The sequence below is a fragment of the Haemaphysalis longicornis genome, unplaced genomic scaffold (assembly GCF_048455015.1).
Source record: "Haemaphysalis longicornis isolate Haplotype H1 unplaced genomic scaffold, Haemaphysalis longicornis Haplotype H1 scaffold_13, whole genome shotgun sequence".
NCBI classification, from domain to species: Eukaryota; Metazoa; Arthropoda; class Arachnida; order Ixodida; family Ixodidae; genus Haemaphysalis; species Haemaphysalis longicornis.
In genome coordinates this window covers 30628468-30700556 of record NW_027526233.1, presented here as the reverse complement: position 1 = coordinate 30700556, position 72089 = coordinate 30628468, and the positions used below count along the sequence as shown (strand labels likewise).

The 72089-nt window shown below is 46.1% G+C and overlaps 1 long non-coding RNA gene across 1 annotated transcript; it reads left to right on the top strand.

Annotated features, from left to right (window-relative positions):
• The first annotated feature begins 23220 nt into the window (after positions 1-23220).
• Positions 23221-29228, top strand: LOC144164029 (uncharacterized). Its single transcript, XR_013321007.1, has 5 exons — positions 23221-23455; positions 26474-26551; positions 28078-28149; positions 28352-28408; positions 29122-29228. It is a non-coding gene; the product is annotated as an uncharacterized LOC144164029 (long non-coding RNA).
• Positions 29229-72089: the final 42861 nt, after the last annotated feature.

The following is a 72089-nucleotide window of genomic DNA, read 5'->3' as shown; positions in this document are numbered from 1 at the left end:
GAAACGGCCGGAAGGGAAAAAAGTAAGCATGATAGCGAGATAGAAGAAGTTACTCGGATTGACTACAATGCGTGTACTTCTGCAGCAGCGGGAAAACTCGTATGACCTTGAGCATTGGCAGCATTACTTGGCGCAGAAGCACTACCGGCGAATAAAAGCGGCCACGCTGCAATCCACAAAACGACACTGCGGCACAAACAATACCAGTGTACATAAAGGAAAAAAAGCTTAGGAAAGCACTGACTGCTCCTGTAAGGAAGCCGGAAACGCCATTTTAGTGGTCTTTTTTGCCTGTATTTTGCGGAAACCGCCTTTTCTCGCACCGCTGATATCTGGTACGTCAGCGCCTGTCGACCATTGGATATCAGCCAACCGCCCCGTGTCGTAGCTCCACAGTGTGCTGGCTTCATTCGCCGATGCTACCACCCGGTTGCCAGTGATCTGCGGGAGGGGTGAAAAACCCACCAGACTTCATTTACACTTGCCTCAATTCGATGGTGGGTAGCGAGGCATCTCCCAATGTTTTTTACGCCGAAGCTGTATATGTCTAATCCTCGCAGTTTCTCGACCTCGTGGAAAAAAAATTTGGCGTATGGAGAGAAACCCCGTCGTCTACGTGTTTAGCGCGTGAAGAAACTCATACAAAAAATAATCAGTGCCCCATCCTCTGTGACGATGGACACCCAGCGAAGCTTGGTGCAGGGCAAGGTGTGCATAAAACAGAACTTGCCTGTATGTAAGTTAGCATACTTATTAGCCAATTATTTTAACGAAAAGCTAAGAATTATAGTTTTATTTTAGGCTAGAAACAGGGGCTGCCCAATTTCATCGCGTGTCCAGGGCTTCCACTTTCTGTGCAACACACCAATTGTGACCACTCGACCACGCTAAACCACAGACAAATCACAGCTGCGCGGTTTAAACGTATGGACAGACTGCACATCTATTCAACCATGCATTGATATACTCGGGAAGGTGGATCGGTTTAACGTCAAGAGAAAGTCTTTCATAGGGATTTCTGTAATGTATGTGATGACGATTCTTCTCGCGGCTGAGATGCGCTGAAGCCTTCAAAAAGACGGCCATCTGTTTCGCTTAACACATCCGCTTTAGAGATCCCGCCCTGCGAGCGGTTGAGGCTACAGCTACCGTCGGGTGTAACGTTGGTGCCCTGGTTGACCATTAGAGTCTGCGCGAGATTCTTTGCGGCTGGTTGATGGATATTTACTTCGACAAGAATTTCGCCGGTTAGCTGTTTTTTTTTTTCGCAATATATATTCCCAAAGATGCTATCGGAAAACTTTGAAAAAAAAATGCTCAGGGTTATTCCACCGGGCAGGCAGTATCAAGAGATTGAATACAAAAAAATTAGAATAATTTTGTGGCCTATAAAAAACCATGGTTTGCAGCGGGGGAAAGATAACTCGACACGTTTCCCTAGGAGGTTTGATTTTCCATCCCGCTCAGAAAAAAATCAGGGAACATTGGTACTTCCTTTACTAGCTTTAGAGAGATGGTCGGCGAGGTGCTGGAGCTCCCTTCCTGGTCCACAGGCAAGGGACCCATCGGCCTGAGAATGACCAGGGCTCTAAAAGCCACCTTACGATGCTTCAGCGCTACAACTCTCAACATATCGGCATAATTGGTCACAGCTTATGTACATGGGTGGTCGTGGTTTGCCTTGTCGCCAGTAGCGCCACCTTGAATGCAGAAAGTGCTTTTTGCGGGGAGCAAATGTTGATAGAAAAGAACCTCGATGCTCTTTCCACATAAGCTTTGACTTTTCCACGGTTGGTACGAGTAATAAACCAAGAGAAGAGCGGAGGGGGAAAAGGCAAACACTGTCGCGGTCAATATTTGATCTCTAATTAAAACAGCAACAGATCGAATTGAAAGCAATGTATCTGGCCTAAGAAACATTGAATGATTGTGACAGTAAAGTCGGCCAAATGTTTACCTAGCCTGCGCAAGCTGTCATTTTTCTGTCTTATGACGATCTGAAGAAGTAACAGCCTAGCAGACGGTGGGACCAGCTGAGTATGCTTCCTGAGCACGCAATTTATCCTCGCCTGCTTGCAACTTGGCTTCCGTCATGCAGCGATCACGCACGAAAAGTCACCGCTCGCAAGCGCCGAATGAAGATTTGGCCGTCTTAGATTAGTTTCTTAGGGTACCTCGGGATTTGGCGGGAAATTGAAATATCTATCGTAAAGACTGCAAAGTTGCTGGATACGTTATCTTTATTTTCAGAGGTAGAATAAAACAACCGTACTGGTGGTCATGCGTAAAACAGTCACAGAGCCTCTGGCGACAAAAAACACCATTTCAATTTAGAAGATTCTCCAATTGACAGTTTGTTAGAAATACATTGTTTTGTTTGTACCGGTGATTACTGTTTTGTATGGACAACTCAGTGACTGTATTACTCATTTTAAAATATTACATTTGCGTCGTTATGATACTGACCTTTCGCGCAAAAAGGGCACACGTGAGTATCTTTATTTTTGGTAGCTTCAGTAGTTTCATTTTTTTAGTTGTCATACATTCCCTAGCCGTGACAACACCTCCTGTTCTGTTCAGACGGGAGCACGCACTTCGGTTTCGCAATTACAGATGCGTACGCCGAACTTCCCTGATGTTGGCTTCGGATTCTGTCACCGAGCAAACACCGAAGGGCAAACAAGCTCGGCAAGATTGCCCCTGAAGCCGTCTAATAGCAATCCCCATAGGACGGCAATAAACTTAGATAACGCAGTGATTGCGACATGGCGGGCTGAGTGCAGTAAAAATAAGGCAGACCCTGAGTGCATTCTCTGCCCCCGGAAACGTTTTGTCACGACTTTAAACTTTTTCTTTCCAAGTGCTTTAAATTTCGGAACTTCTCTCCAACTTGGCGGAAATGAACGAACAAAAAAAGCGGGCTCATAAAAGAGCAAGCATTATAATTGAGGACGCAATAGTACATTTTTTGTTGTTTGCGATACCGCCTGCACGTTTGGTGCCTAATTCTGATTCGTTGCGAAAGCAGTTTAGCCACCTCAAAAATGGGGTTTTTTGCCTTCAACTTGCAGTCAGTGGCGGTACGCCCCAATGAAGCACTTTTCGACAGGCAGTTCAAATACAATCTCTCGTTTAGACATGCGGGAAAACCTCTCGATGATCAGCAATGAATATTTCCTCGTATTTCTTGCATTACCATTGGCTCAAAATGCCTTAGCAGTGATCCTTTCCCTTTGGATAACCTTATTCTTCATTCACTGCCACCAACTGGCAGTTCCTTGTTGTTATCAGTCGTACAGGGATGAGGTGTGACGATACCTTTAGTTTCCCCACAATGTTCTCCATGTTCTTTTTTTATTTCTGGTAAGGCGGCGATGAGAGCTGAACAACAGGACTAGTTTCGCCGGTGCCTCCAGCCACGCAGTAATATTTCAAGTGGGAAACTTTCCACAAGGAGTTATACGGACGACCGAAGTGCATGGATAGAAGAAAGTCATCAGGTTGAACATGGTGTGACATCGGCGTTCGAAAAAAAAGAATCGGCTAACAAAGGCAACGCATAGAAAGTGGCTTTTCGGTAATGCTTTTATACATTGCCGGTTTTGCCCAAAATCACCCACGCGGATATGGACGAGAAGCGAGACATTCTGTCGTTTTGGTAAATCACCCAACATAAATTACAAATGTAACTAGAACTTTATTTGGCTTCAGATGGAGCTTTTGAGAAAAACTAGCGGGGGAGGAATGTCGACGTTTGAGTGTGCAGGTCAGATGCACTGTTGCCAACCATATGTCGGGCATCATTAGTCAGCCACTCGTGGGCAGCCTTTCCTCGTATATTTTTTGATTGATTGTAGGGTTTAATGCGCCGACGAAACTCAGGCGATGAGGCGCCATAGTAAAGGGCTCCCGAATAATTTTTACCACCTGGAGATCAATAACATGCACCGAAATCTTGCACAGAAGGGCACTTTGGCTTTTATCCTCCATCGGCAAATGAGCCGCCGCAACCGGGAATCGAACCCGCGTACTCGTGCTCAGCAGCACCTTTCCTAGTAAATGCTTCTGGGGCATTTGTGAAAGCATCAGCGAGATGTTAAATAACTCAGTTCTGTGCTGAGTAATTTTGCAACAGCTATGGCACCAAGACAGTTTCACAATTATACGCTATTCACGGTACTGTGAGAAGGACTCTGCCTCTATATTTTGCTACGTCTACTGCGGTTTATAATTTATCGGGCCGTTTTCGGCGCTGCGACCTCGAGAATTTGTGCAAATCACTTGTTCTCCTAAAAGCCATCAGCATTGCATGATCACCATTGCATTTAAGAGACTGCTAGGTAGAGGGAGTGCATTGAACATTATTCATATGCAGTACAATTGTCGCAATACGGATATCATTGTTGTAATTCTATACCTTTGGATAAAACGTATTCATAATAAAGGAGAAGGCGTAAATGTAGGCGATGGTAAAAAAAACACTGCTTTTGTCTCTGTGAAGAGTAATGCCCACTAAAACAAGGAGCAGTCCAAGGAATGTAGGAAACAAAACAGGCGTAGTTGTAATTGGTGCGTCAGCCCAACTCCTGATTAATTAGCCGAATAAAACTTGGAAGGACTCAAGTATTATTCTAGAGAAAAAACATGAGGCTGTTCCTTTCCCTTCCGTGCCGTGGGAATCCTACTACGTGTGCACCACACCAACCAAACCACTCGACCACGGAGGACCACAGCCACGTTGTAAATGGGGCGTAAGACGTCCACGTTTAAATCTCACACCAGCACAACGGGCATATGAGGGGGGAAGGCATGAAGGTTAGCTGCGCGTGCACGTCCCGCCTTTCCCTTCACACCCCGTCCCATCCCCCCCGGTGCACCTACAAACCCGCCACCGGCGATTGGTGCGTGCGCACACGTCAACGTCACTGGCAAAACTGTCGCTCGTTAATCAATTCAGTCTGACCAAGAAATATAGGGCAACGAAGGCGTTCCGTGCAGGGAAGTTAATCTTCATCTGGCCGGAGTTCGCACCTACTCGACGACGTAGAACTTGAGGTGGCAACGACGGTGACTACACGTCCTGCGGTAGGGCCATTCCGCAGTTCTCGCGGAATTCGCGCTTGTGTGTATCGAGAAGCTACTTCAATTGCCGCTCTTCTTTCTCCAAGTGAAGGACACGCGGCCGTCGTACAGCGTGGTACAAGTGCAAGCGCTAGCTTCGTTATCAGCGTTATCGGTGGTGGGGAGAATAAGAAAACTTGTGAAAGATGATTCAGCTGTGGCGAGGAGGGGCGTTGAAGCAGTGCCGAGTAAATAGGCTTCACCGGAATGAAAACCGGGGATTAACAACATGCAGCTTCGCCTACAGGACGCAATAAAAGCAAACGATGCGCTGTACATACAAATCGTGCCTAAAGAGTATATTAGGCATCAACCATTGCCTGCAACAGTTATATGTATCAACATAAACGGGGACAGAGGTTCGACACCTCTAAAGTAAAAACGGCTGCACTAAATAGGGGACAACATTTTAGGACCTCTAATTCAAGGAACGTCACGTTCAGGCGCTTTGAAACAGAATATCTTAACTTACACTGGTATTACACGTGCTCATAATGATGCCTTCTGGAAAAGGCCCTGTTGAATCTCCCGATGGGTACGCATCAGTAATTATCAGCATCATCATGAAGTTTGTCCGTGTTATAAACGTTTTCGTCCCCGCTAAGGGCAGCCATGGCCCAGGTCTCGCTTCTCTCGTTCTTCCGTTAATATTTCTGGTGCCGTTAAGCCCGGGAGAATGAACACGTGCGGCGAAGGAGCCACCGACGTCCCCTCCGGCTTGAGGTTCCTAGAACCCCACTCCTTTGACTGCTAGTACGCTGCTTAGCCCCGCCCTCAGCATGGGTGGCCCTAACCGCGTAGTGACGACCGACCGAATGCGTGCGATCAATAAGCTGCGCCAGAATCAACGTATCCTTTGCGACGCAAGTACCCGACTGCTCAAGGCAGCAAACGATCTTCTTGAAGCCGTCTCAGCGACTCCTCACGACCTTCGTACGTCGCTCCCTACGCCACCCTCCTGGCAACAGAACGCCGGAAGATTGACACCATCATACGCAAGGCCTACAAACAAGCCCTCGCACTTCCTACCAGCACTTCTACCGCTCGCCTGATGGCTCTGGGAGTACACAACACCCAAGACGAACTTGCGGAAGCGCACCTGAATGCCCAAAAAGCGCGACTAAGTACTACGCCCACAGGACGCCAAGTACTCTCGAACGTGGGGCTCATGTCGCCAACGGAAGCAGATACTGCGATAGACATACCCTGGGATATAAGATCCAAGCTATACGTTCCCCCACTTCCAAGAAACATGAGTCCCCAGCATCACGAAGGCAGAAGAACGGCCAGGGCGTTGGCCCTCGAAAGACAATACGGCGACTAGAGTACGACAGTCTTCACCGACGCAGCGGACTACGCGCGTGCAAGCACTAAAACAGCGGTCGTCGCCACCCCCACTTCTCTCATTACAAGTGTCACCCTTCGTAAGTCCAGCATCCTCGAAGCAGAAGAAGTGGCACTTGCATTAGCCATAACGCAGACCCAAGTTACGACCATCATTACCGACTCACAAGCGGCGTGTCGAACGTACACGGCTGGAAGAATTTCTAAGGTAGCCGCACGAATTATAACCCAGAACCCCCCCAAGAGAACAGTCAAGATTATCTGGACACCTGCTCACTCGTCTCTTTGCGGTAATCAAGCGGCGCACGCTTACGCCCGAGAACTTGCTCGCCGGGCACCGCAAGAGGATGATGAGAGGACCCGTCACTCACTCATCACATACAGCGACATAACCCAACACTACATGCTCACACGACGCACCTTCCCGCCGCCGGCCGACCAGCTAACAAAAGAACAACAAGTCACCCTTCGACGGCTTCAAACCAACACATTTCCACACCCCACGCGGCTACACACCATCCACCCCACGTTATACTACCACCTGTGCAAATACTGCGGCAGCCAAGCTACGCTATACCATATGGTTTGGGCCTGCCAGTCAAACCCAGACCTTGATCCAATCCCTGATGCAACTCACGAGCAGTGGGAGAGTGAGCTTGCCAGCTCAGACCTGAGTAAGCAGCTTTGGCTCGCTGAAAGGGCGAAGACGGCAGGCCGCACCAACGGAGTCCTGGAATGAGGACCCCGACCACGATCCCGCTCGACTTCACTGTAATAAAGTTTGTTCCCCCTGCTCCTCCTCCTCAAGAGGCCATTGACCTTCTGGAAAGTAAGGACACCGCACTTTATGAAGTTGACGTGAAAATTGTAGAGCTTCTGGACAATGATACGGTTGAGCGATATAACTTTGACGCATTGGCTTACCGAGAAACCATAGATCGTGCCATCAACCGTCTGCGCTCTGCTTTGAACTCTCGCCAGGCGCCCGGCGTGACAGCCGCTACCAACGGCACATCAGGCACGCCACTTTTCCCTCGCCTATTGACATCTGTGTTCAATGGCGTTCGGCGCGAGCACAGTGACTTGTCCGGGATGGAGCTGCCAGATACGTGGTCGTACACGTCTGTCACGCCAGGAAAACGAAGGGAGAGTGCACACCGCGTTGTGCACATGACGACGTACAGAACATCGACTGGGGATAGCATGACGCCAGCAGGTCCGTCGGAGTACAATTGCTCTATGAAGGCTTTGCAAAAACTCGTTCCGTACAACGCTGAGAAGGGCTGTCTACCTCAAACCGGCTGCCTAGCTCAAACCGAACAAGATCATGCGATCGAGAACAATTTGTCTGACAGCGTCCCACAAGTCCTCGTGCAGGAACAAGACATCGTTGCAATGCACGATTCAAGCTGTGTTCCAACATGCCAAAGATGATCCTCAGCAGAAAGACATGCAGGTGGGAACCAGCACGGAGTTAGCTTCGAGTGTCCCGGAGAAAACTAAACCTGACGAACGTGAGGCCACGCGGGCCACAGACAAGGAAGACTTAGTGGATCCCGTTCAAGTAGGCGACGAAACACTGGAATTTAAGGACGTGAACAAAAGGATAGAGCTGCCACGGATTGATTTTCAGTTCGAGTACGTCTTTGCACCCGACTTCATAAAGAGTGAATCGTTCCCGGACCATCGCAAAGGCCGACTAGCACCAATCTCAGTGCTCCGGGAGGTTTCACCCGAACACAGATATGAGTTCCAAATTTCTGGAGATTGAAAATCTGCGCCACTTGTGTTTACTTCTCTGAACTGCGAGGAGACCCAGTGGACTGGTCCAGTGGACCAACTAGCCCAACAACATGCTGTACTAAGACTGGTCGAGAACAACGAGAACAGTGCAGAGTGCCGACAACGAGCACGAAAATGAGCTCGTCAAGAGAAAAAACTTACCAAAGATTCATCCGAAGAAGTTACAAGATTTTTCTAAGAACAGTTCTCGGCTGTCTTCGCATGAGCCACCGCACCAACAAGACACTGACAGTTGCGCGACAACGCCTTTCGGGAAATGGCTGCAATACGATGGAATATCTAAGCATTCAAAAGACGGGGTACAGAGTTTTGTGTACATTCACTTCGCTTTGGCGACGCCAGGCTGTGCTCAAGCCTGCCAGATTGCGCATGCACCGCTGGAGACAAAAGAGGACAGCTTCTCCCGACAGCTCTTTCGGGATTGACCTTACGGACCGGAAGCCAACTTTTTAGGATTGTGGCCTTATTCATCCTCGCAGTGATTTTCTCGTGGGCGGGAGAGAGATGCGAGCAGCCCTTGAAAAGGACGACTGAGGGGAGGCCACGGGTCGCCAGGAAAAGCAACGCTGTCACGAGGCTCAGGAAGAACTGACCCGTGTGATTCCAACCGAAGAGTGAATATTCTGCGTTCAAGGCTGGACCACAAATCAGCGTAGCCGATTTCGAAACGAACCAGGAGTGGCGCATCAGCTCGCGACGGAACGAGGCGTTCAAAGTGCCACTCAACGGGGCTCCTTCCGCGAACATCGTCCATAAGAAACGTGTTAGAGGACGCAGCAAAGGATCTGTTCGCACTGCAACGCTTGTGCCAGAACATTGAAGGACGCAGCTTGTTCCCTTAATAGCAGACGTGGACGTTGCGCGCGCGGGAGGATGTTAAATCTCCCGATGGGTACGCATCGGTAAAGATCAGGATCATCGTGTAGTTTGCCCGTGTTAGAAAAGTCATCGTCCCCGCTAAGTGCAGCCATGGCCCAGGTCTCGCTTCTCTTGTTCTTCCGTTAATAGGCCCAGTTTCCCACACCTCACGTCAAACTAGTATATGCCCAATGAGAATGTATATCAGGAGCGATTTGGGGGCTGGTAAGCCTGTCCTAACGGTTGGGTTACAGAAAAGGTCTGGCAATCCGCTGATCTACTGGACGGCCAGTGCGCACTGGGAGAGCAGTAGCAGACACGGTTAGGGAAAAACAGTTAGTATCAAACGGTTAATAGCAAACACGGTTATTAGCAAAACAGCAAACACGGTTAGGCGCCAGGATACCACTTAAAAGTAGAAGGAAATGAAAACTTGGCGGTCCTGTCTCTGGATACGTCTGGGCTGTCTTTTCTCCGTTGTCCTGGGTAGCTTTTTGGCTGCTAAACTAACCCCGTCATGCGGAAACTTGACTTTGTACTTTAATTTTGTAGAATAAAAGATCAGAAAATTGGCATGTTGCCATGACATTTCGCAAAGTCGTATTGGGAATAAATTAGTGCGGCTTAGCTCGGATAACACCGTGTATGCAAAGTGATAATTTGCCTTTGGCTGGTTAAATATATAAAATATAACATCAAGAAAAATGTAAGCGTGTAAGGGACGGTAAAAGCCGAAAAACTTTTTGTGTTAACATTACTTTCCAGCGTTCCTTTTATGCCTTGGTTTTTGTTCGAACATTAGCGAAGTCGTTGTTTCACGGGGTGAACCTTTGTTCAGCTGGAATTGTAACAATTTGCGTCCAAAGCCGGCTATTGTGCATGCTTGTGGGCCCGCGTCGGGCATTTTCTCATCCGCATGGCTCGCCGGGCCATATCCGCGGTGTGGTCAGACACCGCTTGGCGACTACGGCTCAAAACCTCCAGCTACCGCCAAACGTAAAGACAATACAAGCCGGCCCTGCTCTCACTCATGGCCAATTTCACATGCACGGGTGAGTCACGTGATTAAGGGCAAACGAGCTGCGCAGAGCGCGTGCGCCAAGCAGGCAGAGGCCGCGGCAGGAGCCGACGCGACTGTCTGCGGAGCTTGGCCGGCCGAGACACGGGATGCGTGCAAATGAAGGCCACATTTACTACCATGGTGGAAGGGCTTGACGAGATTACTAAAACTTTGGTTTAAAGTTTGGTGGCGTTCATTTTGGGAGTTTGAATGAAGCGTGCTCTCGCAGAAGAAAACGCAATGTGTCTGCATATTATTTATGAGCACATCTTTTATTCTTCATAATCAAAAGAAGCAGCCAAATGCTGTGAATACAAAGAAAAACTCACCTAGTCCTCTCTCAAGTTTCACTCAAACATTCGAGAGGCGAAAGCGTTTTTTTTTTTTCAATTTTTGTTAATGTCAACTCTTTGATTGTCAGAAAAGTAAGGTGTTTTATACTCTGGACATTCCCCATGTTAACTTCCAACGCATTACAGAAAGTTATATGACAATAATGCCCTTTGTTTGCCGATAAGGTGCTAGCAATAATGTGTTGCAGGAAAACGTTGACCAGGTAGGAGTACCGAAAATATCAAGAAGAATATAAGAATATTTAGTGGCTCCAAAAGCCGAATGACTTTTCGTATTATATTTCGTTCATATTCGTATTGACGAATTTTGTTCATGAGTTGGTTTTTGCTACGATATATGCGATGTCTTGTTTGATAAATGTATACGTTAAGCGGCCATTTCCCTCTTCTATTTCCTTCCACTTTATGGCCTTTTAATCTGATGAGTTAGGCAGCCGTGCCGTGGAATCTGCTGTAGTTTTTTGATGGCCTCAAGGGAATCTGTGTAAATGGTGAAGCGCTTCCCTGGGGGAAAGGCGCCTTGAGACTCTTGTTGCGATAACAAGTGCAGGGTCATGTATATAGCGCGCAACTCCAGTTCACAAGACTCCTGATCATTGTACTGGAGCACCAGGCCACGGCGCACGTCACATTGAGGGTGGTAGAAAGCAATGCCTGCGCGGTGGGTGGCAGAATCCCAGGAAGCGTCTGTGAAAATGGCCCCACGCGCGCAGCCCGAGTCTTGCGTTCCCTCTTGGACTTCGCACGCGAGGCTGACATTCTGAGCCGGACTTAATTTTACCCCGTCCTTTTCCGCCCTACCATTGTTATAAGCCTTTGAGCCAGCCCTTTTCCTGGTAAAGTTACATCTATCATTGGCTTTTCGAGGCGGGACAAATTTTCAGGGCGTCACCGAGCACCAAAAGCGCGCCCTCAAGCGGACTTCCTCAACCTTCTTTATTTTGCTAAAAGCCCGTTCCTGGGTTTCTGTAGTGGTTAAAAGATATAAAACTAGCCAGAAATAGTCGTTCCAACACCGTCATGGTAAGGCTTTGTAACGGCAAAGTTGGCCTCCAACCGTCTCCATGTATTCCGCACCTCGAGAGACTGCACTCCGCTTTCGGGAAAAAGAAAAAGAAAGAGAGCACATGCCACAATAGCCAAGATTTTGAGGCAGGCGGAACAGGAAATACTCTAATGCACTGGTGATGCTTCTGCAGCGTTTAGTATGTCCAGCCCTACAACATCAAATAATTCTAATTTCAAGGACAGAAAATTCAGGGAGCTCAAAACAACAAAAGATGAAATAAAACAGCAAAAGTTCTGGCACAACCGAGTAAAATTAAGAGGAACCGTTAGACACTGTACTGTGCATCACCGGAAGACATGAATTGTTTTTTTTAAACGTGGAGTAGCATAACTTGGAGTGAACTTTGAAAACAAGTAGCACAAAACGGACTAATACGTGAGAAGAGGACGATGAGGACATACCAAGCGTATCGAGAAGTAATCTTCACTGAAATTTTTAATAATCTTTTTTTTTTTTATTTTCGATGCCTTAAGCAATTCCAAGTTTTTCTCGAGGGCTTGGGTGTATCGAGGAATAGGCTAGCAATCAAGCCGTGCAAGCTATTGGAAAATCAAAACATTGGTTGCACATTTTGCCTAAACAGCATTTCGGCATAAACAAAAGGCAAACCGTTAGAAGTGCACGGTTTCGAGCATACGAATTTTAATAAAACGACCTCTGGTTCAACTAAACCACTCAGCAGAACAAAATGTGTTTTCTCAGTCCATGTTTTCGTTACAAAGCTTACAATTCCGTGCACGCTTGTAATTTTGTCATAAAATATAACATCTCCGTTTTTCGGTGATTTGGAGCCATGAATGTCCATGAGAGAGACATGGCATTTCCTCACGGGAAATCCATCGCTCACCAGCGTAAGAACGGACGCTCTTTTGCTGTACAGCAAGCTCGTTCTTTCCGTGTCTTTTTTTTTCGTACAGAAAGAGCGCAAAACCAAGTAAAGTGTCTTGACTGTGTCTACCATAAACAAATGTGCTTGATGCCTCTTTCATAGGATTCCGTAAGACACGAATGTGAAATGGGCCTTCCCAGGAGCATTTTATTGTGCATACATATGAACTTGCACATCGCAATTTATATTACGTCCGTATGGCACCGTTAGACGCATCAACCTTAGGCACTGGATTGCAGGCGCGGGAACGTTGTGTAAATCGTACTGAAACCACAGCCCCTTGAATACCGTGTGAACGAACCGACCCGAAGCCGAAAGCAGTAGGTGGGGGAGAGTGACGAAATGCAGCCTCGTCCCGCGTATACGAAGACGCTGGCATCGAGGCCCAACTGTCGGTGCTCATTAGTGTCATTTTAAACTATGTCGCTTCACGTCTCCTGGACGGTAGCATCTCCTAAACGGCATCTCAAGGGAGAAAGTAGTGGTAAAGATGTAAGGCGCGTTCATAAACCTACTTGCGCTTGATTTCGTTGCGCAGTGGGCAGAGCGCTGTGTACCTCCCATAGCGGCGAATGAGTTCGCGGTTCGAATCCGGGCGCAGCCACGTCAGTGCAACTCTTTTTGGCGACGTCATTTCCGTGACGAATATGGCGCCGGTCACATCTTGGTGCATCCGGGCAAAAAACACTTTCGTGTTAAAAACAAGAGAAAATAAAACAGACCAGGGGCGCTATTCCAGAAGGCACGAGTTCCGCCTACTCCCAAGTTTCCAGCTGTTTGGGTAATAAGAGTAGTGATAGTGGAGCATTCGATGAAGCCATGGTTATGACAGAAGCCCGTCTGGTCGGGATGCATTTTGAAGAAGAAATACCAGGACGCCGTCCCCAGTTTCTTTCGAGTTTAAAAGAAATTAATGTTTCTGATTCCCCACCGAATCCTTGGTCACAACAAAATCTTGACGGAATAAATCGCCTTAAATACGTTTCACAACGCTGCGCAGGCAACTTGCGTAGATTGGCGGCAGGTTTCCGGAGTTGCGATTCAGTGTCTGTTCCGTCGTCTGTACGTGAAGTGATTCTAGTAGAAAGCGCCAGGTAGCATTCCTTGCTTTTGCAAGGACACGTGCAACAGACCAGTTGATTGTGTGCGCTATGGTATCGCAGTGCTCGGCAATGGCGCTTGTCGACACGTGGTTCTTGTTTACATCATTTCGATGTTGCTGCAAGCGCCTCGCAAAGTTTCCTGACTCGCCAATATACACGTAATGGTAATCTGCGCAAGGAATGACGCACACAAGTCCTGGATATCTCTCGGTCTGCAGGTTGTCCTTCACGTTCACAAGTCCATACCTTAGTTTTCGATACGGCAAATGCGCAGTTTGCACGTTGTATGAGCGGAGCATGCCTGACAGAGCCTCGCTGATGCCAGGCACGTACGCAATTGCTGCTCGCTTTTGAACTCCGACGTCGGCACTGTGCGCAGGGCGTTGGCGCTGCCGCTCCACAGAGTTGATGAAGCCCGCACGGTAACCGCACAATGACAGCTCGTAGCGAACTCGCGTATTGTCCGGCACCCGGTCCGTTGCCTTGCTGCAGATCGTCTCATCCCTGCGAAAAAGGGGGTGCACCAAATCCGCTTCTGTGCTTGCGGATGCACCGAAATAAAGTGTAGGTACCGGCGAGTGTAAGTCTTCTTTCTGAACACCGTAAAGGACAGCCCCACACCATCACGCTTCACCAGGACGTCTACAAATGCCAGACGCCCGTTGTCCTCTTCCTCAGTCGTGACTTGGGTGGCCTGTTCTACTCCATTGAGGTGACCAGTGAAAGACTGTAGAGACTCTGTAGAGAGCCTGTGGAGAGACTGTAGAACACACCACCCTCGCAGAACCCCGATTCTGATGTGGCTGTGGAGTATGCCAGTCTGGTTGCACTAAGACCCACAAATGAAAGAGAAGAAACTAACACATGCACGTCATAGCAGAAAAGAAGCGGTTTAAAGTAATCGGTTCTAAAAGGCAAGTAAACGAAAGCGAAGAAAAAGGCGCGAGTACAATGTAATAGAAAGGAGTTGCTAGTACGTATCGCAGGGCTTTCGCCTTAAAAGGACGTAAGCTGACTGTACCGCGCCGAGGAACTTTTGTGTCTAAGAGCGGAGGGTTTCGAAGACGTAATACCTGCAGTACCTTTTTTGAATGTGGCGAGCTTCTATCACCCGCTTTTTTTTTTTTTTTTTGCAAGTCGGCCATAGTCACGTGACTGCACTGTCTGCCACCGACTGCAGAAACTACTTCTTAGGACGAAAAGTTTCTTACAAAAATCTCATATGAACGACTACAATTAAAAGTAAAATAAACTCTGTAGTGAAATACAGATTAATAAAGTAAATGTACAATAAACTAAAACAGTTAGATTTACTTGCACCTTGTTGCCACCAGTGAAAAAGTCGAGCGAGGGAAATCACTGAAAGATGTGCCACACCCTTTTGGCGCATCCTTGGCCCGCGCTGCCCAGGACCGATTACGTCACCTCAATCATCAGCAAATAGCATGAATCGCCTTTTACCTTGCCCCGAAGTATTATCATGAGCTTATTATTATTACCACAGATGAGCCTTTCCCGAGTGTCGCTCAAACTGGGTTCTTCTAGAATACAACCCCAGAACTTGCGACTTCTGAAGCAGGTATTTCAGATCACGGTGAAGAGTTGCAGGCCTTATCGGTATCTCTCCTTCGTTCCTAATCTGCAACCTGATTTCAATTTTCGACTGTCATACGCAATCTTACAGTGTTCATTGATGATGCCCACCACACCTACAGCTGTTTTCTTCCTTAGGATAGTTTCCTTCACCCATGACTGTGCTTTGCACGGTTCAGTAGGAATGCGAATGGCCGTTAAACTGGTTTCCCTCATCCATCTTAGTTTGCAAAACAGCTCTTTCTTCGCCAAAATATTTCTCTTTTGTCTTGCTGAGTGAAGCCCTGTAGCGTCAAATGTGTTTTTGCTCGTGGCGTTTGACTGCCGCCTGGCAGTCCCCACCCGTCGTCTGAGCCGCCACTACCATTGCCGTCCGCGAGACCGGCCGCATCCGCTGTGACAGCAATCCTGATGCTTGATTTCCGTCTATCAATACCGTTTATACCATACAACTGCACGAGTTTCTCTTGGAAATTACTGTTAAGGAGCTTTCGGGCTCATCGCTTCTCGTTATTGTCCTGCCAGGGATTGATTATGCGGTGAGAATTTAAATTTAGAGAACGGCGTGAAATCGCTGCAAGGAAACAGCAGCCAAAAATCCGTAGTGCGAGGGAGCACCCAGTATGAGCTGTGTGAATTAAGCTATCGCAGGAATTGTGCCGTTTCCGAGTTTGTGTTACCGCTCAACGTTGCAATTTTCCAAGGAAATGATGAACATCCCGCGCGTTATCTACAGCGATGATAAGCTTTGTTCCCACAACCAAGTTTGTTCTAAAATATTTTATTCTTTGTGCCTTGAGCGCTTGAAGGTTGTGCCATTAGTTGCGTACGCATGGTACTTGAGTGAAGCCGTATTCAATGCTACCGACAAAACGACGAAAAGACAGGAAGCGTTGGTGTTGCACTGTTTACATCTATATTTTACGACCACCACTATATTCTGCCAACTGAGGATCGAGGAAAATGTAGCAGAAAATAGGGGATATCGAGGCTCACAAGCGTGAAGCAGCAATGACAACATTATCATAATCATCCTAAGGACGGCCAAAAGGACGGCCAGAGTAAGATTTTTTTTCAAGAAAGGTTCTCGTTACCAACGTAGCATTGACACAGGTTCAGCCAATAAGAGGCTGTGCAGCGAAGACCAGGTAGCCGATGAGTCACAGGCAGATATTTCTAACATTTTAGTTCCCACAAGACGCTGTATAGACTGTTTAAAAACCGTCGATCTCATTTGTACTAAAAGCAGCTCATGTGCTAACTGTGAAACACGAAGAAACGATAAAGTAAACAGGGCGATGTGTTGCATGGAAACGCCGTGGTGCCATGGAGTAAGAAAGAGCTTAAGATAATCCTTGGGCAGCACTCATTGATTCCGGCTGCTAGGGGGATATCAAGAAGAGGTTAAATTTCCTTCCCTCAAGCAAGGGTTCGGAACCCTGCAAACGACACCTCAGCTTTTCCTTTTAGAACGCGCTCTACATTTGAAAATATCTCTTCCAGAATAGTATTCCTCACTATTGTTGGATGGAATTGCGCATTTCTCAATAACAAGCGATCCTCAAAGGCAATTTCTGTGTTTCTGCTACCGCGGCTACATAGAATTATGTCTAATTATGTCTAATTATGTCTAATTAAGTCTATGTCTAGTTAAGTCTAATTACCGAGAATTATGTCTCGGTAATACACGACACCGCATGGTTAGAAGCAGTAATAGGCTCCATAGGAAATTGTTGTATTGCGGAAATCAGCACGTCATTCATTATGAAGAATCAAGAATCAAGAATTTACTCTCATTACATCGTATATACTTTTCTCACCGACATCCTAATGTGCCCCTACTACAAATTACATTGGTTTGTAGTTTTCTGTTTACATGTAGGCTTTTGGAAAGACAACCAGTGCCATTCCGAGCAAAGAAGGCTAGACGTTAGATGTAAACACTAAACACTTCTTATTTAAATATTCCGCGCAAACAAAAAACAGGGCCGTACACAAATCAACAAGGAATGCGAGTTCTCTTCCTCATTTTGCGGTCCACTCTTTTTCCTGTGCCGACATTGAATTATATACCAACACACTCAAATTTTCACTCTCTTCCCTTTTTATACCACGTTTGGAAGGAACTAATAATATACTCCCAACACACGTTCTGAAAATGTTCTGCGAGGTCTTACGAATCTCAGAATACTACTTTTTTGTGTTCAAGGTATCGCTAAGGGGGGTACGCTAGTAAGAGCAAGCCAAATCAATTCATCGACCGCACCGGAATGTCCCTGTGTCTTTCGGAACAGGAGCAAGATTTTGGGGAAGCCAGTAACGTGGCAAAGTGTGGGAGACGAACAGGAAGGGATCGATAAATAGAAAATAATATTAAAGAACCTTTCGACTAAGAGCCCTTCAATCGATGCGTGATGGCCAGACAGCGAGGGCAACTTTAGTTGGTGATGACACCGATGGCAGCAAACAGGAGTGAAGTGAGAGCTTCCCAGACGTAGTTGGGGTGGAAATTGGGACTAGTGTGCGTCGACCCTAATAAGACACTACTAGCATAGGTTATACGAACAAAAGAAGGAACACTGTTGCGTGCCTGTGTGTTTCATTCTAGTCACTCATGCTGGAAATCATTCCTCATAATGCTTTTCCGAATGCCTCTGGAAATGCAGTGCGCCCTGCCAAACTCTCATATACATTCTCTTTCATGGACGGACAGAATGCGTTTCCCCGTGGTGAATTTGTTTCGAGCTTATTTTCTCCATCGCTGACTGATGAATTCTCTCTCAAGCACGTTTCATTGTGAAATATTGCTAAAATTGCGTTCCAAATATTTTTTTCTAATTTCACACAAGTGGCTAGATACGTACAAGAGCAATACAAAGTACAAAGCAGCCATACCGATATCCTCGACCCAAGAATATTTACTGTAAGCTTCAATGAGCGGAACTTTGTTATTCTCAGTGCAATGGGTTACTTCCTCTAGAAGCGTGCCCGACAAGTAAAGTATGAATTTAGCATGCGCAGGATTAAGCACCTTAAAGGCGGTAACTGCTATACGACAAGCTAAAAACTCGTGAATAAATTACACTACATTCTTTACAAACGCACCTAAAATGTACATCTGAACATTTTCTGGCCTGAAATGTGTTCAGAGGGACGTGTGTCGTGCACACATATCAGAAGAGTTTTTAGGTTCGCGTTAGGGTGGGTAGACTGTCATTCGAGGTGTCAAGTACAAAATTTCAAAAGTTTGCTATAATACCGCCAACACAATTCAAGGACCTCGGAGCAGGACCGCATGTTTACTTCCTACTATGCAACCAAGAAATTATTGCAAGAAGTGGTTCCCGCTTGTTCGCGCTTTGAAGCAGCTCACAACCACGTTGCAGCCATGGTGTCCCTGCAATTCTCGGTAATACACGACACCGCATGGTTAAAAGCAGTAATAGGCTCCATAGGAAATTGTTGTAGTGCGGAAATCAGCAGGTCATTCATTATGAAGAATCAAGCGTGACGCGTGACGTGAAGAATCTGGCTGCCCTAATATCGCCAGTTAGAGATATTTCTGTAAGGGAAAGTAAACGTCACCCTTCGGTATCTGAGTGGTTACACTAGATGCGTGCAACGAGGCTAGGAAGGCTCTTTAGGGCGCAAGCAGCACACTGTAAGAAAAAAGGGTAGAAAAAGGGAGCAACTTTCACTGTTCGTCCCTTGAGCCGCGCAGTTCTTCCCTCCGACTAACCGGTTAGTCCCTGTTAGAGCGACGTTGCTCCTCCACGAACCGCTCCCTCTCATCCTTCCCGACGAGAAACATGTCTGCTCAGCGGTGCCGAACAAGCGGCAGCCAGCGACATCAACCACTCGCCCCCGCTCGTCACCGTGTTTTGATTTCCTCAAAGTAAGTGCCACATGCATGAAATAAGCAAATTTTGTGCGTGAATATTTCACCACAGACTGCTGCACGCGCCCCTAATAGCGGCTCTCATCGCCAAATCACTCGCTATACTAAGCCTATTGACCGCTCACAGCGATGTCTTGGCCGCTCCCAGCGATTCAAAACAACCGCCACCGGCGCAGCGTGACGTACGACCGCACTTCTGGGAGAAACACGTCCATCCCCCGCGGCCGCTCCCAGCGCTGTCTGGCCGCTCCCAGCGATGTCTTGGACGCTCCCAGCGATTCAAAACAACCGCCACCGGTGCAGCGATACGCACGACCGCACCTCTGGGAGAAACACGTCAATCTCCCGAGGCAGCCACCGCGCGTTTTTTCTCAAGTTTTCTCTATTCTATGGTTACAGTTAACTATCATGTAAACAAGAAGATATGTGCAATCGCTAACACCCTAATGTTGACCGTTATTCTACTTTAGAAATATTAATGCACAGTTTCGTAAACATCCAAAGAGTGGCGTGCCTCACCCCGGCGTTCGCATTTGACAAACGGGGGCTATATATATATGAAGTGTTGTCAAAGCGAATGACGAATTCCTGTGCATCCTATGTTTCCGTTTCTGTCGTTTGTGCTGTGGTGGGCATGTGGTGTAATCCTGACGTTGGGGTTATGGCGTATCCTTGCAGAGAGTGTGGTCAGTGCGTTCGATTGCAAGCCTCTGTGAATTACCTATACGCCCGAAAAGGCTGTTCGGGCCGACTGTGCTTTTTAAAGACGATAGTCTTTCTTGGGCTACTTCAACCCAGAAATTTTGGTCTGTTATTATGTCTGTCTGTCTGTCTGTGACTCGATTCAGAAAAATTGATATTGCGCAATAGTCTTATATAGTCCACATAGTGTACATCTACTCAGAATAGCCTAAATCTACTGCAAAAAATCGCCACCTCCTGGAGGCATATGAAAAATCACTAGGCAACAGCAACGAAAGGTTCCACTAGCTAGGTCCCACCTTCTGCTTGGAACGCACATGGAGCACGGCCACGCTTCTCTGCTCTATAAACATTTTAGTCGGCCGCCTCCATTCACGCGCGTCACCGCCGTACTGGAGCGTTGGCATCGAGGAACCCTGCCTGTAGCAGTGGAACCCGATAAATTCAAATCGCCTTGAGCAAAGCTTTAGTGTGGTTGTCTTGGAATGGGCGCGACGGTACAGGAACAGCATGCGAGGTCAGCGGGGAAGCAAAGGGGGGCATTTCCTTGGCAAATGTCTACAAAGACTATCGTCCTTTGACGATATTTGCAATGAAAGGAGCAGATACACGGCCAATTTTTTTTGCAGGACTATTTTAGTGCAAAACGATTGGACCTTCCTTAGGCTCTGGTGTTTAGCAATCGATTGCGAGCACAATCTACGAACGATGGGTTTTTAAATTAAACAAACGCTTTCAGCGGGCTCAACCGCGCCCACAGTGATCGTCGTTGTGCTCGAAAATACCCCTCTAGGTATTCAAACACGCTCATGGCAGCATGCTAGAACCCCTTAGGTGGTGCCTGCTGTACACGTAGCCTGCTGGCGATGAGATATACATAATGAGAAGCAAAAACGAGCAGCAGACTGAGCGGGCTTGTTTATCGGCGGCCATTTTGGTTTAAGGGAGCAACGTTGCTCTTTCTGGGGACTAACATATGATACATCGCAGTTAGTCCTTTTATGGAGCACCTACCCACCCTTTTTTCTTAGACTGCACTTCTTCAGCAGGGAACGATCTGGTCACCGTGGTGTAGTAGTTCGTCTTACCTTTCATGATCGACCAAGTCAAATCTTTTCTCTCAGTCCCAAACAGTTGTAGAACACCTTGGCAGTGCAGCGGCCCCGCAAGCGATGCAGCAGAGGGAGCTAAGAATGTCTAGGTCTATGCAGGCTGCCTGTTGAACTTAGCAGTGATCAACGCGCGAACTGCGTCAGTGATGGAAGCTGAGCTGCTCTATAGACGGGAATTCTTTCTTGGTCTGACCGAAGTCGTCCTTTCAAAAACCCAATGCATTTTCCCATAAATGGGTTGGTCAACCGAAAAACTACGGTAAGATCACTGGAGAGCGTGTTAGGAAGAGAATCGGAGAAGGGAGGGGGCAGTAGAAGGCCCCCGCCACCAGTTGTGCCTAGAGACGAGCAGGGTCTGTGTGTCTAGGGTTGAGATCCGCAGGACATCTTCCCAGTGTCCGCAGGGAGCGTGCGTGTAACCTGGCTTCCATTGTGTCAAAACCGTGGTTAGGAAACCGCGATAAAGAAAGCTTTAGATGTGACAATACAGGCACTGATTATAAAGGAGTGCAGTGGTATACCTTTACCTCACGAAACGCCTATCGGTACATATTTATATCGTTAATTGGTAGATACGTTTACTTAGTGCGCGACAAATCGTCGCATGGGTTCTTTTTTGTTGCAGATGTGGGCTTTTGAATTTTTGACAACAATTGCAGGTCAGACGCACGGGTACAATTTGGACGCACGTGTAAAGAAATTTTTCATGGTAGAAAGGTTTTCGCTTCCCTAAAATTTCTTTATGAAAGAACTGTAAGCTTTCAGATGAGTTCTAGATCTATATATGGGGATATCTTAAGGTTAAGCGAAATGGAAGAAAAGCAAAAAAAAATCATGGAGTTGCGTAGCGGGATGTTTTTTACTATCTAGAAACTGAAGAAAAGGTGGTGAATGGAGTGGGATTCTTGACCTACAGCCAAATGACCCGCAAAACGATGGAATTTTTCAGTTTTACCAAGAATATTCACCGTAGTTGTGATGAAGCTAAACAAATAATACAGGATAAATATAGTACAAACCCATGCACCAAGAACTGGTTCCGATGATGAGGCCTTAATTTTCGCGAGGACGTCGAATCCCTAATCAATAAGATAACAAAGAATATCACTAAAGATAGGAGACTGCAACGCTAAACTTGGTGAGAAGCAGTAAGGCGAAAGGTCAAGGAGAATTTTCCAAGTAGTGTCGCCGTACCCAATAATGTGCACTGGTTGTATTGGGGGAGCGAAAGATCGTCCCGTTAACTTACACATTTTTCTCTAAACGAAGGACTTGGAAATGAACACGGAAAAGACCCATGCTGTTTATAAATCAAGATTGAATGCATTCTAATATACTGTACAGGTATTTTGAAAGATATGAAGGTGCTAGGCAGCGTATGATGCGGCGATAACAGGATGGGTATACAGAAAATACGGCTAATTCTGAAACGGGATAAAGGAGCACAAGCGCAAAGGAGGAAACCCAGCCTGGAGTCAGTTATATCCAGAACGTAGGTGTTCTATATTATTTTTAGGAAAGAACTGCGCCCTTTTAAACTGGGACAACGAGCAACACGTTGATATACTACATGGCAACCTAGCAACGGTAATCACACGATCAGCACTAGCTGTAATGAAGCAGAGTTTATGGTAGGGACTGGTACTCTCATTAATTAAACGAATGAACTGATGCGAAACATAGCAACAAAAAATATCGAGAATGGTGGATGAATTTGTATATAATGACCGTGTGAGAGAGAGGACTGACTTCTTCATTAGAAATAAAATTCTTAGTGCTGTGCTCATTTTGGGACCCCTTTTTTGGTGCCAGTGGCGAAAGCCCTTTCCACCAACAAAAGCTGGTCGTTCGGACCAATTCTTGCCAGCCCACTCTACACTCTTAGCCGCGTCCCGGATAACGGCCCATCTATAGGCGCCGTCAGTCTGAATACCGTGATGTAAGAGGGTCTGAAAGAAACATTTTCCGTGATGATATCACGAGCGGTTGCAGGACGCATATATGCTGCGTCAAAAGGCGCGTGTCACGGTTATAAAAAAACGGACACCCTGACGCGAGGAAAAACCAAAAACAGCCACAAGAAAAGCACCGGGGCACCGGGGCCCACAAGCTTACGGCGCATGCGCGGAGGTATATATCGCATATTCTGCCCCGCTAGCTTTCACCGCGGCTGACCATGCGCCCGAAGACGCGGATGGGGCGACGAAAAGAATAAAAAATATTTAGAGCACATGCGCAGTAGGAGATGAAAGAAAGTTCAGCGCGCGTGTGGTCGCGCCCTTTCAAGCTGTCTTTGTGTTGAGTGAGCTGGGAAGACACGTGAGCCTCGCTGAGTTCTCTGGCCACACACTTCCGAGTGTTTCTTCTTAATGGCCTCATTCGTGTCAACTGGCATGAAAGGCGTACTGCGGGGTCGTTGCAACCATGGCAACAGGTGCGAATGCGACGGGTTCACCAGAGCGACGGGGACGTACAGCCAACCAGCGGCGTCCTATCACCCCGGATGGTGTGTTTACTGCGGCCATAGCCCGGTTGAACATGAACGAGTTGGTAAGTTCGTGAATTTCTTGTCGTTTTTTCGAGAAGCCTGACAGAATTTATTTTCGAAACCATATAGTGAGCGAAAAAGTTACAATGCCTCATCATCGTCGACAGAAGCCCCTTCCAGCATACCGTACTCTGTTACTTGGCGTCCGACGGTTACAGTATATTGGATGTAGTACCCAGAAAAATTGTATTTCTGTTTGCGGCGTCTTTTTTGGAATCCTGGCGAAAAGTTTACACTCAGCGTTTAAACTTTTCGCCACGTGGGACTGGTACTCTCATTAATTAAACGAATGAACTGATGCGAAACATAGCAACAAAAAATATCGAGAATGGTGGATGAATTTGATGTAGTACCATGAAAAATTGTATTTCTGTTTGCTGCGTCTTTTTTGGAATCCTGGCGAAAAGTTTAGACTCAGCGTTTAAACTTTTCGCCACGCGGGATTTCGCCAGAGACAGATTTCAGTGCTTGTGAAGAATACAGAGGTAACAGATAATTTGCACTTTGCAAGTTATATTTACGCACCTCTCATTGTACAGGTCTGGGCATATAAAGCATAGTTTTGTTCTATATTTTTGGAAATTTTATGGCCATTGCTTGTCTACCGCATAGCAACAAGTTAGGTATACTTTTATTCGTAACTACGTCTTCGCGACCATAGTTTCACTTTCTCACTGTTTTAAGTCATGTTGACGATATTGTCTGGCTATTATTTGCAAACTTCAATTCGGTGTGTCTCAGTTGTAAAGTTTTAACATGAGTTCAACTCTAAAGTTTTATTTTAAAGCAGCATTCACGACCAACAGCACCTCCCGTCACGTTGCCTTTGCCGAGGCTGTATTCTCTCCGAGGTGTTCACTCACGGAAAAACCCAGCGTGGCCCCGTCATGGATGTCGCATGCTATTGCAGGCCCGCTGGCTGTCGCTCTAGGCTCGTGGCAGATACGCTTGAGAAAAAAGACATCATTATCGATTTTGTTTTAGGTTCATAATAAGTGTTTTTTGCCTTTTTTTACCTCAACCGTAGCACGCTTTCAGTGATGCGCAGACAGCACGTGTATGTTTGTCTTTCGCTTGGTGGAAAGTGTTTAACAACAACAACAAAAATACGGCATGATGCTTTCTACCTGTAACAGCGAACGAAGCATGTGTAAGACGTTCGATTGACGTGCCCTCAAATGAAATTATATCAAGGTTTCCTCGCACGAGTCCGCATCGTAGGAAAGCTCCATCTTCTAATGTATCTGATGTTAACGTCCGTCACTAAAGCGTTTGAATGTACTGTGCTCACTGATTGAAACGCGACGCTGTGAGCGCGTGGCCGCCGGTACATGCAGCGCCGCCCATGGACGCCTGTTGAAGCTAGGTGTTGCATTGTGGTATACCGCGAGGATGAGAGCGTGTTGACCGTAGGCTTACTGCTTCCGGTTGCCAATGAGCGAGCCTGTGGTTTCCCGCCGCGACAGTAGGGCGCTGCGAGCCCAAAGCGCTGGAACGTGTTTGTGCGCTGACGGTAGTAGCCCGGCTGTGCGCGCAGCCGATTGCGGGACATCGTGTGCGCGCGCTCTTGTTACGCGTGTCCTTCCGATGCGACACAGATAATGTGCATGTAATGCACGGTCACGATTATCTGAATAAAACGAGCGTCTGCACGAAGGAACAGCAAACTTTATTCCAGGATGTAAACTAAAAATCTTGTGATGTAGTGGCTGCGAGGGCTATTGCATTTCTTCTGCAGTTGTGGAGTCGTTGAAAATTACTGTTGCGGAAGTGACTTCGATTCCTTTGTGGTCTACTGGTCAAATTGGGAAGGCTGGTTTATCGGCATACTTGTCGGCGTCAACATAGCGTGTGTCTCGTGGCTTGACTTGGAGCATCTTGCGAAGCATTTGAATCCGGGCTTGTCGCCGACCCTGGTTATGAAAGGGGTGCATATTTCAAAGAAAGTGCTACGAGTTGTGCCGCGCCTCCGCCAGATGGTGCCACGGGTCCCGCGAACGAGACAAGACGCAGTGAAATATCCCCCTCGCGAGGGGCACGATCAAATGCAGAGCATTTCCGGGGGCGCATGACGTTAAGTAGTTTGCGTTACGTTAATGTTGTTGCACTTGTGGCAACTGCTGACGAGAGACCGCTCGTCAGCAGTAATTTGAATGAGTCAATGATATAAGGCGCGTTCGTAGCGTCCCATTCTGGGTTGGCTTTGTGGCGCAGTGGGTAGAGCACCATGTACATTGCGTTTCGCCCGCAGGGTCAAGGGATCGAAACCGGGCGCTGGATAGTATTTTTCTTATATAGTAGGGAGGGGTGCGGTGCGGAATACGGACGTCAACGCGGGTGACATGGTGAGTTACTGAAATGCTCTGCATTAAAAAAATGAAAGACACATTTGCAGGCTCGTTCGCATGTGGTGAGGTGCATTAGTACTTTATCGGCTCTCCCCTTTTTTTTAGTTTATATCGTGGACTGAAGTGGACTGTTCCTTCGTACAGACGCTCGTTTTATTCAGATAAGCGCGACCTTGCCTTACGTGCACATTATCTGTGTCGCATCGGAAGGGCACGCGTAACAAGAGCGCGAGAGCATACGATGTTGCGAACTCGGCTGCGCGGGCAGCCGGGCGGCTGCCACCGGCGCACAAATGCCCTCCTGCGCTCCAGGCTCGCAGCGCACCGATGTCGCTGCGGGGAACCATAGCTCCGCTTATTTGCTACCGGAAGAAGCGAGCCTGCGGTCAAAACGCTGTCATCCTCGTGGTATACCACAATGCAACACCTAGCTTCCACGAGCATCCACGGGCTGCGCTGCATGTAACCCAGGCCACGCGCTCGCAGTGTCGCGTTTCAATCCGTGAGCACTGTACAAAGCGTGAGATAACAGGACATACTGACTTAAAATACTGGTATGCTCTTGGCTTATTTTTGATTAGGCGTTGGTAATAATGCTACTGCGTCCCTATAAATAACTCCACCATGTTGTCCCTGCGTCGTTTCTCAACTGCCATATTTTTTTTCTTCCAGTGCCAACGCAACGTGTGGCAGCGACCTTTCAGCTGTTCTGAGCACTAGAACCAGTTCCTCACGAATTGGCTGGAGCAGGTAAAAATTGTTGCATACGCTTTCTTCGCTGCTTGTGGCGTTCAAAGCTGGGTTTTTGACGTCCCCGCCGGTTAATGCCTCACGATCCCCGCCCTTTTCTGGTTATTTCCCCTTTATGATGTCCTTCGCGGTCCCCCTCGATGTCATCTCCATTGCCCTCCTTCCTTTCACGGCCCCCCTGTCACCACCTGTCCTTACTTCACTTCCACAAATCACGTGACTCAAGACACAATTGGGTTTCCCGTGGGTCACTAGCAACTTGGGTAATGGGTCAGTGTTTCACATGACCCACCAGTCACTGACGGATGCCCATGTGCGATTAGTGATTAGTTATCACTGGTGTGCTAACTGTGAACCACCATTTGCCAATTAGTCAGTCAGTCAGTCAGTCAGTCAGTCCCCACTAGGTAGCAGACCAACCCCTATCGCTTTTAGTTAGTTTTGGTGTCAGACAGCCGAACGAAACGTTTCATGTCTACCTAGCGCAAAAAAACTATTTCCTCATATAAATGACTTAGTGTTTGCAAACGTACTTCTAATAGATACGGTCAAAAATTTTAGCAAGCGAAATTTAGGTGCGATTATCATACAGGCACGTGAAAGGTAAGGACGTGGACATTGAGCACATTTTGATACAGCTTGCTTAATGTGTGGCCCCAGATTTTTTATTAGGAAGAGGAGCAAAACCTTAATAAATCAAGTGGGTTCGCGGGTGGTCCTCAGTCCGGAACTCCGTTGGTGCGGCCTGCCGTCTTCGCCTTTCAGAGCCAAAGCTGCTTACGCAGGTTTGAGATGGCAAGCTCACTCTTCCACTGCCTGTGAATTGCATTAGGGATTCGATCAAGGTCTAGTTTTCACTGGCGTGCCCAAAACATATGGAGGAGAGCAGTTTTGCTGCCGCGGTGCCTGCGCAGGGGGTAGTGTAATGTGGGGTGGATGCAGTGTGGCCGCACGGGGTGTGGAAATGTGTTAGTTTGAAACCGTCAAAGGGCGAGTTGTTCTTTTGTTAGCTGGTCAGACGGCGGCGGGAAGGTGCGTCGTGGGAGCATGTAGTGTTGGGTCATGTGTATGTGATTAGTGAGTGACTCGTCCTCTCGTCATCTTGCGGTGCCCGGCAAGCAAGTTCTTGGGTGTGAGCGTGAGCTGCTTGATTACCGCGAAGGGATGAGTGGGCAGGTATCAAGATAACCTTGATTGCTCTCTTGGGGGGGGGGGGGGGGGGTATGGTTTATAATTCATGCGGCTACCTTGGCTCGAAAAATTTCCAGATTTTTGATCCATCCCCATATATGCTTGCTTAAAGAATGCAAACAAGTCATATGCACTATGCAAGGGTTAGAAAGAAATTTTTCGAAAATGCGCCGTGGTGCATAGAGATTTTAGTCACTTATGTGCGGGACTGATTTTGTATATTTGGCCGACAACAACCTGTGCACTACTGATGTCAACGAAGAGCATTGCAGTGAAGCTGTGCAGCTACGATCCACAACTATTCATGCAACTTCGTGACTACACTTTTTGTGCAGAACCAAGCCATTCGGAAGCCCACTTAGCCGGCTTGGATGCACCACCAAAAGCTCACCAGGGGGATAATGTATGTAAGCAAAACCCTTATATTTTCGGCCCGTTTAGATCCTAACACATTACAGGACTGAAGAAAGTGACCTTCTGTAGTTCTGGCAATAAATACACGTAGCCCACTGTAAAAAGTAAAATGCCTACGTATTTACTCAATTCTCAGTGATTGTCTTTTGAACTATTTAATGTCAGTTATTTTTTTTTTGCAATATAAACATGCAGGGCCAAATGAAGACGGGTGTTTTGAGGAGGAGCCTGTGCCACTGCTGCCGGTAACAGGTGAGTGCACTAAACATGACACCGAAAGTACACGCAATTTCCTCAGCAACCTTCGCAAAGCATGAATAGTAATGTTTATTCCATGGCCATTCGTTCATATCAAAAAGAAAAATGAAGAGAGTAATATATTGGACTACTGAAAATAACATGCTCTCTTAACATGTTGCTTTTGTCTTTCAGGCTCTAAAAATTCTTGCTGAGGCTTGTGCATTGTATGCATCCAGTTTTAAAAACAAAAATATCAAGCCTTGCATTTTTGCTGACCGCATATGCTGCTGAATGCATTCGGCATTTTGCGGGAGGAAAAAGTCTTTGTATGGATATGGCTGCCTGCTTCAGCACTGAAATGTAATTTACAATTGTGCTACATAAATGGAAATGAAGCCTGGCCTTTTTACATTTAGCTAACGTGCATGCCCATTTATGTTACAGTATTTTGAAAGTCGTGTTTTATTAATTTATGAAATAAACATTTTTATTGAGTCCCACTAATGTGGGAGGCTTTATATGTCAAACTTCTGCCTTGGTAGGTGTGATGTCTTTCCTTACATCCAGCTACCAAGGTGTCAGTCTTGCTTTGCATGATCAGTCAGTTTGCTTATGCTTCACAGGCATTGGAATAAGTTTCACGGCGCTCCTATTTAAATAGCGTGAAACTGTATCTGTAGGTTGTCATACACTCTGCTCACATCTTTTGTGTATCTTTGTGACAGGTGCTTCTTGCGAATCTGAAAGTGAAACATCCCTCATCACCACTCATGAGGCCAGTGGCAGCGGAAGCGGGACTGTGACAGGCATGCCAACCCGCGAGACACAACATGTATGTTCAAAGTTTGGCTTTTCTTCTCCGGAATTCACTATATTTGCAAGGCACAAAAAAGATGCCCACTGCGGCGACATAAATCTGTTTTTGTGTAGCATCTGTCATTCTCAGTTCTCAGGCAACACCAGGAGCATTATGGTGTCTGTAAAAAGGCAAATTTGTCGCACCATTCTTCTAGAAAGAGTTTAGCAGTTGCTGAGCCAGATTACCCAATGATAAGCTCTCATAGCGAGCATCACAAGCAACAGAGCTTGGATGTCCATGCGAGGCTTGTAAGTCTTTGCAGATGGCTAGAGGGCCAGCACAAGTGTCCCAAAACAGTGATAGATGATGTTGTACAAGAAGCACAAAACATATTGAAAGCTGTTGATGTGTCCATCGACATTGAAAATATTTCTACAGACCGGCAACGGAAAGTGTACTACCAGAAAGCCGGTATCTTTGTGCAACCTAAGGAGGTTCAGCTTGACAAAGGGAGAAAAGCATATGTTGTTGATTTAGGAGAGCTTCTTCAGAACCTACTAAACACCCACAAATTGTTGCTCATGCCAGGAATCCTTGTCAAACCCAAAATGAATCCCTATTGGCCGATTTCTGTGATAGTACAAGGTTTTTTTCGCACCCCCATTTTTCAAAAGCACAAAAAGAATGTTTTTTTTTCTGAGTGTTTATTACGACGATATAGCACTCGCAAATCCAATAGGAATGAAAAGAGGGAGGCGAAGAAAGCTGCGCATGTACTATGTGACATCCTTTTGTACTATTTGTAGAGCCACTATTCCTTATATACCATTGTACTATTCCTTATGTACTATTTGTACTATTTGACTGAACCTTCCACCTCACGAGCGTTCCAAACTTAACACCATTTTTTGGGGGGGGGATAGCAAAAGCAGAGGATTTGAAAAACCATAGTGAAAGAGTGGAGTTTTTTAGTAATTTCGTCAGAGTTTTAACAGTGCTCAGTAAAGAAGGAATTGTTTTTGAGACTGATAAATGGCCGGAGCGATTTTTTGGGCTGTTATGACTGTGACAGGCGATGCCCTGGCAACCCACTCCCTAGCGGGATTGAAGCAGTCATTTGGGCCTAGAGTTCTCCACAGCTGCCGCACTTGTCTGGTACCGACGGTAAACTATTCGCACTACACCCGTCACGGGCAGTGCCCTCTACGTTCTGAAAGTGACGTCCAAATGCAGGTGGCGCGGCTGAAGGAAGCAACATCTGTTGCTTACCGAAAGAAGCTCTCCAACGAATTCGGGATAAACGGAGAGTCTGTGCTGAGCTCTTTTCCCAACTTCTTTCTTACACCAGATATTTTATATGACCCAATGCATGTACTGCTGGAAGGCATTGTGCCTAAAGAAAAAGGTTTGTTTTTAAATATGGCAGTCAAGGAAAAAGGGTGGCTTTCCCGGGAAGAACTTAATGAGGCCATATCTAGTTTCAAGTTTCATTACTCAGTCAGCAGCAGCGACACGACTAGGTTGTTCGAACCTGATCTAAAGGTGGCGTCCTCAGCAAGTGCATCGCTTGTTTTGATCTTGCACATTCCGCTCATCCTGGAGGCCTACCTTCCAGAAGACTTTCCTTTTGTGACGGGGCTTGCTCAACTAGCGCAGATTACGCAGTTGATTTTGTCGCCAGTTTTGAGAGCCGAAGCTCTCGGGTACTTGGAAGAGTTGGTGGCAAACCACCACGAAACATTTGTGAAATGCTATGGAGAAAGGGCTGTTTTCCCTAAGCTGCATATGCTGCTACACACTGTTGCACAAATAAAGACCCACGGGCCAGGATGACACCATTGGGCCATGCGCATGGAAGCAAAAAATGCTATTGCAAAAGCAAAAAAGCTGTTTAACTTCAAAAATGTGCCATTTTCAATAAGCGATTTCTGCAGACAAACATGTCACATGCCCTTTTGCATGACAATGGCACTCCAAAGATCGACTATGGCAAAACCGAACTTCCGCGTGTCCCTGGTACCCCTCACATGCTCAGCCAGGCATTTTGCAATGCAGGGCTCCCACTTTGTGCTGTAGAAAAGACTGGCTTTTCTATGCCACAAATCGTGATTAAAAATGTTGTGCTAAGAACTGGTGACATTCTTTTAATTGGCAACGGACCTGAACAGCCATGCTTCTGCAAGCTGCGGGATATTGTATGCTTTGAAGGCCACGTTTTTTTTAAATGCCAGCTCTGGAGTTCAATTGCATTTAGTGCAAAAATAAATGCTTTTGTTCAAAGTGACTGTCTATGAAACAGTTATTACACCTGAAAGTTTGGTACTTCCATGGCCTGTTTACAGCTACTCTAAAGATAACTATGTTCTGTGCCTTCCTCCATGCATGTACACTGCATTACACTTAATTGTTTTGTAGCTGTATTCTATTTATTGCGCAGATGACTGCACATAAGCACGCTTAGTTTAGGTGGAGAATCCCAAGCTCCACTTTGGTTTACACTATACAGAAGCCGTTAATGATGAACAGTTGCAGAGTGTTTTTGTGTATGTTTGTGAGTCTTCAGTGCTGCACCATACCAAATAACCTAGTGTTCATTTTATTGAGTTTGACAGCTTTTTTTGTGTTATTACAGCGCCTCTGTAATTATACCGAAATATATTTAGACAATGACATTACTTAGAACACATTTCGTTAACCAACTGTGCTCTAGAAATTGTTGTTTATTGTATTTCGTAATATGTATACCTTTCCACCATTTTATATCTGCATCAAAGCTGTCTGGGGGGCTAGTTGGTCTCTTGACATAATTGAAAAAATGCGCTAACAGGACGGGACTGAGGGAAGGAAACACAAAACAGCGCAGACTAGCAAACTGAGTTTATTGACCACAGCATATATACTACCACTTATCGGCACGTGGGCAATCAACAAGGAAAGATAAAACACACATCAGTAAACGCACAAGCAGCCACATATCGGTCAATAGTCCAGGAACGCGATTTCTTTGGTCGATAGGGATATCGACGCAACGCTTATGCAATTATCACCCGCATGCGCAATTTCTCGTGCTTCTATAATCTCCCGCGTGAGCGAGTCACGGCTCTTGGCAATCACCTCGGTTTTGTTAAAAAAGGGGTAGCAATTTCTACAATCACGGCAATGAATAGCTAAATGCCCATTGTTAGAGTTCCGGACGTTATTTCTATGTTCTCGTAGCCTATCGTTAATGCATCTGCCGGTTTGGCCGATGTATACTTTTTTACAAAAAAGAGGAATCTTGTACACTACTCCTTCGATGCAGTCCACGAACATGGTGCCGTGCCTAGTGTGACAGTCACTCTCCTTCTTGGGTCCGCAATTAATCTTCCGACAAAGCTTGGACAGCTTGTCAGGCGCTGAAAAGGCCACTTTGCCGCCGGTGCGCATGGCAATCCGTTTCAAGTTGTGGCTTAGCTGATGGATGTAGGGGATCACTGCGGTTCTTTGTTTGCGTGCAGGATCCGCCGTACCAGCTGTGCACGTGACACCACGCGCTGCCAGCGTAGCCTCCTTGAGTGCCTTTTCTGCCACCGCCACAACAAGGTGTGAGGGGTAACCTGCCTCGGATAACCGCTCTGCCTGAGCAGTTAGGCTTGCCGTCATCTTGTGCGGACAAGATTTGGAGAGGGCGTTTTTAATGCACAGGGAGGCGATGCCTCTCTTCACGAGTTTCGAGTGGGCCGACCCAAACGGGAGGAGCGGTTTATTTGCCCGAGGGGCATAGGACCAACAAACATGATTGCTGGAGAATTGGAGATCCAAGTCTAAAAAACGAATGTGGGCATCGTGGGGTAATTCGCTAGTGATACCTAAGGGCTTGAGGTGATTACGAAAAAGCGCAATGGCTCGCTCAGCGGGGTTTGTGCAATTGGGGCCAGGAGGGTGTAAAATCAAGAGGTAGTCATCTACGTACCTGAACACTTTAAGCACATTCGTGTCAGCAAGGCATTCGTCAATTTCTCTGTCCAAATGTGCGTGGAATAGGTCACATAATATAGGCGCTAAGCAAGAGCCGATGCAAACTCCGTTCCTTTGCATGAAAGTGTCATCATTAAAACCAACAAATGTGGATTTTAGGTACATAGACAGAAGTTCTAAAAAACTCCCGGCCGTCGTCCCTGCATTATTTAAAAAGGCAACACCATGTTGGTCCATACATTCCCGTACGCAGGAAAGCAGAGCGTCGTGGAGTAAAGAGTAGTAGAGGTCTTTTATGTCAATTGAGCAGGCAAAGAGGCCCCTGTCGGAGTTAAGTTTAAGAAAATCAGTAATGGGTGTAGAGTTTTTAACCTGAAACGGGTCGTCAATAGTTAACATAGCCATGCTATCTTGGAGGTACTTGGCAATTAGTTTTTGCCAGGTACCGATTTCTGAAACTATCGCCCTAAAGGGCGGGTCACCTTATGGGTTTTAACGCTAAAAAAGACCTCGAGGTTAAGCTTCTTCGCTTTGTCTAAAGAACACCCTAGTTTTTCCAGACCAATGGAAAGGCATAGCTTTTTGGCCTTGCTTTTGACCTTCGAAAGGACAACATGGTTACGCCGCTCGAAAACAGAATTTAACACAGCACGGACTTTGTCTAGGTACAACACTTTTGGCATGACCACAAACCCACCTTCTTTGTCCGCGGTTAACAATGCGAAGTCATGACCCTTGAGGAAAGCGCATGTACGATTCAAGGATAGCACTTTGGCTGGAGGTTCCATCTGTTCTGTTCCATCAGATACGCGTCTGTTCCATCAGATACGCATCTGTCCATTTCCGAATCCGGGCACACGTTCCCGACACGCCTAACCATGGACAGGAGTTCAGGTTTAGACTTACGGGGTGGGACAGCAAACTTGGGACCGAGGCTGAGGACACCAGCAATCTTCTCATGTAAGTCCACGTCGCCTAATGTGTGCACTTTATCCTTCGGAGCTGGGCGAGTTGCGGAGAGCGAGGCTCTGAGCTGCGGAAGGTGCAGCCTCCAGTAGAACTCTGTCGTGCGGTCAGCAATTTTTGAATACTGCAGCCAGTGGTTCCAAGCCGTCACAGACACAGCTCCGGAAAGAAGCCGTAGGCGCAAAAAGTCGCGAAAAAAGCGCACTTTATGCTGCCACTCAGCACGAAGAATCTTGCAAATCCGAAGTCCGTGACCATGTGAAGGAGGGAGGCCACCGAACCATGCCAGCAGAAAGGGGGGAACAGTTTTCCGTCGCAGATAGAAGGATAAGGTGCGTGCGTGGCAAGAGGCCACCGCTATGAGGCTGACAAGCACGTCCGGTGAAGTGCGAGAACATGTAAAAGAGCCCTGCGTACTAGAACTAAGATTCATCAAAGCTGTCTGGGGGGCTAGTTGGTCTCTTGACATAATTGAAAAAATGCGCTAACAGGACGGGACTGAGGGAAGGAAACAAAAAACAGCGCAGACTAGCAAACTGAGTTTATTGACCACAGCATATATACTACCACTTATCGGCACGTGGGCAATCAACAAGGAAAGATAAAACACACATCACAAAACGCACGAGCAGCCACATATCGGTCAATAGTCCAGGAACGCGATTTCTTTGGTCGATAGGGATATCGACGCAACGCTTATGCAATTATCACCCGCATGCGCAATTTTCGTGCTTCTATAATCTCCCGCGTGAGCGAGTCACGGCTCTTGGCAATCACCTCGGTTTTGTTAAAAAAGGGGTAGCAATTTCTACAATCACGGCAAGGAATAGCTAGATGCTCATTGTTAGAGTTCCGGACGTTATTTCTATGTTCTCGTAGCCGTATGTTCTCGGATTCGGAAATGGACAGATGCGTATCTGAGGGAACAGACGTTTTATCGCGGTGTGAACCTCCAGCCAAAGTGTTATCCTTGAATCGTACATGCGCTTTCCTCAAGGGTCATGACTTCGCATTGTTAACCGCGGACAAAGAACCGCGGAAGGTGGGTTTGTGGTTATGCCAAAAGAGTTGTACCTAAACAACGCCCGTGCTGTGTTGGATTCTGTGTTCGAGCGGCGTAACCATGTTGTCCTTTCAAAGGTCAAAAGCAAGGCCAAAAACCTATGCCTTACCATTGGTCTGGAAAAACTAGGGTGTTCTTTAGACAAAGCGGAGAAGCTTAACCTCGAGGTCTTTTTTAGCGTTAAAAGCCATAAGGTGGACCCGCCCTTTAGGGCGATAGTTTCAGAAATCGGTACCTGGCAAAAACTAATTGCCAAGTACCTCCAAGATAGTATGGCTATGTTAACTATTGACGACCCGTTTCAGGTTAAAAACTCTACACCTATTACTGATTTTCTTAAACTTAACTCCGACAGGGGCCTCTTTGCCTGCTCAATTGACATAAAAGACCTCTACTACTCTTTACCCCACGACGCTCTGCTTTCCTGCGTACGGGAATGTATGGACCAACATGGTGTTGCCTTTTTAAATAATGCAGGGATGACGGCCGGGAGTTTTTTAGAACTTCTGTCCATGTACCTAAAATCCACATTTGTTTGTTTTAATGATGACACTTTCATACAAAGGACGGAGTTTGCATCGGCTCTTGCTTAGCGCCTATATTAAGTGACCTATTCCTCGCACATTTGGACAGAGAAATTGACGAATGCCTTGCTGACACGAATGTGCTTAAAGTGTTCAGGTACGTAGATGACTACCTCTTGATTTTAGACCATCCTGGCCCCAATTGCACAAACCCCGCTGAGCGAGCCATTGCGCTTTTTCATAATCACCTCCAGCCCTTAGGTATCACTAGCAAATTACCCCACGATGCCCACATTCGTTTTTTAGACTTGGATCTCCAATTCTCCAGCAATCATGTTTGTTGGTCCTATGCCCCTCGGGCAAATAAACCGCTCCTCCCGTTTGGGTCGGCCCACTCGAAACTCGTGAAGAGAGGCATCGCCTCCCTGTGCATTAAAAACGCCCTCTCCAAATCTTGTCCGCACAAGATGACGGCAAGCCTAACTGCTCAGGCAGAGCGGTTATCCGAGGCAGGTTACCCCTCACACCTTGTTGTGGCGGTGGCAGAAAAGGCACTCAAGGAGGCTACGCTGGCAGCGCGTGGTGTCACGTGCACAGCTGGTACGGCGGATCCTGCACGCAAACAAAGAACCGCAGTGATCCCCTACATCCATCAGCTAAGCCACAACTTGAAACGGATTGCCATGCGCACCGGCGGCAAAGTGGCCTTTTCAGCGCCTGACAAGCTGTCCAAGCTTTGTCGGAAGATTAATTGCGGACCCAAGAAGGAGAGTGACTGTCACACTAGGCACGGCACCATGTTCGTGGACTGCATCGAAGGAGTAGTGTACAAGATTCCTCTTTTTTGTAAAAAAGTATACATCGGCCAAACCGGCAGATGCATTAACGATAGGCTACGAGAACATAGAAATAACGTCCGGAACTCTAACAATGGGCATTTAGCTATTCATTGCCGTGATTGTAGAAATTGCTACCCCTTTTTTAACAAAACCGAGGTGATTGCCAAGAGCCGTGACTCGCTCACGCGGGAGATTAGAGAAGCACAAGAAATTGCGCATGCGGGTGATAATTGCATAAGCGTTGCGTCGATATCCCTATCGACCAAAGAAATCGCGTTCCTGGACTATTGACCGATATGTGGCTGCTTGTGCGTTTAGTGATGTGTGTTTTATCTTTCCTTGTTGACTGCCCACGTGCCGATAAGTGGTAGTATATATGCTGTGGTCAATAAACTCAGTTTGCTAGTCTGCGCTGTTTTGCGTTTCCTTCCCTCAGTCCCGTCCTGTTAGCGCATTTTTTCAATTATGTTATTTCTGCAATCTTAGTGATGTACACTGTTACCTTCATGTAAATCCCAGGGTATTGCTTGTGGACCTTGGCATTTGTATTGCTTGTCTGTTATAGTGTTGCTAATAAAAGTCTTATTTTGCATCGAACTCAATATTTTTTAAGTGATGATCGCGATTATTGTTGTTTCTTTTTAGAGTACAGCAGCAAGCTACCATTGGTCTTCAGACAACCAGCTGCCAGAGTTTTCATCGTTTGTGGAAGCATTACTGAATAGTATGGAAGTAACAGAAAAAGAACACCGCACACAAATGAGGCAGCTTCGTCACGAAATTATTCATTTTCTCGAGTAAGTAAACAGGATAGTATACTTATACACATAAGTTGTGGTGAACATTTCTTCGGTAATAACTTATTCAGACTGGGTAGTTGGAATTGAAGGAGCCATGAAATCAACATAGATCTTAATTTAAAAAAAAACTATCTTTGATAACTGGCTCAACCTTTCCCGTTTTGCTGTTTATGGAGATCCATTATGACAAATTTCCATTGCCCTGTCGTAGTGATGTCTTCTGGGAAAAAGCGAATCTGAACTTCGCCAGCTTATTTAAATGAATACAAAAAGAGGTATTGTGGGTTGTGGTGCCTAACAAAGCATGATTTGCCAGACCTGTATTTCCCTTCCTGGTCAGGAAATTTAGAATTGTTGCTAAAGTGGATGGTCTTAAGTGAAAGTACACTGTATCAATTTGCTTGCCTTCAGTGATAAGCAAACTTCAGAAAAAAATATGGCACATTATTCAAGTTTCATGGTGGTAGTGGTGAACTGCATTTTAATCGCAAATGTAGCGGTGACTAGATAAATTTTAACAAATGCATATATGGAAGTCTGTGCACTTGACCTGAAACCAAATGAAAACTTCCTTTCAGAAGGTGGGGCATATTAAGACATCGCGATGTTAGGCGAAATGTTAAGGAAACAGGGCGCTCGCTACAGGCCATTGTCCAGTTTTTTATAAAATTGCAGCATGTAAGTTGAAGCTGCAACCTTACTCTAGCAAAACGCTTAAATAATTTAAATATGATAATTTCAAATTAGCATAAGACCTAATTTGTCCCTTTACATCCAGCCGGAATAAACTAATCCAGGATAGCAACAACGCTATGCGATGTTGGAAGTACTTCGCACTTGGGGAATCCCTGGCATCCGCATTTCCAAACATGCTCAGGGAAAAACCTCTGAAAAACAAAGACGGCCAAACAAAAACACCAAAGGTATTTCGAAATTATTATAGTGTGGGAATTGTATTTTAATGCGCCAGTTTGTACTTCACACACAAGTGGGTAGGAAACAGGAGCAGGTCCCAAATCAAACACTCTATACCACCCATGGAGATAAGTAAAAATGAGCAAGCTACGCAAGGTCGCTATAAAAATAACTGTTCACTTAATAGAATTAAAGAATCCTGTCTTAAAAGCAATCAGTGCAGAGCATTTACAGCGTAACCACTTACAGTGCGGGACGGGATATAACGAGAATGTTTGTGACCGCCGGTTTGCCGCCCACAAAGTCCGATGCATAAATTTAACTCTTAAGGCGGAGTTGCCGATGCACAGTAGTAGTTATATTACAGCTTTTTGGCGGGTCCACTGATTGACCGGAGCAGCTGTGTCATCGTTTTAGTGCCGCAAAAAAGTAGCAGCGTGCGTACTCCTCTCTTCTCCAACTTGGACACGACAAAAACATTAATGTGATCTTTATTTTGTGCATTCTATTTGCGCTCACGTGAACCCAAAACTGCCCTTTCTCTTGGTGCATCTCCGGAGATGGGGAGCGCAGTGGCCCCATACCAGAACATTACCAGAACAGTGGCCCCATGGTTCTACCAGAACATTATGACAATGAGCAACCATCATTTCCTATCCTTGTCGAACATCTGGCGATAGAAAGCCGCCACGCCTGGATTTTCTCTACACGAACATTCAGCTCATAAGCAACCACCTCTTGATGGCGAACGCACATTTTAGGGTGACGTAAACGCGGCCTGCATTTTTATCGCACTGTCCTGTCGGTCAGCCGGGCTTCTACCCGCCCCCGTCCCACCCCCCAAGGCATCTGTTAATGCAAAGAAATGGCAAACTGGCTCTTTCAAGACAAAAACAAAAAAGCAAGTTAAAGCCGCGTCCGTGGCTTGGAGAATTATTCAGCAGCGATGAATGTGAGGGGGAAAAAGACAAAATAAGCACTTTGCCGTGTTTAAGTGGCATTCGATTGAGTGCTGCAAACAAACAATAATTGCAAGGTAGGTTTGGCTGAATTCGCGTTTGATTTGGCTATTGTGCGTCTTGTATTGGGAACTTTCGCAGCTCCCATGACATGTTATAAGCGGTCTACGTTGTGAAGAAAAAGACCCGGTAAACTCAATATAAACACAAACTACACAGATTAGGGCAGACACCACCAAAACGAGCGCAAAGTGTGAGTGCTGTCAAAACTACAATAAAACGTCAACTCAAATTAAATAAATTACAAGTACACTCAAGCGTAAAATACTATAGTTCACCTAATCTATGTGTAAAAAGGTGGAGTACATTATAAAATTTTGCGTTGCGACTTATAATGTAGCAGGAAATTTCAACTTCCGTCCACCACAGTACGTGCACCTCTCTTCAGAACCTTAATTCCTAGGTGCAAATATCAACTCTGATGTAGTGAACCTTTCCACTTGAAGTGATGTGCGAAACAAATAGTGAATAGAGGATACTTCTTTACGTTTGCTTCTCATTGATATAAAAGAGCTTCTGTAATGCTAAGCCTTTGGAAACTCAGCATTATATTACTACCAGCTGACAACTTTGAATATGAAAAATATGGTTGGTATACGGGACAGGGAGGAAGCTTTAACCTTGCATAATAATTAAGTGAGATACTCCAACAGCATCTGAGAAGGTATTTATGTTCAAATTTTCAGAGTGTCTTCTTGACCCGCTTGGCAGAAGCCAGGCGTCACAGGCTTCATAAGAAGACACGAGAATGGGCAAAGAAGCAAGAAACTTCCAGTGTGGCTGTTTCATTCGCACCTGAAACCGTCGATTGTGAACCTGCATTACAGGAGCTTTCTGTAAGATGGGATCTGTTGTGTCCTCGTTACTTGTAGTTTAACGCCCTATAAGCTGCATTGCTTTTTGAATACAGGATTGAACTAATGCTATTGCATCATATGATAACACTGTGTGTGATTTGCAAAGTTCAGTATATTGCAAAAAAGGAAAAGCGACTCTGAAAGTACAAATTGATCCACATGGGTGGGTAGCGGGGGGTCGCACCTTTGCACCACAAAAACATGTTCTACGCTGTGCAATATATAAAATCAGATGACACCGAAACCAAATTACCTTTTCTGAAGGGGCTCGGAAAAAGTGTACTCCGATCGTATGTGATGATATGCTGTAAAAGTCTAAAATGAGAATAAACTTATAGCGGAGCTGGGATTGTGTATGATGCATAAAATAACAGATGCCTCTGGGAACCTGGCCTACACTTCCAACAATTTTCAGCCTTAATGCGGGTTGCAAACGTAACTCGCAATTTCTTGCTGATGTTGTTTAAATTCATTTCCAAGGTCATTCAATCACAGTGAGTTCGACATCGCCAGGATCAGTGTTCTCCTGCGCTCAACCCTAACCCAACAAAAGACAGACCCTCCACGTCGCTTGCCGTGCTACTTCCTGAACGAAGACATTGTTAGTATGACTAATTTTATCACTTGAGGGAGCCGAACTGATTTTTTTCTGAAATTTTTGGCATTTACAGCTCACTTTTGAGGCAGAGCTAAGGATTGGCAAAACACAAGGCAGTCTAGTGGAGCGTCTCTGCAAGGTCAAAATTGCCGTAAAAGAGGTGTGTGGCGAAGACATGGATTTCATCCGGATTGATGAGCACCTGCGTGGCAGACATCCTAGGTTCTCTCTTATAAGTGTGGTAAGTTCTAGGCGGTAATTATCTATGCTAGAAACCACAGACTCTGTTTTAATGTCAAAACTATTTCCTACTGCATAGCGGGAATAGGATTTACAAAAAGGCGTATCTTGTGGCAAGGTTGCGCTCACACTGCGCTCACAGGCTTTGCTTCGCTTCAGTATTCCAAGTTGATATTTTGTCAAAAATGAAAGATTGATTTATGGATTATAGTGTTTAACGCGCCGACGCAACGTTGGCGATGAGGCGCGCCGTAGTGGAGGGCTCCGGATTAATTTTGACCACCTGGGGATCTTTATCGTACGCCGAAATCTCGTACACACGGGCGTTTTTGCTTTTCGCCTCCATCAGAAAAGCGGCTGCCGCGGCCGGGAATCGAACCGGCGACCTCGTGCTCAGCAGCGCAACACCTTAGTTACTGAGCCACCGCGGCAGGTAAAAAATGAAAGATGACCATTACTGATTTTTGTACGCAGAAATTATTGCATTCATCTCATATTCTAGTCTACTTACACAACAATAGCAGTGGTATATTGCTATATATGGCTGGCATTCTGAAATGTGTTTTGAGAATGCTATTTCAATTTACTGAATTATTTCAGTGCGACAAGATTCCGGAAGAAGCGTCTCCCGGGCCAAAAAGTGCATGGGGTGAGTCCACAAGGGCCATTTGTGGCATGGAACCTGATGAAGTTGTCTTCCTTAGCCATACTTGTAGCCTTGAAAAGGCGCTTTTTCTTTGTTTGACTGTTTATTATGTGAAAGACCTCACATACCCGTCCGCCTTTGGGCAAACGTTGCGTTTGATCCAGGTATCACTCTGTAAAGAAGATGTATTTCCTCCTTGCTGGGAAAGCAGCAAGCTGCTGAAAATCCTCGACAAAATGAAGAAGCCTTGATTTGTAAAAAGAGAACATTTTTATTTGTGTGCGCCGTAAAAGCAAGCTGCTGGCACAGCCAAATAATTTTAAACTTGCAGCTCTCAAGTTCCCTACCCAAAAAGTGCTTTGTAGACTTTTTTTAAACGAAGGTATTGTCAAGTTGCAGCACAAAAGTGACTGCAACGAAGCCTTTCTTTTCCGGTGCTACGAGTCCACTGTAAGGAAGCCTTTTTTTCTGGTGCTACGAGTCTTCTGGCTAGTCAGGGTGCCTTCAGGATGGAGTTTTTTCACACGTACCCACTGTGATAGTCTAGTACAAAAACATTTTGTTGTTGTGTTCCAGTCGTTTGTATCTCAAATAAAAGAATACATTGTTCCTAAAACATGTTATGATTATTTGTGTAAGTATTTTACATCACACACACATGCATGCTCATGGATCCCAGAATGACAAAATAAGTACCATTTACGTACCCAACTCGGTTTTTGGATTAGTCCGCAAGCATTTATGAATAAATACCTTTTCGAAATAGATAATGTTCTTTGGGATAAGTCCATTTACAACTTAGCTTGCACCATGGCATCGTGAAGTATAGGGACCTTTTGGGCCACAGCGTATCGTACCTTAAGTTTTATAGTTTCCGTGGGAACAGAGCGGGATTATTGAGTTAATTGTCAAAGCTGTGGCCTCTGTCAGACTGCAGAGTCGAAGTATCATTGATTCTATGCATAAAAAATAAGCTCGTGAAGCTGCTAAGTGCACGAAGTACGAATGTGAGAGTGCCACTTGAGCCAACGCAGCCCTTTTAGGTTGAGAGTTTGATAGGAACTGAAATTTAAATGCAGATCGATGCATGTGCACCAAAATACTGTGCCTTGCAAGGCCATATCTTTTTCGTTTGGTGAATCGCCTCAGAAATGATAGGAAGGCCAAATCGCGATCTTGCTTCACCGTGTACTGTACTAACGGGAGCACAATGTGAATAATGGGAGCACAAATTAAATGAGGCCCACATAAAAATACAAACTGCCCCAGTAGCCTCACGTGTGTAAGCTCACCCCTGAACGCTGTCTGGGCGTTCTGGCCGACCACTTATCCGGTCTACGCGAAGGAAGGAAGGAAGCAAACTTTATTTTCGTAAGCCCCGTTAAACCAGGGCGCCGTCTTGGGAAAGTGTGGCCATGGCTAAAACCGGTAAGGTATTCAATTCGCACTCGCAATTCATAATAAGAACGCTGTGTGTAGAGTGCCATCCGACGGCTCTTTACACGGGTGTTGGAGCGCTGTCAACGCGGCAATTCTGCAGGTCTCGCCACACGCACAATCTTATATAGAGTGCGTCATTTACGATTGGTTCATTAATTACTAGGCGCATAATTTATTGCCCTCCCCCTGCTACAAAAAAAGGTGCGGGCATGTAACCGCACCATCAGAGCTACCATGAGAAGAAAAAAATTTAGTGCACCATTTCATGCATGGCATACTTGCCACTCGGGATGAGACAGCGATCTTATTTCAGCTCGACAATGCACCTTCCGTGCTATAGTTATTCGCAAGTATCCTGATAGGGCACTGGCCCCCAATGACGAAGAATACTCTTCGTAACAATGAAGAAGAACTCTTATCGTTTGCGTTTGCATCGTTGGAATAAAGCCCTGCATGACGACGGGCACACAGCATTGCCAAATGTTTCCGCTCATACCAATAGGCAGTTTTAGCATATCGTTACCGTGTTTACGTTACCGTTTGCCGTGTTTGCGGGAGTAGACTACGCAGCGCGAGAGTTACCGCGAACGGTAACTTACCGGCACAGGCTTCACTGTTCCGGTAACACGGTAAACGGTAACGCAAACACGGTAACGATATGCTAAAACTGCCTAATGCGTAAATTCCCGGAAACCACACAATTACGTTGCTTTGGTACAGCCATCCAAAAATGTTGTTCGAAAAAACTTCGTGGCGAGCTTCCGCATACGGCTTTGTATTTATAAACCCATGTTTGCACGCCCCAAGAACCGGTGGGTCGTGGTACAGTGGTTATGATATCCGTCTCTTGTGTGGTAGACCCCGGTTCGATTCCGCGTATGGTTGCGTTTACCTGCTTATGTGTGCTTTGTGTGCCTTGTGTGATGTATTGGAGAATTTTAACTGCAATGGGTGTTTCTGTGTAATCTGCTGGCAATGCACTCGAAAAAAAACTACAAAAATCAATTCTGCTTAGTTGGCTTCTTTTTACTTTTTTTGTGAAAAGCAGCAAGGCCGCTTATCTGATGGGCCGTATGATTTGGGGGCCGCGAATAGATTAGCATAACGGGCCGGATAGAAAAATTAACGCCAGCGGCCTGCCGGACACGCGGCCCGGCGTTAGGCGGCCCGGCGATTAGACGGCCCGGCGATTAGGCGGCCCGGCGTTTAAGCGGCCCGGCGTTTAAGCGGCCCGGTGTTTAGGCGGCCCGAGTTTAGGTGGCCCGGCGATTAAACGGCCCGGCGATTAGGCCGTCCTCAGAGGGCCGCCTAAACGCCGGGCCGCCTAAACACTGGGCCGCTTGCGCTCGAGGAACCGCCGCTTTATAAGCGGCTTTAAATTGACGCGGCGGCCCGACTGCATGCGGGTCGTATAACCAGGAATTGACTGAGAGTGTACTGCTGCTGAGGCGGACAAGAAATTGTGTATATATTAGGATATTTTCAAAACCCCACCCAACCATTGGTTAGAGCGAGCCAGGTTCGGTACAGAACTGAAGCAGAGCAGTGTCGTCGGTCGGGTGCATAAGGCGCAATTTCGTAAAAATCGACTAACACAACAAACATAATTTGATTAACAGAAGAAAAGAAAGTAACAATACCGGACAATGACTGAACAAACGCCGGACAGTAGTGAGAGATAAAAGCAAGTTACAAGAAAAGAACTATTGAGAGTTAAAGAATACCCTAACAGACGAACACAGAAACATTACGCAGGACATGGAAGAGAAAACAGAAGTACTTGAGGGATTTTATATGAGGATGTACGCTAACAAATTAGGCTCTCCTACACTACTCAGCCTAAAACGCAGAGTGCGAGGTATTACGAATTACTAATGATTAGGGCATTCAAGGGAATGAATAAATGCATAACCCTTTATATATTGATCCAAGAAATAGAAAAAATGGGCTGTGGCCAACTCTGCCGTGCAAGCCATACTGTAGACTACAACGGTCGAAATGCAGCATGGCCCTGTCTGTGCTCGTGATTTCATGGCCACAGTAAAGATTGGTGATGTTCGTTTCTCCGAAGTCCGGTGGGGATCAGGAACCCAACCGCCCGTGCTCCGGTTGACTTGACCGGAGGCTCGCAGGGCGCTGGTGTTGAAGTTCTCGGAGATGGTGGCCAAATTGATGAACTCGGGGCGTTTGGATTTGGTGCAGGGAAACGAAGAGTTTATATACAACTATTTACATTAGAGTAACTGGATACATGAGTAACAAAAAAAAACGCCGAACTTCAGCTAGAAGTTATCTGTAGGTGCGTACAAGTCACTCGAGCTTATCAACTCCGTCTAACTCTCCTACTCTCGAAGCATACGCAAACCACTCGAGAAACGACGGCCGGAACCCTGTTCCCGCCGCAGGACCAGTCTAGTTGCCCGGTACCCAGCTGTACCCTAAACTTCCGACGCGATCCTAAAGTCTATCTCGCGCTTACGGGGCTGAGAAATCCCAACCTAGCTTTAGCGGTAGAGACTCCTTGTCTCGCCGGGAATCTGCATAGCTGAGAGCTCAGAGAAGAACGCTTTCTAACGGCCAAGTTCGGCCTTACAACACCTCGGTATTTCTCTCGGGAACGCCCCTCTAGCTTCACGTAGACAGCTCTCACTCCGCCATCTTTGGAATATTCAATAAGGCGCCACCACCTTCGGGTCAAAAGCAGGCGCGCGGTCGAGAAAGCACGTGGCGGAGAGAGGTGGGGGTGAAAACCGGTGCCGACGAGGGCGCGTTACCATGGTGTCTCGCCTCAAGTTGTCGCGCCGCACGGTCAGACGACGATCACCACCCCTCTGTTTTCCGCTATGTAAACAATTCTGTGAACTTTGCGGGGCCGTTGGCATTCTCAAAAGGGGGATTATCCCCTCGGCATTCCTTCGTCCAGACAAGCCGTCACCCGAACGCGGCGCGGCGAATTGGCTCGACTACGACGTAGTGTCGGCAGTGCTGTGCCGCTAGGCCGAGCGGTGGGGATCTTTCCTGTCACACGCGTGGCATGGGCGCCTGGCCACTGACTCCATGAGTGGACCTTTACAGCCACCATTTAACGTCATCGCTTCATCTACAAAGGGTCGTGCCTTCAATTCCGCTGCCACCAGACAATAAACATAGTGAAGCCACTACGTACTACAAAACCTTTCTAAAATATTTTAGGAATTGTTCAGGATGTTAAAGATGTCCATTGGCTGAAAAAATACTCGCATAGTTCTAAATAACCAGTAGTGAGATAAAAAGGGCTTAGGAATGACACTCCCATCAGCATACTCTCAACTGTAAGCGAGCTGTTTATCAAAATAAAAGCTACGCGCATAAGCGACAGAATAAATTTTTGCGTTTTAAAAATTATAACGTAAAATAAACAAAATCTTTGTGATCAACGAAGTAATTGAAAACTATGCAGAATGTATTAAACCACTCTATACTATTTATTTATCAAGATTACGCGTTTGATTCAGCCGACACCGCAGCTGCCCTGCAAGCACTAGGATGCCGGGGTACCGAAGTGTCTCATAAGACTCTTAGGTGCTATTTACAAAGAATGCAGAAGCAGGAAAATCCTCCATTAAAACCATTTGACTCCAATCCGTGCTGTAAAGGTGGTTGGGCTTCGAAGCTGTAAGCGGCACCCACAACCTCTACCCATGCGAGGCCACTTGAATTCAAACACGTGGCTCTACAAATAAAAAAAAACAGTAACTCTGGCAGTGTTTACCTGGCTTTAGCTCGGGAGGCGTCGGAACGCAGCAGCGTCGGCCGAAAGGAAATGGAGAGAAGCGTCCCGTAAAGGGTGAGGAGGTTGGCGGCACGCGCAGCTATGGCATCATCTCTGTCACTGCCTGCCCTTCACTCTTAATTCATGCTTCGCCACCAAGGCAGTGTCTGAGCGGGGAAGCGGCCTCCTCCCGCAATCCCTCCTAAGACTCTGTTTCGTTCGCGGCTAATCCAAACCACCTGTACGCCGTTATCATACTTTATGGAGTTTGCCCTTCTTCGCGGGCTTTGAATGAGCGTTGGTTGTAGTCCCGCCGCTGTGCTCCTAGAGTACACCGTCCGTGTGGGCGTAGCTCAATCGGTAAGACGACGGACGGCGTCTCGCTCCGGTTTTCTATTCGCGTCCAGGTGCGATTCCTGCAGTGCGAGCAATTTATTTCATTTATTCTACCGTTTTCTGCTGACCCAGACACGGAAATTTCCTTGCCTGGTAGAGGTACACTGTAAAAACAATCCGTAATTTTACGGACAAATTACGGACCAGATGGCCGTAACAAAACAGAGCCGTGTTCAATTTCATGCGCAACAAAGAAAACACCCGTAAATTAATGGAAGTGCGCTCCGTCCCTCAGTATAAGGATGCTCTCTCCGTTACACGTCAAACGGAATCTTTTTATGCTGTGCAAAATACGGGCGTTTCCTCTGTGTGATTCAACACAGAAACAGATCAATTTATTAATAACTGCAAGAAATGTATTGTCGTGTCGATCGTCCGAATCGATCGAGAAGCGAAAACTGCGCCCCGACAACATTCGTGGCGTAATAAATGCGACTGTGCTTCGTTAGTGTATAAAGTGTAGTAAACTTAGTGAGGACTATGAGGCCCACACCGCTCAACACGAGCGCTGTATCTTGTATTTACGACGCTCCGGCGACGTCGCTGCCACGGACCTGAAAACTGCATATGCGTGTCTGACCGGCACACTTGTAGAAAATATAAGGTCATTTGCATGCAGAAGCAGAGTGGTGGAAGGTAATTTTGTGTTAAGGAATCAATATAGGCCGAAGTATTTAGCCTAAAGCTTAAAACCAAAGCACAGCAAGTACTATTCACGCAGTGCGAAATCGCAGTCGCAGCCAGTCACACACATTTTTGCAAGCGCTTTTCCGAAACTGCGGAGTTGATGGCCAATAACTATTGTGGGGGCTTCGCCGAACCTTACTGCGAAAGCGCTATTTAAGAAATCGCGCCTTATAATCCAGGAAATCTGTAAGCCAGCTAGTAAACACCGATGTATGGCACACGCTCGGTGGGCATTCATGTAGTATACGGGTTGTTCGGCACAAGTGCAGCGTTCGTGCGGTTGTGCAGTGGTCTCGAGCGCCGTGCCCATTCAATCGAGGTCGCGGGTTCGATTCCTCATCGAAGTAATTTTTCTTTTCCTAAAGTTCGATCAATTACGGAAAGACGTGGTTTTTGAAACAGAGTGTTTGTTGTGTTACGGCCTTTCCGTACTACGGAATATCCGTTCTTAAAATTCTTTTCGTTGTCTAAATTATGGAAATGTGTCCGGCAACATTTCACCAGCGGCTTTCTCCGCAAAATTGGCCATTTTTTTACAGTGTATCCTGCTTCGCAGTGAGCAGCGATATCTTTCCGATCAGAAAGCGAGTACGGCAGAGAAATGCCACCCCGCCGAAATTGCATACAAAGCATAGACAGCATTAAGGATGCGTTATAGGGAAAATTCAGGAATAGCAATAAAGAGGGAACACTCGAGCTGTTTGAGGTTTGCGTTTGACCTATACTTGTTCAGTGAGTTTCGACAGCACCTCTAAAATACGCTTGACGAACCACAAAGACAAAGCCAAGACGCAAGACTAAAAAACATTAGCACATAAAAACTAGTCACAAATAAACATACTGAAAACGGCCTCCTCAGCATAGATAATTAAACACTAATAAAACTGTTTTAGCTTTACTGGAACAAGTGGAGGAATAAGACTACCTTCGACAGGATGTCGGCGATGACTCCAAGCACGCGAAAAAGATTCGGCGCAGAATAGGCACGGACGGCGGTGCTTTAGGCAAGCAACCCAAAGGAATAAAGGTACGCTTCCTCCATCACTAAAAGAATGGCGCACAACTAAAGTTTACTACCCCTCATGACCTGAGGCGGAAACGTCCAGCGTTTGTAACAATCTGGAAGCAAAACATGCTTCTGCCTTATGAAACCTATTCGGTTAGCGCCTATGAACTGGAAACAAGCTTCCTGAATGAAGGAACACGCTCGAGAAATTGATATCATAGTTTAAATTTAAAATAAAATACGAACGGACTTATGTTTCCCATTCAGTCAGACGAAATAATGACCTCTGGACCACTAGAATAACAAGGCAGCTACGGAGGGACGAGAATAGAAGGCGAAGGCCAATAACTGGCCAGAGTAAAGAATTAATAAAATTTCAAGCAAAAGAATGAACTCGCGACGCGGAATATGGAAGCGCTTGAACGTCAGTTGGAGCGGCTTCCGTAGCGCATTCGACCTACACAGGAATAATTAACAGCGAAGCCGTTTAGAAAATTCTTAATTTTCCTGTCCGCATTATTAAGAAACTTCCGAGCACACGTGAGCGCGCGCGTGTCAGTGTGTGCCTCGTGGCGACCGCCCAGCAAACCCGCCGGACGTTTGTCAAGCCAACCATACCCAATTAGGGAGATTGGCCAACACTCGCAAAAAAACTCCAGCGTTTGCCGCAATCGGGGAAACACATTCGCTATCACAATAACACTGCTCACGACACTCCTAATTAGGGTTCTGCCCATGATATACGGGTCTGCGTTCGTCCTTCGCATACGCTAGGGAATCTTATCACAGTTCGTCTTACAGAAACGCGCCAGCTCAGTCGAAGAGAGGGCTCGGCAACGGGTTTTCCCCACGCCTCGAGGCTTGAGAACGAAAACTAGTATGGAGCGCCAACACAGACACGTATACGCCGAGAATGCTGCCCAGAGATGTCGGTCGGCCCAGGACAGCGAACGCATTCAACGCAAATGGGTCCTAAAGCGCTGGCGATACCGGTAACGTCCAGCTGATACCGGTTGTCAGCAGCGGGAACGTCCTTCGAAAACGGGAGCCGCCGCTCGGTTCAACCATGAGTTTCTCTCAGGCGAATTTGGACACTCGCGTGAGTGTCCAAATTGGTTGTGGTTTGACTCTAATCTTCCTCTACAACTTACGCGTTTCTGTGAGCTTCCCTATAGCAACAAATAAGAAGTAAATGCCATAGCGGCAGCAAAAAAGGAGCAAATTGATTCCAATCATGGAATAAACTGTCGTCATGGTAGTGAAGATTGCGCACAGCTTCGCCACTTTCAAGTCTTACGCATTACATGGGCTTGTTTGTATTTCTTTCCTATCATCTCATAAGTCTGTGAGGTACTGTAGCCGAGATTTTGTAGTAGTCAGTCATATTTTTTTGGTGAGACATTATACGTGTTGTACACAAGTTCTACTTCTTGAGTCAATCGCCTAGTCGAGATTCAGTCACACAATTCTTCCTAGAATTTACAACTTAACACGTATAGCATCTCTTGCTTTCTGTAAATAAAGTACCCGAACAAACAACGAATCTTTTCATGTAAAAAAATGCCAAAAAAAGAGGCTTGTCTTGCGTTAATTTCGGAAACCACAGAAGGAAGTTTATCGGCAAAACTATGTGTTTCCCCAAAAGTCCTCTCTGATTTCGTGAGCGACAATCCAAAGCTGAGTTTTCTATTTTCTGTGTAATATCGACGCCGAACGTCACGACGAGAGAATGGTGAAAGTGACTTGTTTATTTCCTTGAAAGCGAGATTTTGTGAAAATAACATTTCTTTCAGAAAGAAGAAACGTACAAGAAATCGGAACCTAACTCCTCTATTATCTTGAAACTATATGGTCCCGCTGACTTCATGTTCAAAGAATTCCGGTCTTGGTTTATTTTATTCGAGCGCGATTTCTAAGCGCCTTTTCCTAAAACCCATGTTTACTTATGTGGACTCAGGCTATCTCCATCTAATACCTAACCGTATGGGTAAGAACGTACTGCCTTCATGACCGTCCATATAGAATATGCTTTGTAGAAATCTTGCTATTGTTTTATGCTATCCGTTTTGAAGCATGCAGCCATCAATGAAATAGAGAGAAACCTCGGAAGGTACGTAGACAGAAAATGGAATGCTAACAACGACAGCAGGTCCTCTTTTGAAAGTTGTTTTTTTCTACTGTTTCTTAACCACATGTTTGGTTGTTAGTCAGCACAAAATCAAAATTCTTTGCCTCACCGGGAGATACGACCGACAACTGGAGAGGTTGTGACATACACAAAACATGGGTATTCACTGCCATTGTCTAAAAATGCAATGTAATAAATTCGTAAAAATTACAGGAAAGACATTAAAAATGCTTAGTTATTGCTCGAACAAGCATAAGTACCCGATAAAATCAATACACTAACCACGACATGGTGCGTTGCCTGATGGAAGCAAATCGAGCAGTGTCTTGTGAGTGCTGACGAAGTGTCACGCTTAGAATGGTGCTGGATATGCGATATTCCGTTCCCTGGTAGGTACAAGCCAGGCACTTACAGTGCGCACCTAGTGCCATTAACGGCTTCGCTTGGAACGCTTATTCTACGCTTTCATGCAATGGCTAAGAACACTGTGTTGTTCTAGTTCAGTAGCCTAGGAAATAAAATCGTGGGTTCTGGAACAAAAGCGCAGAGTTCCAGTTCCCACAATGCTTACATTTTTTTACAAGACGCATAAAATTTACATTGTAAAATGGTCTCTTGGCTCCTTTCTGCAGTCTTTTTTGCTCTTGAACATGGTTTATTCTTTTTTAGGTTAGACTACTGGTGGTGCGCGGCATGTGAACAGGTTAATTTAATGTTTTTATATCGCACCGAAAATGCCAGGCTTGTACCTACGTTGAAACGAAACAAAATCGCTGGGTGGTGTGTAAAGAAGCATCGTGCCAACGAGGTGGTGGTATGTGCGCTAAAAATACACTAGACTCTCGATAAACGGAATTTCAAGGTATCAAGAAATGTAGTTCCGTTTAACAAGAGATCCGTTTACTGAGATAGATGTGTCAAAGTGCACATTTGTGTGCGTACGCACTCTTCATACCATTTCATGGAACTCTAGGCGCTAGGAGCTGAATGTAGCTGATAGGTCTTTAGAAAGCAAGAAAACTAAAAAAGGGTTCAGGCAGAGCGTTCACAAAGTTGATTTGGCAACAATTAGTCGCTGTGCACTACAAAATGCATCAATTATCTTTCTTTGAGTACTTCAAACTGCGTCTTCACGCAGGTTAGAGGCGTCAACTTCCCGAGTATTACGAGCGACCGAATGTAGAATACGGCAACGCGATAATAAGGCCGAATAGCACAACGATGGCTCTAACAAGGCATAAGAAGCTGAGCCCTATAACCTCAGCGTCTTGAATTGATACCAAACGAGTGGAACGAGAACTGCGATGTTGCATTCGTTGCACTAACACGGGTGGCCACTAATGAGACTAGGCTTACGAGGACAACGAGCTAAAAAAAACATAGAAAACGAAACAGCCGGAACCGTGAAAAGCTGATTCTGATCCCGATGGGCTTCACAAGAAGTTCCCTTTCTAGTTCGGTTTACACGGTGGCGCGGAAATTTTATTTTCGATTACCGATAGTTTTTTTACGTTATCTGAATACATAACCAACCTACTTACAGGCTACTGTTCCGTTTAAGCGGCAATTCCGTTTAAGCTATTTCCGTTTATCGAGATTCTACTGTATGTCTAACGCATTTTACGGAGTTTTATTGCTTTACCGCCTAGTAAAAAACTTAAAAATATATCAATCAGCGCAGTAATTGGAACTAGACGACAAGGCGCACTGAAGTGTTTTGGTAGCTTGTAAAAAACATGCGATGAAGACGACTACGCTTCTTTTGCATACCCTCCAACCCATTCTTCGCTATGGTGGTCTTTTACTTCCTTGGAGGTTCTTCTTCGCCCACAATGTATATAAACCAGCGTATCAAAAACCTATGTTCCGCAGTTAACTGGTGGAGGAACTATGGTACAGAGCACTGCACCCGCGGCCATATTCGGCTCCTTCGGCACGCCTTGTTTCGCTGCGGAGTAAATAGAGAGAAAGTGAGCAATAAGTGTCCGGCAATCATGCTATTGGAACCGCGTGACTGTCGAACGTCCGACAACATGACTGCACAAGGTTACACATACATGTATTTGCGGGTAAGCAGCCAGAACCGGTCCGATGCAGCACTCATGCTGGCCACCGCTATATCCTACTTCAAATGTTGCGCCAACGGTTTGGTAGAAGTCCTGTGAAGATGTACTTGGAAGTCTAGCTGGTAAACTGATTTCGATGCTTCCTGCGGTTGATCATCCACTGGTCCTCAACTCACGGCTAAAAACAGCATCCCTCCTTTTCCGGCGAAAAAAAAAGAACTAATTCTGGTATCTCGAAATGATACTTCCAAATCTCATTTAGCGATTTAGTCAAGACAAGCGGATTTCACTATTATCCTGACAACACGCCTGTCACTTGGAAGTTCTCAGTTCCCTCAACAGCGAAAGGAGTTCGAGACCTAATCAGTTGCGTTCGCACTTGTGCAGGCTTGTGCACAACTTTGTGGGAATTGCACACCCGTTCATACCCTAATGCATCGTCACCTTGTTCAAATGGCGTAGAAGCAAACGCCACCAAACTCAGCTGGCTTACTAACGGGGCAGAGACAGCACAAAACCTTCTGCATGTGGGCGGAGATATATTTTTATCCTGTTCCTCCCCGCAAAGCCATTTTTGCGAATGATATCGTTTTAACTACATATCGCTGCATGAAGTGGGCAACGCCAAGTATCTACCTCACTTTGACGTAGGTGCACCTACCGAAATTGGCGCTAAGAGCAGCCGCCGGGTGCTTCTTTGGTACTCACGTATGTAAAATGCCGCAGTGCATATACAAGCTGTCTACACGAATCTCTTGAACAACGGTTTCTGAAACGGGTAATGGATGCCGTCCTTTCGGTAAGTCATGAAGTTCAATCAATGCAGAAATTAATGTTTTTAATCAGTCAAGCATAACCGAATAAGAGCGAAAGAATTAATAAGGTTTACGACAGCAAATATATGCACGCCTAAACTGAACCCTCTGGAGAGACTCTGAAGCCTAGCAAAATATTACGTGCCCACAAAAGAGCTCATACTGTAGATGGTTAATGGAAAAAGGATGTGTAAGCGGGAATGCATGCCGCTTATGCCCGATATTCCGTGGGAGTCGTAGCTCTGATGTCTGCAACTTTTACAATGATGTCTTGGCCTAAGAAAACAAAAAATACCGGAATAAAATTTTACAGAAATATTGCATATTAAAGAAATATTACTTAAATAGAAAAATTGTATCCCCTTCTCCTTCCCGTGCGAAGTAATTACGCCGTGTCGTAAACATGAAACTTGGTTGTATCACACGAATGTATTCCCTTGACTTATTGTTCAAAAAGCAAATATGGCTTTAGATAGAATCCTTGAGCAAATGGATTGTGTTGGATGAAAATTCGCGGGTAACATGTGCTTTGACTCTCGAGCCAGGACAGTTGACCAAACATTCTCAATCACTGTGAACATTATCTGAGCAGCAATGTGTTCCACAGTGCAGAAAAAAAAGAGCTGATGCAGCTCCGAATGAGCTGTCCTTATCGCTTACTTTCTCTCGACTGCTCCCACGTCTCAATGGCGGTGATATGACCGAGTGCGTGAATGACAGATACTGCTACCGGAATAATGGCATACAAAAAAAGAAATGCTCGTATAAGCCTCTCTGACACCCTCGTGAAGAAGGGCGTAGAGAGCTTCGAGGCTGATGTGCGGTTGATCGCATTTTCTTTTCTTGATATTTTGTTGTTTGGATTCTATCCTTCCTGACGTCAGTTATTTCGTTGGTTTCTATCAGTGCCGCCGTCGTGTTTTGCTGCTGCTAGCGTGGACTGTGGGTCGCTTCAAGTTTCCGTTGTACGCTCCCGTGGCGTACCTTCACAGCACTTAGAACTCCTCTTTTATTGGCACTGCGCTCTGCATCTGCCGCTTTTATTACTACTGCCAGAAACGCACATTTTGACACTTTTCACCAACAATTTCTAGGTGAAAAAAGGCGCACTGCTTTACTCTCTAGCCACCCGTTCTGAGACTACGATTAAGGGTACGATAAACATTGTAGTACCGTATAACAAGACTAGATACAGTGGTGATTACGGAAAATTTTGATGACATTGATTGTGTATGGAAAAGTGTCGGCCACAACAGCACACTTTGGCTCCCGCTAGTTAGGAGGAAAATTTTGTAAAGACGATGCTAAGACTTATAAAAGTCGATGCCAGCTTTTCGAAACATTTTTCTGGAACTACGGATGACTTACGCACTGCTCGTGTTCAGAGGACATTTTCATAGAGCCATTGCAATTACAGTCGCCCTTCTTGCAGTACTAAACGAATTTTTATTCGTTGTAAGAGAGGGAGTGAGGAAGTTCGCCAAACATACCGATAATCTTTTCGATGACTCGAAGTCGTTACCGATGGCAATCTCGTTCACTGAGCGGACTGCCCCAAATTCTACGCGTGCAACCTAGTCTGAGCAAGGCGTGGTCATAACTGTTCGCAGGACACTCACGTCCGCAGGATTTCATTTTGTAGTAAGACACAATCTCTTCCCCGCACCCTCCCACTTAAACGAAAAACATTAGAGTGAAAATACACAGTAAAAATATACACTTCCTAGATGGTGTAAACTACTTGTTCTGCAGTTACATCCGTTCTAGAGTTGTTTTACTCCATGGTGAAGGGATATTTGTTTTAGTTCCTCAGAATGGGTGTTTTTTAGAATAAAGAAGGAAAGTTTTTCAAGAAGTAGGAGAAATACCCTACTTACCCGATTCTAACGCGCACCTTTTTTTCCGCAAAAATAGGCCAAAAATCGCATGCGCGGTGGAATCGGATACGAAACCGAAACTGCCGAAACAGCTGAAATTTCGTTCCACCCATCGCCATCGCCATCTCAAGACGCCAAAGCTTTTAGCAAGAATTTTTCGGATCTAGGCGCCTAGGCTTTTCTTTCGGCCTTCACACAAATCGTCAATTTATTCTACTTGCGTGCTTGATAAAAGCAATGGCAGCAGCGGCAACGAAGGCACGCCGCTTCCGCGGCTTACCAGCAGCTCCCACGCGTTCATAACGAGGGTCAGCTGAAGTGTATGCCTCTGGAGAAGCTCGCGGGGTGGGCATGCGAGGCGTGGGCCATGATCCCATCGAACATGGTTGAACGGTCGTTCAAAAGTGCGGCATTACGAACGCGCTTGACGGCACCAATGACTAGATGTTGCGGTCAGCGGAAGGCGACAAGGAGCTCTCAGAGAGCGACGAGGAGTGCGATGAGAGACTACTTCGGGGAATAGATCGCCCGTTTCTATCGCATTCGTTTTTTTTTTTTTCGCTGACAAAGTTCCTTGCGCGTTACAAACGGAGGTGCAAGTTTTTTCGGTTTTTTGCCTGAAAAATAGGGTGCGCCTTAGAATCTGGGGCGCGTTAGAATCGGGTAAAAACGGTATTATGTGAAGTTTCAGGATAATAACATGAAGTATTTTTTAATTCCTTAACGGAGTAGGGAGTACGTTCATGCAGTTTCAGGTCACGGTTAGGGAGTATATCTTTGCTTCGAGGGTATTATTGACGTAATTTTGGTGGAGCTCTTAGAAGGCTTTAGAGGAGAACTACGTTCTTTTAATGAAGTTTTGCGTGGTAGTGGGAGCTTGTAGGACCACATGGGGTTATTTTAATGCTTTCTTGGGAGTATTTACAAAGCCCCAAGGGATATTTCTGTCTCCTAATGGAGTTGCATACCCTTTTCGAGGAAATTACAGCTCCATCGCCATTGATCCCCATGAGCCTGCTGCTAGAACAACTTCGGTTTTGTTTTCAGGGCCTCTTTAATGGCATTCGGCAAATAGGTCTTGGCTGACAGGATGACTGCCATATTGCGTGTCCCATGGGCACACGCGGTGCTTCTTCGTCTTCATTTGCTTTCCCCCGTGTTGCATTAAACGCACACTTTGATTGCCTCTCCTGCCTCCAGTTCAGGCTGGAGTCGTGTCTGTGTGGGTCGATGGATCCCACAAGTTGGCACGGAAACGATTCTTGACTTTTGTCCGACACGCAGACCACGACAAGCGTGTCCAAAATTCTTTCTTCGATTGCGTATGCATTGTAGACGATGTGGAACTAGCCCCGCAGACCAGCGACAGTATTAATTGAGCGCAAGCTTCGACGTCGAACTGCCCTTCGGGACATGGCAATCATCGTATTTTACGAGATTGAAGAGGACATCCGAAGTGGGGCCTTTAAGCAAGTGATGGATGCAGCAATATTTTCGGAGATGATATAGGCCATGTATCGACCGATCCAGAATCTGGACGAATACATTTTTATGGAAATAATACATGAAATGGTAATGAACGATGCTTTCCAAGCGGCTTTGTTTTGCGGCAACGTGGTGAAGATTATGGCAGAACGTCGCTGTAGATCTTGAAACCAAATGGTTGGTGAGTCTCTATTTTCACTTTCTGTCAAGAGACCACCGCATAACTAGCCCAAAATCAATACAACGAAAATTACCTGCATTTTCAATAACAAAATTTGATGAAACCTTCACAACTGTATGATATTGTGGGGCCTGTTTGAGTACGCAGTACTCAGCAATTGCCAACTGCGCTCGACTGTGAGTGTTTTTTACTGGACTAAAGTCCTGGCCAGCTCAGTGGCTGCGGTGATGACTGGACGTCCCATGACGAAGCAGGGCTATAGGCGATGAGTTGTTTGAGGTGGCGCACCCTGGCTCTGACGGCGGCTTAGGGACTAGCGCCTCTGTAGTCTGCTACACTCCGCTTTTGAGGGGAAACAGCGCATGTGCTAGAAATCGCCCGCGTTGATGCTGTACTGCGTTGAAAAGCGTATTGCGACTAATTAAGCCATTTTTTCAGCTTCTGACGCCTCTGAATAATTTCACGCTGTATCCCGCAGAACTTTGCAACACAAGAAAAGAGTGAAGAACTTACTTCAGAGCATGGGTCGGATGATTGTGTGCAACTAGATTTTTTCTAGCTTATTTGCGGGGTTCAGTGCTCAGAGCTCCCCGATAAGTATTCAAATTCGTAGGCTTCCCTAAAGTATTTTTGTGATACTGTTATATATACTGTTATGAAGAGTGATTCATTGATTGTAGGGTTTACAAGCCGACGCAACTCTGGCGATGAGGCGCGCCGTAGTGGAGGGCTCCGGATTAATTTATACCACCTTTGGATCTTTAAAGTGCGCCGAAATCTCGTACACACGGGCATTTTTGCTTTTCGTCTCCATCAGAAAAGCGGCCGCCGCGGCCGGGAATCGAACCCGCGACCTCGTGGTCAGCAGCGGAACGCCTTAGACACTGAGCCGCCGCGGCGAGTGTTATGAAGATTCAACTGTCTAATCCTACGCACCACGCAGCAGGCCCTTACATGCCAATCGCACAGCAGGAAATAAAACGGTTGTCTTCTATTTCTTTTGTAGTTGTTGACTTGTATCAGACGCAGGTTTTTCTTTCGGTTCCCAACGCATTAGTTTTTCTGCGTTGTCACATACGTCTTATTGGGAACTGTGGTGGGAGGGGATTGGAAGGGGGGGGGGGGGGGGTGTTTGGGTGACTTATAACGTTCGTGTGAATATTTTCTTCAGGCTGTAAGGTACACAGTACCTCGTTCTTCACAGATTGGCTTTTGTTAGGGCTGCGTGCAAGAATGGGCACATCCGTCGCGTGCGTTGTTTATTCACATGTACATTCAATGAAAAGGTTTCTGCAACGCCACTGCGAAACGGCGCAGACAACATTAAACTTGTCCAGAGTACTCAAAGGCGGCTTTTGTGCCCTGAATTTTTATCGTAATCATCGTTATCATAAAGAACTGAGTCTCGACCCACACAGTCATGACATGGTTACGGTGTTGAAGGCTTGGTATACTCGCTAATGAACGCATTAAATGGTTTGCGTACCGGCTTCCACTACAACACGAATTGAAACTGATGAACATGTACTATCGGCGTCAAATGAAACGCGAACTCAAAAATATGAACCTGAACGCACAAAAAGCGCGAGTTCTTTTCACGCCAAGTCAAAATGACGCCTGGATTAGTTACAAGAACAAAGTTGGGAAACGTAGATTTCCAAATATGTCAATAGCGCGCCGTTAAATTTTTCAGTATTATATTACATTTATTTTTCAGTAACAGTATTTTTTATATTTGCACGTTCTGGTTCATATACTTATGTTTGCGTTCGTATTGACGCCGATAGTACAAGGAGCTCTTAATGGTTTTTGAAGCCTTTCGGGAGTGAAGAACAAATCCTGGCCAAATCGGGATGGCGTGCTCTAAATTTACGAAACTTACTCTTACTGTCCTGTCCTGGACTGAGACGCCCGGCCAGTAACCAGCTCGATTTGACTGCTAAATAAACTTTTCTATTCTTCCCTCTCCTGCCGTTCCGCTTGCGTGCGCTGTCACTGCAACGCACATCCGAATATTGTGAAGGTTTGGCTGTGCGAAATGTGCCGAAATATGCCTCCATGGGTCTGAACAAACATGATGTTATTACCGTACACGTGACTCGTCTTGCCTAATTGTACTCCGTAGTGGTTAGAAGCCTGGTGAAGAACCCACACGCGCCTATACACACACTAGGTTATTTGGAACTATGCGGCCCATAGTGCATGTCGGCATACTTCAATTCCATGAGAAGATAAAGTGATGTGATACCATACTTTCGAGTGATGGCAAGGTTGCAGAAACTGTTTTACCTCTTATAAGATTGCCAGAAATCGTAATGCCTTAAGACAAGGCGGACAGCCACGAAGGCATGGGATTTTCTTTTGGTCTTGCATTTTCGCGGTTCTTGGTTATCAGTTCTTGCTATTATTTCTGCTTTTGTCAGTTTCTTATTTTTTCTTTGTTTTTTCACACTTGTCTGACTGTTTTCAGAAATATGTATCAATTTACCGTGCAGATTGATGCTTTTTTTATGTAAATAATCCCTGCCCACCTGCTTGGTCTTCCGAATAGAGAATGTCTAAAATTAATAAATAAATATATACTAAATAGATGACAGTCATTTGTTCGAAAGGTTGCGGTACACAGGAGCTGACGCTTAGCGCTGACTCTGCGCGCTACGCACAGGACCGGCTTCGCAAAGAATGGGGCGACTCTTGCAATGTTTTTTCCAAAGGCCAGTCAAAAACTTTCGTTTAATTCACGTCAAGGGCTAGTGTTTGCAAATATAGCTCTTTTATTATGTTACAAAGTTACGCACAACAAAAAATTCGGTGCACAAGCATCAAAAGTCAACCGAGCGCAAAGAAACTGCAAGGAAAGCGAGCCCGAATAAACGAGACGACAAATTCGAGAAACCGCAATCCGACGTCACGGAGACGCGATCCGCAGTTCCGCCCGTGATCGCGCTCACCGACAATAACAACGTATTAGAAATACTGAGCAAGCGATTCAGCGACCAGACTCTTACTGCGCAAGACCACCTGCAGGTACTCAGATATGACACCTCTTTCGTAGTCAACTGACGTACTTAAACTTCAAAATGTATACGACAACGTGGAGACACTGCAAAACTCTAATATGTTTTGCTACGATACAAAAAACTCACTGTTACATGCCACGTGAGATCCTCCTGAGGACACTCCCTCGATGCATTGTATTGATGTGCACCGGCATTGAAAAACCTTGTCTACTGCTTCAAGGTAAAAGGGAACGCACCGCAAGTACCAGTGGAGGGGCAATATGGAACATTTTAAAGCAGTGTGGGACTTAGTTGTACACGAACTGCAGTGCCTGGATGCAATCATTCTATACACGCGTCCGCGATTAAAATTAAAGACGAAGGATGAGCGAGAAGAACAACACCGAACACGAAGGCTTGACCATCAGCCTTCGGCGGAGGCCCTTTTTGGGTAACCAACACGAAGAGAAACTGCCTTTTTTGCTTTGGCCCGCACTCTGCAACATCTTCTTTCTCGGATCAAAACATCACAATGAAACAATAACAGTTACCGGCGCCTGGTTTCGATCCCACGACCCTGCGGGCGGAACGCAAGGTACATGGTGCTCTACCCACTGCGCCACAAAGCCGACACAGAATGAAAGGCTACGAACGCGCCTTATATCCTTGACTCATTCAAACTACGTCAAGAAGCTGCTCATACAACGCATTCACTACCTGTGGGCGGAACGCGAGGTACATGGTGCTCTTCCCACTGCGCCACAAAACCGACACAGAATCAAAGGCTACGAACGCGCCTTATAGCGGCGTGCATTGGCGACTCAGCGGCGTGCTAGCGGCGTGATAGCTGCGTGGTGTACACGTGATAGCACCAACCCCCCAAACACTAAACTTTAACGCAATACACCCACCCCCTATGCAATGCATTTACTCAAGTCCCCCTCGCGGGGAGATGGGCCCATTTTTAACCTAGTCCTGATATCTAGATCATTTCCCTGTGCAATAAAAAAGGGAAATAATGAATTATCTCCAAAGCCAAAAAAAAGAGCCAACCAATAATCGGCCACTTTCGATAATCCCTGTTTTCTCGAAAGGTGTTGAGAAACTTGTTTTGACGTGCTTCAACTATTTTTTTACGAAGCACTACTTGTTAGCGGAATGGCAGAATGGCTTCCGTCTAGGAAGATCTACTTAAACGGCATTATGAAAACTTGAAGAAAAGGCTAGAGAAAATATAAAATCTAATAGGCTCGCACTATCGGTATATATATGTTTTAACAAGGCAAACAATCGTCCTAATTGAGACTTTTGTTGCATGTAAACTTTGTTCCTATGGTGTTTGTAGAGTAGCGTTCTCGCTACCCCAGTCGTACCTAGGTGATAAAAGACAGCGTGTCGCTGTAGGGGGCAGTATTTCCTAGTTTCTGTCCAACTGCACCGGCGTACCTCTGCGACGTGTAAGAGGGCCGTTTCTTTTCAATTTACATCTCAATGACATTGTTGAAATGGACAAAAAATTACCCCGCATTTCCCCGAGGGGGAGAATGTGAAAGTGCGAATGCACGGTTGTCGGCCCGCTTGCGGCGCTTGCGCTCGGCCCCCGCAGCCCACCGCCTCGCCGCCTTCTCTTCCATCTCTTCCATCGGGTTTGTAGTATCACGTGTACACCACGCAGTTATCAAGCCGCTATAACGCCGCTGAGTCGCCAACGCACGCCGCTGACGACGTAGTTTGAATGCGTTAAAGATATAAGGCGCGTCTAACACTGATATCACCGTCGCGTCCGTAGCTTGGTCGGTAGAGCGTCGCGCTGCGGCCGCAAAGTCCTCGGATCGAAACCTGGCGCCGGATGCTGTTTCTTTTTCAAATATAGAGGAGCACTGCGGACGCCAACGCCGCCGCCGGCGGTGGATGGTTTGGGGTCGCTTATAAAGTGTATTCACACTTAAAACACCAACTTTCTAGCTGACGCCGATGACACAACGATGCTGGTTTCCGGACCCGACATTCAAGACGTAGCCCTAAAAGCGGAACAAGTTCTTAATAAGCTTTCAAAGTGGTCCGATTGCAGCGCTTCAAAAATTATTGCAAGTCGAAGGCCATTTTGTTCAACGCTAAAAAGAAGAATGCGCAGAACTATAGTGACCTTAAATTATGCAACGTGGCCATCGAAATTGTCAACAGGCATACAATTCTTAAGGGGACTTTCTCTACTACCTGGTCCTGGTCTTGCCATGTAGCACCCCTTAGCCAGTCCTTGCAAGCGTCAGTAGCTGGATTATTTGGATCTCGACATTTCTTCCCGATGAAAGTTCAGCTAGAATTATACCATGCTTTATTCTTTTCCCACTTAAACTACTGCACTATTGTTTGGGGTAGCACTACTATTTCAATTTTATTCTATTAATTTGCTACAGACCAAAGGATTCGGCTTTATAGCTAGCATAGCGTGTTCGCACAGAACTGCTTTCGTGTTTAGAAAATATCAGATTATCAGTGCAAAATATTCCTTTGATTTCAGGTTACTTTATTCTTACATTTTTTAAATAAAAATTTGCAAGGTTTTTGGAACATCTGCCTTATCGAACACTTCAAGGGAGCGATCGGCGCATCCGCCCTCCTGACATGTGGCTTGTTCCCCGCCGGCTCAAAATTATTTTCCAGAACGTTTAACACACCGAATGTCTGTCATTCTGAATAGCTTGGAAGAGAGGGGCAGTCGCGCTAACACACTTTCTGGAAGGGAATTGCGCGATTATTTCATTCATAACTCGTTGTATCTGTTACAACGTTTGCTGTATAGTTCACCTTTGTTGATTCTGGTATCTTTATTGTTGTCGGCGCATTACACGCCATCGATGGAACCTCGAATATTTCATGTTCTCTGCCAATTTGTTCTTGCAGTCCTATCACACATGTGAACGTCCTGCTGCAGAAGTGTTTGTAACTTGCAGTAGTTTTGACATGGGACCGTTTATTTTCCCGCACAAACTTTCAAAAATTGTGTTACTGTATTTGTAAATATTTTCGCTCTAATGTGCATTGTGAGATCCTCTTTGTAATTTCATCGAGAATCACTTCCATGTTTCTGTAACTTCAGATGTATTGCTGCCTGTACGGGCACCCAAACACTTTCAAGTGGCTTATGACCTCCTTTTGCCTGCGGTACCCCCAACAAAAATTGTTGGAAAAAAAAACGACTTGACTTGATTTGACTTGACTTCACCCCCGTAAGGCAGGTAGTTAAAACTATCACACTATTCTAGGCCGTTTTGTAAGCGTCAGCTACTCATAATGAGCCCTAAGTTGAAAGAAATGAAAGTTAACCATGAAAACAAAGTCGAATAAAGAAGCTATCAAACGCAGACAGTTTTATCAACGTATGGTGCACTACATCAGCAGTGTGGACGTTCCTAAATGCTTAAAGGTTGGCAGCATGTTGTTTCCATCCGGTTTTCTTACGTACGTTTATACACCCTGTGTTTGTGAGTTGTCGTGTGCGGCGACATTCTGGGGTCGCATTTAGCTAATTAAACGAATGTAGCAAGGCATAAGATGCACACCTGATGGGGTTCTGTGGAACAAAAATATATAAGAAACTAAGTACTGATACCTGTAAAAAAACGAGAAATTTTAAACAGGCCACTGAGCTGTAATACAAGTCTAATGAAATTTTATCTGAAACTCTTGTTATGTGAGGTTTCCTTTTATAGGGCGTATTTTCTTTTTGGATTTATTTTATGTATCTTGTGAACACGTGAAATTACAGTTGTATGTATTTCAATTTTAGTATTTATTTAGTATTTGGTATAGTAGTATTTCAATGTTTAAAATTTATGGGCGAAGCCTCTTAAGAGATGGGGCTAGTCTCCTGTCATGGTGATCGTCGTAATCATCGTATTATGAAGTAACGCTACTAAGACACCGGAATCTCGTTTACCAAACTCACTCAAACATATCGCGTAATAGAAAGCAACGTAATTCTCATTTACGCCTCGCGCTAGAAAACTTCGTGCTTCAAAGACAACAGACTTTTACAGCTAAGCTGTATACCTCCATCTCAATGGTTTGATCTACCCCAACGGTTTCATTTTAAACACGGCATGCTTTGCCCCATCCCCGTCCCAGTCAAAATGGCACGGGACTTTTTTTTCGCCCTCTTAGACGCCGTAACCTCATCTGGAGGTCGCAAGAAATGAATCTAGTGTTTCATTGACAACACGAAAAGCACCCTCTTCGCCCTCATTCAAGCCGCTAACTTCATGTTCTACAGAAAAAAAGAGTATGCAAAAACCCAAGAAAGACACAACTTCTGGCCCAAGTCGTCCGAGCAGTCATTCCGTACTGATACGTGATATTCTTGCCGACGACCTTCCGCATTTGGTAGTGGCGGTGCTGAAACATTTATTGAAGTAAAAAAGTAACGAGGTCCCACAACGTTAAACAATACGTCGCTTCACCCACGGAAATATTATGGCCCTCAAAAGTTTTGGAGATTAAAATTTCTTTTGGCTCCGGATGAAGCCCGCCTCGGTGTACTAAATGAAAAGACGTCCTCTCGAATCTTATGCTCCTTCTTCGCTCGTCATAACTTTGGAAGTGCAGCGCAACAACGGCCACAAAAGCTCGTATATAGGTTGAGGCACGAAAGATTCGAGCATACCTATTTTTATTTTTCTCCTTATCTCTAAAGACGCTTCCTAATTTGCAAGAAAATAAGTGAAGTATGGCTACCCATTGGAAAGAAAAAAAGACATCCCCCTCGCGAGGGGCACGATCAAATGCACAGCATTTCCGAGGGGGTGCGCCGGCAAGTCGTATCTCTCGATCGCGGGACCCGTGTCGCCATCTTTTGGAGGCGCGGGACAACTTGTGGCGCTTTCGAAACAAACGAGAAATGAGTGAAGGATATAAGGCGCTTTCGGTGCATCGAAATCTGTGTCGGTTTCGTGGCTCGGTCGGTAGTGCGCCGGGCACCTTGCGTGTTCCGCCCGCGGCGTCATGGGTTCGAAACCGGGCGCCGGAAACTGTTATTTCTTCCTGGCTGCGGGCTAAGACAAGGCGCGCCTGCGGACTACGACAAGGCGCGCCTGCGGACTACGACAAGACGCGCATGCGGACTACGAAAAGGCACGCCAACGCCGCGTGACATTGTGAGTTACTAAAATGCTATGCATTTAAAAGAAGTTCGCGGTTGAAAGCGAGAGAAGCCCTCAGTCCAGGGACCCTGCGGCTGCTGCAGTCCTGCGTGCTTGGTCCACCAACTGTCGCTGCTCCGCCGAGTCTCAACTTGCACAGCGCGGCCGCCCACTGCTTGAGAGTGGCGGTGCCAATAAGGGGTCAGTTGGTGTGTTTTGGCAACCCCACGAAGCGTGGGACAGTGTTGGATGTTCGCGGCACTGCAGGCGTGTGGGTGGATATATGGTGGGGTGATAAGAAGGTTTGGGCATGCGTGTGTTTGTAGTTGCCGCCAGGGTACAGTCTCCTCAGGGGTGAGCTTCTGGTGCGGTGGTACCGTACCGTCCACTTCTGCAACACCGCCGCCTTGCCATATCTTTGGTCATATCACAGGACGCACGTATCCGCGCAGCACCGAAGCATGCCGTCATCGGAACTATATTTCTTGACCCCTCCATGCACTCCAGCTAAATTGCTTGTAATTGTTATGTTGGACTGCCCACAAGCCTGGGCAGCTATCACTCTAACGAAGTGTTTTGTACACATCTTAAGTTTTATGGAATAGTTTTTAGTTAAAAACTGCTTCGCGTCAATGCAACAAGAAAACCGTCTATTGAATCTGGTCTCCACCCTAAAGAGAGTCATGGAAGCTGTATTTTTTCTTTACGGATTCCGGGGTCAAAAAACGCACGAGGAGTGAAGACGAGAATCAGTGCGAACCTTTAACTGAATTTTTTTTTAGCGAGGAGTACGAAGAAAACGATACCAGTCAAGAGATATACAAATAATGAGGATAACGGATGCGAATAAAAACCTGAGTGCAGTTCCAAGTAATAAATTAACAATGAGCGCGTACATTAATAACTCCATATCTTTGGCTCACATCATATGAGCCAAGCAATGTCGCATTCACCCCACTGACGCATTTCCAACAATGCTCGTTTTGGCCCACTGAGTGGCATGCCGAGAGTTTTTTTGATAGCCAGAAAAATGAGGTAATAATACCTCAGAGGCGGTCGTTTGTATTAGTAAATAGAGAGTTTTAGAATATAGTACGCAATCGTACGCAAACAGTTAACGAACGCTATTTCTTTGCGTCGTTCTTACTGCGCATGCGCCGTATGTTAAGCCGCATCTGCGTTTAGCGGATGGAAGCCGAGCGGACGCTATTTCAGCGAAATAGCGTGCGTACGTGAGGCCGCTTGCGTTTCCACAATTTCGGCAAGTAGCCCGGCAAGCATCCACGATTCCGCTTTTCTGTCCACAGTAATTTGCTCCCGACAAACCACGTTCTTTGCCCCTGTGTTTTTAAATACGTCGAGTGGTTAGCACATCGCCCCTCGCGCAGCTCCGTATCGTCGTGACGTCGCTGACAGCCCGTACGAAGCTTTGTAGCCTGGCCCGCGACCGAAGCGGTGTGTATGTGTGTGCGTGTTGTTGGCGCGTTCGCAATTAAATGCGACGTTGTGTTTCTGCGGGTGGACAGTGCTTCCCATGCTCTGAATTATCTTTCTCGTGCGACGAACGACTCGGGTATGTACAGTGTGCGTGGCTAAAAGCCCTCTCGGCTTGAGCGCCAGAGTTAAGTGACTTGATGTTACACCCCGCAAACCGCGCGCGAGGAGAGTCCCGAATTTACGACGGGCAGGAGGAGGCAGCCGATCGCCGGTCGATCGCAGTGCAGACTTGCAACGCATGTCGTAACGTTGTGTTCGTTCGAAACGCCTCTTTGTATTGTTTTGAAGTTGAATAAAATGTATGCCTCTAACCCGGGCATTCGGATCAGGGCATTCTGTGCGATTGCACGAAGTTCCGCGGGACTTCAACGGTGTCTTTATGGAACGTACTCAGGTAATAGAATATTCATGCCGTGCTGTGGCCGTGTTGCATTCAACACGAATGGGAAAGCGTTTGTTTACAATTGTTTGGGTAGTCGTAAAATCTCAAAGCTCTCCGGCTCTCCGATCGCAGATCAGCCGGCGAGTCATTTCGCAAAACATTAGATAGATTGCGCCGTATGCATAGCGTGCCGCTCCGCAAAACTGATGAGACACTCTACTAAAACTCCGCTCGAGGTGTTTACGTAGCGGGACACAAAAATGTAGCGTTTAGCGTACGCAAAGGCAACAGACGGTGTACTAAAACTCTGAAATACTACGCAAGGCTTTCTTGATAGCCAGAAAGAGCATGAATATATAGCTTAGAGGCGGCCTTTGCGTTATTAAATACTACGCCTGTTTGTCTGCAACCTGATTTGATACGCTATGCTTGCGTTATCTGCGATACGGTGGGGGGGGGGGGGGGGGGTCAGAACGTCGTGTTTCTGTATCTTAGGTAGCCAGAACTGATGTGCTAGTAGGCTGCTGATTTGTGCAATTCCGTCGGCATCCTCCTTGCCATCTTTGTTTAGAACACCTTAGCATCTCAATACTCCTTCCCAATGGCATTGTTTTCGTTGTATATAGAGCGCGATCGTTGTTAATTTGGTTGCTCAAAAACATCGCACAAACTCGCCGAGGAATGATACAAGAAATTGCCGATGTGCTGCCCACACAACGGTCGATGCACAAGGGTGTAAGCACCTAATAAACGATCGTAATAACTTTACAGTAGTCACAGAAGGCCATTTATGTAGCATGAGTTGGCATTTATTACATCGATATAAGAATGGGGGGGGGGGGGGAGATAAAACCAAGGTATCCGGATTGCGAGACAAGATTCCGAAGCAGGACGGCACTGCTTGGCGCTGAATTATCCCGCCAATCACAAAAAGTCGCATCCGCGCTTGCTGTGCCTCTGACTCACTGAAAACGGCAGCAACGCTTGTTGACAGCCAAGACACCTAATGGTGCCGATAGAAGTCACGCACAGTCCTGACCAATGCCCGAACCGCCAATCGTCAGCAGCCCGCTGAGAACAGCCGCCGCAAAGAACATCGCCGTGCAACGTTTCTAATTGACGACGTCACCAGTCACGTGTGACGAGCACGACCTTCTTAACCGTCGAACCGTCACCGAAACGCCGGTGTACGACAACATTTGACGCAGTATGCTACGCCACCCTGATATTTGAAGTTGGTTAACTGAACCGTTCTAAAAAATGCAGTACTGGATATTATTTCCTTATTGATGTGCCGTGCCCCTACTACTTCAAGTCAGCGCAACAGATTATGTACCGGCGGCCACAAAATAAAACGTACCAAGCGATCGTTACGCTGAAACTATCACCGCGACACCGTTCCGCCCGGCGCCTGCTGTTGAGAATGCTAAATGCGAATGCGGGTCCCTCCAAAAAAGATTTCTCTAGTTAGGCGACAGGCCTGCGTTTATCTTTAAACCGGGCAGCGCATTGTGCTGCGCAACAAGCGAGCGGGAGGATTCATTGCAGAGATGAAAAGAACCGTTGTGTATTCTATCCGAAAATCATGCGTCACAAGGTGGAGCATAACCTCAAAATTCCAGTGTAGGGGTAAGGCTGGTTGAGACGGTTGCCGCAGCCTTCGTAATATCTTTAAAGAATGAAGTCATTTCATGTCTCAGCCAACCGAACTGCGTGACACGTCGTTTTTTTTTAAGTTCACACATCACGACTTTTCCGTCGGTAGTCTGAACATAGCCTAAAGGGCAAGCAGATTTTGTCACGTTCTGTTAGCGGTAGCGGCCAAAAAAATTGTTAAAGGCCGTAAAGAAGAAAAGGGCACTCGAAGGTGAGCAGATACAGAATACAAGCAGATACAAAACCAGATACAAAAATAAGACAAAAATTAGTAGTTACCAAAAAGATGTGGAAAAACCAACAATATGCGTATTCTACATCTCGCCCCAAACACCAAGAAAAAACAAAAAAGTGTGAAAAACAACAGTCACACAATCGAAAAAAAAATGGCGAAAAGCCGTGCATATCCACAAAACCGAAGCTTTGGCACAAAATACCATTAAAGGTTGTAAGTCCGTGAAGGCAGATGTTAGTAGCAACAATTATACATGTTTATTATTATATGTAGTCAGACAAAATTTTAAAAAGTCAAAATTATGAAAAAAAGAAACATTTTTCACAACAATCAACTGACAGAATCAAACATATGCATCTTATATATACCTCTCCCCATAAAACACAAGAATTAATAAAAAATTGCGCTAAAAACATCGAAAACAAGTAAAAAATAGCATAAGTGGGCCAACTCTGCACTACCCCTTGCTTCTTCGATAAAAACCCCAATAATTACCAAAGTAAATGCACATCGTCGCTATAATGGTATATAGTGCCATTAAACAAGAGCAAACTTTAAAAAGTATAAAATATTCCAAACTATTTTGCTCCTCATATTCATATTGGCAGTAGAACACCCAACCTTTACACAAGCAGCATAAGCATGCCACGCGTTGCTACACAATTCTCTCAATTGCTGCACAATTTTCTTCCGCTGCGCAGGGAAGTAAGCACCAGTCATCCCTCAAGTTGCGAACAGCCGGTCACATTGATGAGGACGATGCGTTGGGGTGAGCATGTTATGTTTCAGTGTTTAGACGCAGTCATACGTCCCATTCTGTGATAAAGTTGCTTCACAGACTCGTCCAAAATATAACCCTGCCAAGCGACAATGCTGATTGCTCCAAAAAATCTAATGTTACATAGTATTAGCTTGTACATTCAAACTAGGCTAAGTTGAATATGCAGGCATCTGAACTGACACCTAGGTGCCGGCACAACACTGTTAAGAGAAAAATAATCATTCGAAGGCGTCGGTACTCAAAGGAGTCAACTTTGAATAGTAACTCCTGGCCTACGCGGCCCCTAAGAAATAAAAGTCGGCTCATAGTGAGAACAATCAGTTCGAAAACCAAAATCAAATTCAATATAGACGCAACAAAAATAGAGAGAAGCACAAGCACACGTGAACTGGGAGCACGCGCGTTTGACTGGCGATGCCAGCACACGCCAGCGCTCTGGTCCATGCCATAGCAGCTTTTCACTTGAGCAGCGTGCGACACCAACGTTTTCCTCAGGCTGTTGCAGCTTTTCGTAGTGGCTGAGCGCTGAATCCTTAATCAGTAGAAGCCGGATAGTTGCTCAGTAAAAAACGCCTTTGAGGTGGCAAAAACAGGCGAGCCACACAACTTTTTAGGCTTGAAATGTCGGAAATTTAGGCGCAAAAGATTTTTAGATTTATGGAATCAATTTTGAACGAAGCCGTGTGCGCCCTCTATCTGCTCCGGAATTACAGAATTTTCCTTGTTTGTGATGGCACAAAAGCACCAACATTTAAACGTAGCCGTTCAAAAACGACCAAAATCATAGTGCTCCTGTTGCTCGTTCAGGCGTCGCATATAGTGGAACAGTCATGACAAAGAATATTTCAAAGTTCGGAATGCCTATTTAAAAAGCGCTATACTCTGGGGCAAGTTAAAGGGGTCCTGAAATACCTTCCGCCGATGCGTGGATGTACATGTAACCAAAGAAAGCAATGTATTAGCAATCTCCTCCCGCAATAATTTTGTTGAAGCGATGAGTATAAGCTGAGAAATCGTAAATCAAAAACCGCGCATTATCGTCGCGCCGCATTTCCTCCTCCTTTCAACTTACTCTCCGCTGTTGACGGCGAGCGAGCCTTCCCTCCCATGATGCTGCGCTCCTCGGCGGTGACGTACTTCGGCTGTTGCGCTGATCACACAGCCGTCTGCTACGGGCAAGCTTTGTTGACACCATGAATCCCGAACACCGCTCAAGGCTGGAAAAGCGAACGAAAAATCTGGCCCCATGTGTGCGGCGGCCTGGCCTTGCCCCTTCGCGGTGTACGTTGCTGAAGTTCATATCGGCGGCACGTGACTTTTTATCGGCGGCGAACTCGCAGCCGCACGGGGAGGATCCTGCGCTCGCTCACTTGGATGCACAGCGCACTGTTTATCCAAAAAGCGCCGTATCAGATGTGGCCCCGCTGGTGCCGGGTCTTACTTTGTGGCGGTGGTAATACCTGCCGGCGGCATGTGAAAACGACATTTTAAACCGATACAGAACCCGAGCACAAAACGCCAGTTCAGCTTGGGGCGGCGCGTGGTGGAGAGCGGCAACGTTGGCAAAACATGTTCCGCCACAGCTCTGAGCTTCCTCGCGCTGGAGCGAGCACCATTTCTTTCACAATATCAAACATCGGTTGTCCTGGCAACAAGGCACAAACCGCTCTAGAAGTCAGTTACGGTTGCGTGATCCCGGTTCAGCTTGGGGCCCCACCTCGCGGCATATGGGCACTGCAGGCATACTACTCACTCCCATTTGGAAGTGCGAGATGCGTTTGGCATTACAGGAGGCGATGGTGTGTGTGTTCTGGACGCCTTTGTTTCGCGATGAAATGCGACGTTATGCTTCTGCGGGTGGATAGTGCTTCCCATGGTCTGGAATATCTTTCTCAAGCGGCGTACGACTCAACCTCGCATGGGGTATGTGCAGTGTGCGTGGCTAAAAGC